The 69,970-nt window shown below is 46.9% G+C and overlaps 4 protein-coding genes across 7 annotated transcripts; 3 read left to right on the plus strand and 1 right to left on the minus strand.

The window, feature by feature from the left end:
* The first annotated feature begins 1,889 nt into the window (after window positions 1-1,889).
* LOC310833449 (protein S100-A16-like) lies at window positions 1,890-16,285 on the plus strand. Its single transcript, XM_083716191.1, has 3 exons — window positions 1,890-2,043; window positions 12,908-13,101; window positions 15,778-16,285. The coding sequence occupies exons 1-3, from the start codon at window positions 2,037-2,039 to the stop codon at window positions 15,940-15,942; spliced, it is 366 nt and encodes a 121-aa protein (XP_083572317.1). The 5' UTR covers window positions 1,890-2,036; the 3' UTR covers window positions 15,943-16,285.
* Window positions 16,286-20,176: 3,891 nt separating this feature from the next.
* LOC310833444 (protein S100-A13-like) lies at window positions 20,177-23,059 on the minus strand. 2 transcript variants are annotated; one of them, XM_083716187.1, is made up of 3 exons: window positions 22,902-23,059; window positions 22,021-22,220; window positions 20,177-20,481 (listed from the first exon to the last, which is right to left on the minus strand). In XM_083716187.1, exons 1-3 carry the CDS (start codon window positions 22,960-22,962, stop codon window positions 20,344-20,346), a joined length of 399 nt encoding a protein of 132 aa, XP_083572313.1. In that variant the 5' UTR covers window positions 22,963-23,059; the 3' UTR covers window positions 20,177-20,343. The 2 variants fall into 2 exon arrangements, with proteins under 2 accessions (XP_083572313.1, XP_083572314.1); XM_083716188.1 differs by having other exon boundaries at window positions 22,021-22,257; window positions 22,902-23,031.
* A 2,787-nt stretch (window positions 23,060-25,846) lies between these two features.
* LOC310833456 (protein S100-A16-like) lies at window positions 25,847-35,624 on the plus strand. 3 transcript variants are annotated; one of them, XR_014558691.1, is made up of 4 exons: window positions 27,921-28,085; window positions 29,423-29,613; window positions 32,506-33,598; window positions 34,567-35,624. XR_014558691.1 is itself a non-coding variant. In XM_083716198.1 (3 exons), the coding sequence occupies exons 2-3, from the start codon at window positions 29,443-29,445 to the stop codon at window positions 32,659-32,661; spliced, it is 327 nt and encodes a 108-aa protein (XP_083572324.1). In that variant the 5' UTR covers window positions 25,847-25,993; window positions 29,423-29,442; the 3' UTR covers window positions 32,662-32,996. The 3 variants fall into 3 exon arrangements, 2 of the variants coding, with proteins under 2 accessions (XP_083572324.1, XP_083572325.1); XM_083716198.1 differs by lacking the exons at window positions 27,921-28,085; window positions 34,567-35,624 and adding an exon at window positions 25,847-25,993 and having other exon boundaries at window positions 32,506-32,996; XM_083716199.1 differs by lacking the exon at window positions 34,567-35,624 and having other exon boundaries at window positions 27,918-28,094; window positions 29,431-29,613; window positions 32,506-32,996.
* Window positions 35,625-51,842: 16,218 nt separating this feature from the next.
* Window positions 51,843-67,655, plus strand: LOC310834426 (uncharacterized protein). The gene is made up of 5 exons (XM_083717916.1): window positions 51,843-52,011; window positions 54,678-54,825; window positions 57,950-58,112; window positions 64,678-64,826; window positions 67,389-67,655. The coding sequence occupies exons 2-5, from the start codon at window positions 54,685-54,687 to the stop codon at window positions 67,551-67,553; spliced, it is 618 nt and encodes a 205-aa protein (XP_083574042.1). The 5' UTR covers window positions 51,843-52,011; window positions 54,678-54,684; the 3' UTR covers window positions 67,554-67,655.
* Window positions 67,656-69,970: the final 2,315 nt, after the last annotated feature.

Raw genomic sequence — 69,970 nt, forward strand, 5'->3', positions numbered from 1 at the left:
CTCAGCTTCAGGATCTGTCCTTCCAGTGAGCACTCAGGGCTGATTTCCTTCAGAATAGATCGGTTTGATCTTCTTGCAGTCCATGGGACTCTCAAGAGTCTGCTCCAGCACCAGAATTCAAAAGCATCAATTCTTCGGCAATCAGCCTTCTTTATGGTCCAGCTCTCACTTCCATACACCACTACTGGGAAAAGCATAGCTTTAACTATATGGACCTTTGTTGGCAAGGTGATGTCTCTGCTTTTTAAGATGCTGTGTTACGTAGGCTCCTATTTTGTTATGTGCAAATGGCTTTAGATACCTATTAGGTCCATAAATTACCATATAGCATATAGTCAACACAAAAAACAGCGACAATTTGTTGTTGATAAAGGACAGTTGGACATAAAAAGGGCTCCATTGGCTTCAGTAGCTTAGGGTCTCATCAAACCTAAATCCAGCGCTGCCCACAATATAATGCATTTTTGTATGTCATGTTCCTGAACATTTGCATTTTGGGGGCATAATTTACCCCCAGCAGATGCATTATTTTGTAGACAAGACTTGGCTGCACTCCAGAAATCTGGAGAAGTGTGGATTTCAAAGGATAGCTGTGCAAAATTAAGGAGGTCCGCCTACAGATCAAGGTAAACAATATTATCACTCCAATCACCATGAAGGTGATTTATCAAGTAACCATCATCTGTGGCCTTGATAATGTCAGGTAACTGATAGGTTGATGGCCGCACCTTCCTGCCAGATTTTCCCCACAGGAAATGCACCACCCGGCAGGATTGAACTCTCTGCTCATCAGCTGATGAGTAGGGGTTAGGTCTTGCTGCTTTAGTTGCATACCAGTTTTCTGGAGAAGGAGGCAGCAGGGGCAATTTCAGCCCATACACAATCTAATCCTTTCCCCTGTGCGTCAAGTTGATATCGATGCCCGTGACGTCAAATGATTGACATGGGGATGTGGTTTGGGGATGTGGTTTGGGGGAAGGTGCCACTGGAATTATTAAAAAAGATTTTTCCATCTTTCACCTTGTTATTTATTATGACTATGACAGATCAACACGGCTATCCACCTGTCTATCTAATATACCCAGTTTGGCCTAAAAGGCCATTTCCCCCAAACCACACCCCCATGTCAATCAGTTGGCATCACTGGCATCGATATCAACTTGATGGACAGGAGGAAGGATTAGACTGTGAATGGGCTGAAATTGCACTTTTTGCCTCCCTCCCCAGAAATCACGTGGCGGCGGGAGGCCCCATTAGCTAAAGTGGTACCTCAGGTTAAGAACAGTTTCAGGTTAAGAACGGACCTTCAGAACGAATTAAGTTCTTAACCCGAGGTACCACTGTATCTTGGTTCAGACCAGAGGCCCATCTATGCCAAACATCCTCTTTGCACCCAGCTGTCTCCCAAAAGCCCATCAGCACTGGCAGTGCAATGAATCACCGAGACCTTGGTTCAGATCAACGGTCCAGCTATACGCAGCAATTTTATTCCGACCAGAGGCCCATCTATATACTAAGATCCCTCTTTTTCTGTTCGCCAATTGTCTCCATCGACAATGAAGTTAACCATTGAGGCTGCTGACCCCTCTTGGAGACAGGATACTGGGTTAATACTTTTTTGTTTAAAGCATAGCTGGTGTGTAAGGTTTTTTTTAATACACCCTGGCTGCTCTGGCTGCCCATACCTTGGGCCTTACACACCAGCGCAGAGCGTGGGCGATGCTCTGCATCACCAGCAGGAAGAACGAGAAAACCATGAGGCGCATCCTCTGGTTTTGCAATGGCTTGCCTGCTGATGCCAGGTGAGTTGCAGAGGAGGAACGCCCCAAAAAGAGTGTCTGAGCCACAGGGGGGGAGGGAATGTTTCTCTCTAAAAGGAAGTTGGGACTGGCCTCGTGACACAGGCATTGGGCGGATTCAAGAGGTGGGTGGTGTCTAATCTCATATAGCCCAACTCCTGCCAGCGCCAGGACGAAACAGGCAGACGGACTCAGAAGTTTTTGGTCGACGAGAGACACACAGCCCACAACACAATCATGCCAGGTAAGGAATATCCAACACATCGCCGTCTGTTTGTTTATCGCAGGGGGGGAAAGGGCTTCTTTCTAAGGACCCTACAGCGAGACGCTGGTCTTCTTTCAGCCTGGAATGTAGCTAGGAAGTTTCTGAGGACGTGTCTCTACAGGTCTTGGTGGAGCAAGTGCCGTCGTCCGACTGGCGTGCCAACGAAATGTCCTTGGGAAGCAAAAATACCTGGGATGAAAGAGATGTGGGGGTTGGGGGGTGGGACCAGAATTGGGGAAAGGGATAAAGAACCCATAGGTGGTATTAGGGTCTCACCAAACCACTGGGTCTTGACTCGAGTTGGGCTATGCTCAAAGTCTTGTGAAATCTCCTTCGTTTGCTGGGTTGCAGAATCCCACCCATGTGTGCTAAGGTTATGCAGAGCTAGGATCTAAATCCTAACCAATCTGCGTCTGATGATACCTTTGGACTATAGGGAGATGTCTTCTACTGAGTCAGACCAAAGTTCCATCTAGGACCAAAACTGTCCACAATTCCCAGCTTGGGGAAGGGAATCGGTTCCTTCCATCCCTTCCTGGAGATGTCTGCGATTAAATTGAGGACATTCTCCATGAAAATCATCCCATCTACCCCTGAGCTACAGCCTTTCCCCTGAACAAGTGCGCAAGTCCTGGTTGTGAGCACCTCTCGGCTGGATCATGTCCAGTCCAGCATTCTTAGCAAGAATCTATTTGCTATGTGGTCAGCCGATGGCCCATGAGTGATCTGCTCTGGTACAAGGCAACTTCCTAAGTTTTTAAGCTTAGGTATAAGAGAGACTAAGCGGCCTCTGAATGCCAGTTACTGGGATCCACAGGTGGGGCTTGTGTTCAAATCCTGGTTGCGGGTTACCTGCAGGCCTCTGGTCGGCCACTGTTTGAACAGGATGCTGGACTAGATGGGCTCTTGGCCTGATCCAGCAACCGGCTCTTAAGGACAGGCGTTCTGTGCAGAGAACTTGCACTTCTCCACATTTTGCGGTGCAGCGATGTGTCTGAAAAACGCGCCCGACAGGGTGAAGCAAGTGTATAAATGTGCATAGCACATCTGCGAAGCTGGCTTGACAAAGATTGCTTGATGAAAAAAATGTGTGTATCAGGATAAATCTTTAGGAAAAGCCTGGTGAGTTTTCAAGAGGATTTTAAAAGGAAGCTGCAACCAGATGTGGAAATATGGAGAACTTTAATACTGGGGAAATGAGAAATTGAGAAACAGTGAAGCCGACATGTTTGCTTATCCCCAGCCATGGCTAACCGCTTTTTGAAAACATGGATTTCCATAGGGTCTAATTCGTTTGGGCTGAACCCAACCCATTGCTCTTGGCCACCTGTCTGAGATGATGATGGTGGTTGAAAGGGCACATTGGTTTAGGTGCCCCCTTCCCAAGGATGAAAGGCAGCTGCCTGTCTATATCAGATTAGGTTTAATGGTCTTAGTAAAGGGTAAAGGGACCCCTGACCATTAGGTCCAGTTGTGACCAACTCTGGGGTTGCGGCACTCATCTCGCTTTATTGGCAGAGCGAGCCGGCATACAGCTTCCAGGTCATGTGGCCAGCAGGACTAAGCCGCCTCTGGCAAACCAGAGCAGCACACGGAAATGCCGTTTACCTTCCCGCCAGAGCGGTTCCTATTTATCTACTTGCACTTTGACGTGCTTTCGAACTGCTAGGTGGGCAGGAAAAGGGGCGAGCAACGGGAGCTCACCTCGTCACGGGGATTCAAACCGCCGACCTTCTGATCGGCAAGTCCTAGGCTCTGTGGTTTAACCCACAGCGCCACCCGCGTCCCTTAATGGTCCTAGGACAGCCTAAAAAAGGAATGACCTTTAAGCCACTTGGATGACTTTTAAGACATCTGAAGGCAGCCTTGTGTGGAGAAGCCTTTTAATGTGTACTGTTTTATTATGTTTTTATATATGTTGGAAGCCACCCAGAGTGGCTGGGCAACCCAGTCAGATGGGCAGGGTATTATTATTATTATTATTATTATTATTATTATTATTATTACACATTGACCTAAGTCCCACGGAACAGAGCTGGACTTTATTCCCAAGTAAGCATGCACAGAATCGTTGCAGAATAAATGAATTGGTCCATCTAGCTGAGGGCTTTCCCCAACATGGTGGCCTTCAGACATTTTGGACTACAACTCCCATTAGCCTCAGACAACAGTCAGGACAGATGATAGCGGAAGTTCAACACCGCTTGGAGGATGCAGTCCGACCTTAAGATGCCAGATTTTGAACTCAGAACCTTCGACATGCAAGGCAGATCATAGAATCATAGAGTTGGAAGAGGCCACAAGGGCCATCGAGTCCAACCCCCTGCCAACCCAGTACCCTGTCCGACTACTGGGTACAACTCTCTTGCCCACAGAAGGTGCCAGGATCACTACCCCATGGCTTTTCCAGGTGGGGCTGGGAATGTCTCCTCCCCGAAGCCTTGGAGGGCAGCTGCCAGACAATACTGAACAAGATAGATCAATGGTCTGACTCTGTATGAACATACCTTCCTATGTTCAAAGGAGCACACACTTTTCAGAAAGAGGCTCAGATCGTGTCGAACTGTCGAAACAGCCGACGGGAGGGAGGGAAGGGTAAAACACTGCGGCAAGTTTCAGCTTGATTCACCAAATATGAACAATCACAGCCCAGCAATAATACTTAGAGACTTCTCTGTGGACTGTGTCTGAAGTTCACAGCCTCTCCTCTAAGAAAGTTTGCCTACCCCTCTGTACTGAATGAATCTTTTTCAACGTGGGTCTGCCAATAGCTCTGTGGGACATTTCATGTAAGTTCTGAAAGCTGACGTCTTTACAGCCAGGAAGGAAGCTTCTACGCAGATGTCCACATCTGGATATGCATCCAACCATCCTAAAATAAATAGCCAACACCATCTAAAGATCCCCATGTTTCAGGAAGCAGTGTCAGAAGTATAGCTTCCATAAGTGAGTTTGTTTCTCAGCTCTTGACCATCTCCAAATTGGGATTTTCAAAAAGACAGGGCAAAGGCGTTTGAAAGGTCCACTGGGAAAACAAGGAGCTTCCATAACTCAGCAGAAGAGGATGTTCTTTGGAACTGGAATGATGAGGAGTAGACATGGGTGGTAGTGGTTTCCAATTCAGTTCAAGTTTAAAGGCAAGCTGATCAGGTTTGCGGCTGCTGAAATGATCTGAGAATTGAAATGGAGCTGTCTTTCGCAACTGAACTTTCTCTGAATTTTGCAATGCAGTTCTCCAGCCAACCAAGGTTGACCAAAAAAATCTTCTATTAGGGCAAAGTGTGCATGGATGTTGATGCCTTGGTGAAAATAACTTAGAAGAATGCATTCTATTAGGGAAAAAGGCTTACAAAAATGTGTAGCTTTGTCAAAACTGTATATGAAAAAAAATTATTAGGTGAAATCCACTCTAAAATGCTTGTGGGTTTTCACAAGGTTTTTTTTAATTGCTGCAGAAATGTGGAGACTCAAATTTCAAATTGGAAAAATGAGGATTCCAAAAATGAGCAAATGTATCAATTTCAGTTCTTGCTTTCTCATATTTCCAATAGCTACTGCCCTTCCTCTCATTAATTCATTGATTTTTTTTCCACGATCATTTATTACCCCAGAAAGTTGCCTTGAGCCCCAATCGTGGAGATGTGTTGTATACATATTTAAAATAAATGAATTCTCATTTGAAAAAAGAATGAGTCAGGGACAGATAAGTGTGTAGGCAGCCACCGAATTTGCAATGGGTCTTCAGCCACAGAATAAACAGCCAGAATGACACAACTTTGGGGGATCTAGTATTATTTATTTTTTAAAATGACTGCTTTTATCATCAGGCGGTACACCCCCAAAAGTAAGGTTAAGGGTTCGGGTTGGAACACAGCACATTTGCTCCTAGCTGGGATGAATTGGAAGCAGTAATTAAAACGTTCCCAGGCCCACAGGAATCCACCCTGTTATACTGCCTCAGCAACCTGGTTAAAATTGCTGATGAGCTCTAAATAATAAACTGGAATTTAGAAGAGGGCTTCCCTGGCATGCTGTGACTTAGACCGGGCAACAACGTGCCAGGAAATACAGATTCGTAGGAAAGAGGAAGGCACCTTTAACCATGTGCAGAGTGCTGAACCCTCTTCCTTTGAGGAGAGAGGACTCCCACCCATCACAGGTAGCGATGGCAGGAAGATTCCAGGTTAGGAAGAACTCTTGCTATGCTCAGAAGAGAACCTCCATGTTCTAAGGCAGTCTACCGCTGAACACTAAACTTCGGGAACAACCAAGGCTCTGAATCATGTGTCCTTTGGAACTGCAAGCGGGGAGCGTTGCTGTCACGCAGTGGCGTAGCGTGGGTTGTCAGCACCCGGGGCAAGGCAAGTAATTTGCGCCCCCTAACCCGTGGATTTGCACCCCCTAACCCATGGATTTGCCCCCCCTAACCCTAACCGCAGATGTTGCACCCGGTGCGGCTGGCCCCCCCTGCACCCCCCACACTACGCCACTGCTGTCATGCGCCCTGCATTGTCTTCCCATCTGGTTGGCTGCTGTGAGGACAGGGTGCTGTCCCAGACGTGCCTTTGGCCTGATCCTGCTGCCAGGCTCTCCTGATGTTCTTGAAAATCAAATCAACCTTGCGAGAGCTTGCCAGACCAGGTGGGAAGGAAGGGAGAAACCCATCGAGGGTGTGACATGGGCAAGCCCTTTCTTGCTCAGTCTGCTAGGTACAAAAAGCCTTTGAAACCTCACACACCTGGGCTGCTCCTCCTCACCCGGCTTATCTGTGAGAGAAAACATTTCCTGCGTCTCTCTGATCCATTTGGAATGTCGGTGTGCCAAATTCTGCCCTAAGCGGGTGCTTTTGTGCCAGTGCCCAAAGACATCCAGGCGGTACCATGTTGGATAACACCCCCGTTGCTAGAATTAAAGTAGACAACTTATATGTGTTTCCTCTCGCGCATGTGCGCCTAATTTGCAGGATGCCGTCATCTGCATCAAAACATTCCTCTACAGAGTCAGGATGGGCCGGAGAGACCAGATCCCTGGTGGTTGGGCAAGAGTTTTAGGAACCTGTCCTGGTACCCTATCGTGGTGGGTGGGGACGGCCTCCCACACTTTCCTGCTTTATCATCCCAGAGCGATGCAGCTGGCAGTGACGTGTCACATATACGCGCTCACAAGTGGGGTGGCATCTAAGGGCAGGAGGAATTCCAAGGGTGGGGCAGAATGGGCTGCAGGGCACCCGGATGGGGTCAATTTGACGGCGAAAAATCTCCATGAGAAGCTTGGCCAATAGGGTGGAATATCCGCCCCAAAGCGGAACATCCCTGCCAGGGAGACGAGTGGGAAATGATCACATTCAGAATTTCTGCCATGTTTTGGCAATGGTTATTTTATGAATGGATCCCAGGTTATTTTATGAATGAATCGCCGTGGTCATTATGTGAATGAATCCCTGTGGCTCTTTTATGAATGAATCCCTACAATGTCCTAGGATACTTTTTTTGTAATGGTAACAAAAATGCTGGAGAGACCTGCTAAGAGTTCTTCGCTCACCCCTTCTTCAGGTTATTCTGCTGATGGGACATTTGGGAAGGAGTGATATTGAAATCTTCCCCAAATGTCTAAGCGTTGTTTGGGATTGGAACTGTAGGCCGGAAGAGTTTAGTTTGAGGAGGGCGGAGGACCAAATTGCTAAACAGGTGGTGATCCAGAAATGTCATCCCGCCTTTAATTTAATCAGCATTTTGTTACTTTAAAAATAATAATAATAATAAGATAAGAATCATATCCCAAGAAGCATCTGATTAAGACTGTTCTTACCACCAGGCCAGGAACTTTTTCAAAGCCTGAGGGCCACCTTCACTTCCAGGCAACTTTTGAGGGGCCACATGTCAGTGGTAGGTGGAGCCACAGGCAAAATGGGTGGAGCAATGGGTGCAAATTTTACCTCTGTAAAATAGACTAGAATCTATTCAGTTTTCTATCTGGGCAAGCAAGAAGCAATTGCTATGTTTTTATGATGTTTATATAAATGCTTTTAAAATGTAATTCGCTTGAAGACCTCTGGGTAACAATAACTAACACATCTAATTAATACTAATACTTTTAGTACTATACTATATTAATACTATGCCTGGATTGCTCTGGTTCATGGGGTCGCGAAGAGTCGGACACGGCTAAATGACTAAACAACATACTATACTATACTATACTATACTATACTATACTATACTATACTATACTATACTGGTACCTTGGAAGCTGAATGCCTTAGCTCCCAAACAGATCAGCTCCCAAATGATCGAAACCTGGAAGTGAGTGTTCCGGTTTTCAAACGATTTTCAGAAGCCTAACGTCTGGCGTGACTTCGGCAGCTTCCGATTGGCTGCAGGACAGCTACGCTTTGGTTTTAGAACAGTTCCGGGAGTCGAACAGACTCTCAAAATGCATTCTGTTCGAGAACCAAGATACGACTGTACAATACAATACAGCTGCTGTTGTATTACTGCTATTACTGCTAATAGGAATATACCGTATTTTTCGCTCTATAAGACGCACCAGACCATAGGATTCACCTAGTTTTTGGAGGAGGAAAACAAGAAAAAAAATATTCTGAATCCCAGAAGCCAGAAGAGCAAGAGGGATTTGGCTTCTGGGATAGCCGCACAGCCTGCATTCGCTCCATAAGAAGCACACACATTTCCCCTTACAAAAAGTAAGGAAGGGAAAAGTGCGTCTTATAGAGTGAAAAATACGGTAAGTATCAGAGTTCAAGGACTGATTCCAGCCAGGAAAAGACACTCAGGGTGTGAGACAGTGAGGAGCGTGGCTTGCAGAGAAGGCATTCCAAGGGGGCCACATAGAGACAACTGGAGGGCCACATTAGGCTCATTCCTCTAGATCTTTTGCCTCTGTTGGAGATCAGAGCTGGCTGAGATCCCTGCAGCCTGTCACGAGAGCCTCTAAGGTGTTCTGATTCCTGCCCCCTGCAAACTCCACTTAGGGGCAACAGAGAATTTATTTCCCATTCCTGGTGCTTGAAGGAAAATATAAGATGCCTGTCCCTTCAGGCAGAATTCGCCCTGATTTCCACAAATAACAGGATGTCACTTATGGAGGAGATCTGTGTAAACAACTGCATCATTATGATTAAAAATAAATAAATCAAGAAGGTGACATCCAGATCAGGAAAGGTAACAACTAGGCCAACTCCCACCTTCTTATTCTGTATTTTGTGGGAGGTTTTTTTTCCTTCTTCCTGGATGTTGTGACATCCTGTGGGGAAACACTTAATGAGGCTTTTATTGCTTAACGACTTTGAGCACTTCAGGCTCCTCCCTTTTTCCTGGGAGAAGCAGCTCTGGACTTTGAAACTTTTCCAAAGGGCGTGCAATAAATCTAGTCAATTTGATAACTGTTAATAGCCATGCTGTATGGATTATTGAGCCTAGGAGAAAACATAATTGCTATCCACTCCACAAATGTGGCCCTCCGTGTCTCTCTGGCTGGCCCTCAGAACTCTCTCTCCAGCACTGACCTATGTTCATGCTTGAGTTTTTGAAGTGGGATAATGTAGAGCTACCATACACCTGGAATTTCCCAGACATATCCAGGATTAGTCCTTCGAAAATAGCGCAGAATTTCAGAAAACCGGGGGGAAATGTCTGGTAAAACCCAGATGTATGGCAGCTCATGGTCAGAAGTGTGTGTTTTTTGGCGAATTTACTGGAAAATGGCTCAAAATCTTCTCTCTCTTTTTTTTATTTTATTTTACCAAATAAAATAAAATAAATAAACAGTCTCCCTCAGTGGGAGCCCTGGGCTTAAAGCATCTGTCTTCCCCCAATTCAAATCAAAATGTTTATTCGGCTTTACGCCCATCATGAAACACAACACAACAAAACAAATCAAATAAAACTGCGGACTCGTACAAACCACAAGTAGTATAACACAGTTCACAACTCACAAGGACAGATATTAGCCATTCATAAGAAAAGTTTAAGATTACAATTAAATTGAATCCCCCAATTGAATCCTGGAACTTCACCTGTCGCAGAGCTGCAAATCCCTGCACATCCTGGGGGAACCTGCATGGAATCTGCAGCTCCCAGAATTCCTTGGGTGAAAGGCCATTTGCATCTAATGTTCTTTTGATGTACAGTGACCTTGGTCTCTCCAACGCCCTCGTTCAGTCGCTTCAGTTTTCCCAGCCTTTCCAGGCAGCTTCCACACCCAAGGATGGGATGGAATGAGCGATAGGAAGGTGAGATTTCAGGACACAGCGGATTCCAACACAGCGGGTACCTTTTTATCAACCCTGTGCTGCCGATGTGCCTTGCAAGGATAGCCCATAATTGCGGCTTTTGCCTGGCACCACTCCTCCTTCTCGCCCTCCTACGCCCGCTCTGATTGGCTGGGAGGGAGCGGCATTCCATTCCAACGAAGGCCTGGTGACTGGTTCGGCGGATTTCGCTCCCGGCACCCGCCTCACTGGGGCTAGGCAAAGCTCCTGCCAAAATATAATTATCGTTAATCGCCTGTGCTGGAGTGTGGGTGTTGCGACCTGGAGGGGAAGGAAGGAAGGAAGGAAAGATAGGCAGATTGCAGGGCAGAAGGATGGATCCTGCAAACCGGTTGGCTTGCATTCCTAGGAGCAGCCACTGGAGGTCGCTGTGCAGGAAAGACGGGAGACTGTTGGGAAGGCAAGGCTCTGTTGCAAACTCAGTGGTTGAACATTTCCTTTGCATGCCAGGGGGTGACCTGGGGAGACTTATGGAGGCCAGGTTAAGAGACTTGGAGGGCCGCATTCGACAACCTGGCCTGAAATTCCCTGACCCTGATCTAGATACCTATTTGAGGAGACAGTGTCAGATTTGGGACATCATTTCGGGAACTTTAAACGGCCATAAAGAAACAAAGGAGGGTATGAAACTAATACAGGGAATATTGTTGCACATCAAAGTGCCGCATCTCTGATTGGTCTGAGATTTCACGGGTTCCACACTCTCACTCAGAGTCTGCGTTTCCTTTTGAAAATTGGGCACAGCCAAGACTGTGGTGTCTTTATGATATATGGGTTATTCACACATATGTACAACCTGAACCTACGATGGAGGGGTTTACAGAATTAATACCCCCCAAAAGGTCCTTCTGTGTCGCCTAACTCCTCATTCTCTACTCTAAGCTCTGTTGTGGGAGATGGACCCCACCCATTTGCCGTCTCATATCAACTCCCCTTGATCCCTTTGTTCTCTTAATGGCCCGTCACCCAGGGGATTAACAAATGAGGAAGGTAGCTTGATTTAATAAAATGTTAACACTTGCTGCTTCCGGGGATTAGACGTGTCTAGCACACAGTTTAGCTCCCTAAGACCTAATTAGATTATAACACTAGCTAGAGCCAAGGATTATAGTCTGGCACTCACAAACTCATAACAATATGTTGGTTGCTCAAGGATCTTCCAGCCAGGAAGTGACTTCCACCACTGGAGACATCCATCTCCCTGCAGAATGATGCAACGTCAGGGCACCCTGAGATAACCCTGGTTGCTATGAGTCATCATTCCTTCCCCGTCCTCTTTCCAGCTCCCGCTAAAAACATTTTTGTTTCAACAGGCCTACCTAGACATGTTGGATGATGATGCATGTCAACATGTTTTTAATTTATTCTTGGTTGCTTAATGCTCCAAATAGTTGTTTTTACTTTTTTTGCTCATAATGTTATCGTTTTATTCTCTTTGTGAACTGCACTGCAGGCTGGTTTTCTTTACGATTAAGTAGTCTGAAATGAATAAAATAAGCAATCATCCCCTGCAATGTTAGCACAGTTGTCAGTGGTGATAACAATACCAAGGTGGCAGGTTCGAGACAGCTGCATATTCCAATCCTGGTCCGACTGCACTGGCTATCGATTAGTTTCCGGGCCTAATTCCAAGTGCTGGTTTTGACCTATAAAGCCTTAAATGGCTCAGGACTGCAATACCTCAAGGGCCACCTCTTTCCGTATGCACCTACCCGGACCCTGAGATCATCTTCTGAGACCCTTCTTCGTGTGCCTCCTCCTCGAGAGGTCAGGAGGGTGGCAACACGAGAACGGGGCCTTCTCTGTGGTAGCTCCCCATCTGTGGAATGCTCTCCCCAAGGAAGTTCGCCCGGTGCCTTCATTATACACCTTTAGGCACCAGGCAAAAATATTCCTTTTTAACCAGGCCTTTGCTTAACCAATCAACATCCTGGTTCCTTATCCCTCCGGCCTTTACAGCAGTAGCTACTTACATTCGTGCAAGAAAGTCAGGAATGCATTTTTTGCTTCAGTTAGGTACACATAATTATGTACTAATTTTTGTCCCAAACAACTACATTTTATTACATAGGGGAAGAGATCTATTTTAATGATACTTAAGACAACAACCTGTGGTGTACCTAAAGACTGGTGAGAATAAAAGCAGTTTTTTAATACCTACTGTTTCACTAAAGGACTTTTGACTTGGTGCGCTCATTTACCAAAGACGTGCTGCGCCAGCGGCGGCACTTGTCAGACTCAACGGCGCTGTGCAAGCAAAATTAACTAAATTTGGGGGCCCTGGGCAGATCTTTGCACCCCGGCGGCACATATGTTAAAGACGGCCCTGTGTGAAACCCTTTAAAGAATGGCTTATGTACTAAATATTATGCGTGGTATAAGGTACGGGGTATCTTTGGGTTCCCGGATGTTGCTGAAACAGATCTCCTATTTCCCCTGGCATTCTGAGCTACATCTGGAGGCCCCAAGCTTCCCCACACCCGGGGAATATGTCCTGTCCATGAACTGGGGAGGGATGCTTATCGATGACGCACTTCCTGTTTTTTCCTCTAGGATGCAAGGGAGGAGGAACCAAAGGAGGAGACATCATGGGCGGGGACCCCTCTGAGCTGGAGTGGGCCATCCAGACGCTGTCAAAGAACTACGATAAGTACGCCGGCAAAGGGTGCTGTTGCAGCAAGAAGCGGGGGATCAGCCAGGGTGGCTTCCGGAAGATGCTCAAGCATGAACTCAACCACATGTTGACGGTGAGATGAAGGATGGAGGGAGATTCAGAGGGAGCTGCTACCTATTGCCAGATCAAACCGTCAGTCCATCTAGCCAGTGCTGGATTTACGTACGAGCTAAACAAGCTATAGCTTAGGGCCCCACTCTCTTGCCCCCCCCCCCATTCACTATTAATATAAAGGTAAAGGTAAAGGGGCCCCTGACAATTAGGTCCAGTCATGACCGACTCGGGTTGTGGCGCTCATCTCGCTTTATTGGCTGAGGGAGCCGGCGTACAGCTTCCAGGTCATGTGGCCAGAGCAGCTCACGGAAACGCCGTTTACCTTCCCACCAGAGCAGTACGTATTTATCTATTTGCACTTTGATGTGCTTTCGAACTGCTAGGTTGGCAGGAGCAGGGACCGAGCAACGGGAGCTCACCCTGTCATGGGGATTTGAACTGCTGACCTTCGGATCGGCAAGTCCTAGGCTCTGTGGTTTAACCCACAGCGCCACCCGTGTCCCTACTATTAATATACTTCTTCTTAATTGTATTTCAGTTCAACAATTGCTTTGATAAAATACAGTGGTGCCTCGCAAGACGAAATTAATCTGTTCCGTGAGTCTCTTCGTATAGCGGTTTTTTCGTCTTGCGAAGCAAACCCATTGACACCTTAGCGGATTAGCGCTATTAGCGGTTTAGCGGCTTTTAGCGGCTTTTAGCGGCTTATCAGCTTAGCGGATCAGCTGATAAGCGGCTTAGCTGCTTAGAAAAGGGGGGGAGGGAAAAAAACCCGCAGGAACTCGCAAGACATTTTCGTCTTGCAAAGCAAGCCCATAGGGAAATTCGTTTTGCGAAGCGCCTCCAAAACGGAAAACCCTTTCGTCTAGCGGGTTTTCCGTCTTGCGAGGCGTTCATCTTGTGGGGCACCACTGTATGTATTTTGTTATGTGCAAATGACTTTAGATACCTATTAGGTTGATAAAATACCATATTGCATATATTCAACACACAAAAACAGTGACAATTTATTGTTGACAAAGGACAGCTGGACATATAAAGTGTCAGGAGGTCAGCCTACACTCGAGTAGGACACATGCCCAACTGGCTTGTTCTCTCCCTCCTGGTCTTTTGTTCGGGAGCTTCAAGAGCTTTCTTCAGCCTGAACATCACAGCGACCGATGCCAACCGACACACTTAGGGATCCGCAGAGTCTTCGTAGCTTGTGTAACAGACCTCAGCAACTCAGCATTTTGGCTAATCTACTTTATTACATATAAACACACACAGAGCACTGCAACATGGCTCCCTCTCTCTCTCCACCATGAGACAGCAAAGAGAAAGAACACAGGACAATAGTCCCACTTCACTGCACACAGTAACACAAACATCCTGTCTCCGTCACTTCCCACTCTGTGGAATGAAAACATACACAGTCATGTGACAGACAACAATCCCATGACTGCAGATACGGGGAATGAATCTTCAACATTACCTTCAGTAGCTTAGGGCCTCATCAAACCTAAATCCAGCCCTGCGTCTAGCCCAGGTTTTCCAACACGGGTTGGCAATGACTGTCTCTCAGCACCAGCAGTGTGCGGTGAAATTTTGTGTAGGGGGACAGATAGGGCTAGAGGCGCCAGCTTGTGAGGGGGTGACATTATGATGTCCCAACCTCGCACATGTGAGCATCATGCTTCCTTCCTGAAGCTGGGCAGAAGATTTTTGGGCTTTGGGAAGGAGGCACCAGGGGAATATCAAAGGGACTAGCCTAGTCCCCCTAGTCCATTGACCACATGCCGCGGGCCAGCATAGTAACAATTTGATCTGCAAGTTGATTGGAAAGTGGGTGCAATATTTAGTCCAAGCGGCACTTAGAGGCTGGAATGTGGGGGGCGACAGAAAGCCAGGCAGCCTCCACTCTAGATGGGAAACCAACGAGAAGCAAGAATCTGGCATTTTCCCCAATGGCAAGCAGGTCAGCACTGAGATGGGAAGAAATGATAGGAATAACGTTTCATGGTGCCACAGCAAGTCAGGCAGGACCTGAATGGGGAAGCCTTAAAGGGGTACAAGCTACACAGCAATTAGATGGAAAGCAATGATAAGCAACAGAACGGTCACAAAAAGAATTTGTTGTTGTTGTTTAGTCGTTTAGTTGTGTCCGACTCTTCGTGACCCCATGGACCAGAGCACACCAGGCACTTCTGTCTTCCACTGCCTCCCGCAGTTTGGTCAGACTCATCTTCGTAGCTTCGACAACACTGTCCAACCATCTCGTCCTCTGTCCTCCCCTTCTCCTTGTGCCCTCCATCTTTCCCAACATCAGGGTCTTTTCCAGGGAGTCTTCTCTTCTCATGAGGTGGCCAAAGTATTGGAGCCTCAGCTTCACGATCTGTCACAAAAAGAATAACCTGGACTATTTCACACTTAGGCTATGTTGCAAACCCAGCTACGTTAGTGAAACGTTTTGAATGCGTTATAAACATGCAACACAAGATGGCGCTGGAGAACAAAAAAAATTCTATGCTATTTTACATAGCGATTTTTTTTTGTTATAACGATTTAATTTCTGAATTACTTATAGTGTTTTTTCCGACATCTAGTAAGGTGGACCTCTGCTTCCCCATGTGGTGGAAGTGTCTACGCTCTTAGGCTCCAGGTCTCCCAGTCCCACTTTTCTGACTCATTTCATTCCCCCTTTTCCCCCATCCAGGACACCAAGAACAAGCAAGCTGCCAACAAACTGATCTGTGACCTGGATGAGAATCAGGACGGACTCATCAGCTTCCACGAGTACTGGAACCTGATTGGCGGCATCGCCAGCCCAATCTCCTGCCTGATCCGACAGCAGGAGGAGAGCGTCAAGTTCACCAAGTAGAGCGAGAGAGAGAGAGAACGTCAGCTGCTCGCACCACCCCCAGCCCCTTCTATCTCTCCCCCCATATTCTGACTCCCTGCCTTAACCTTGCCGTCATTCCAGCTCCCCCTGCTGGCTGGGCTGCACATCACACGGCCCATCGCCATTTGGGCCTGAAAGCTGAACTCTACCATTCCTTTGGAAATTATCCGTCCACTTATTTAATTCTTTTCGACACCTGCAACTGGGGTATCGCGTCTGGGAGGGTGACGGGTGGTTGTGGGGTGGGGGTGGCCATGTTCCGTGGGGATCCAGCCAGCTGTGTCAGACTGTGAAGAGCATTGCAATAAAGCCTTGAGTCGGATCAGAGTGTCAGAGTTGTGCGATTGCCTCTCCCTTTTGGGGGTAACCTTTCTCGAGCAAGCTTCCGGTGCTCATTGAAGACACTGAATTCCCAGTGAAACTTTTCTAATTGCTACATTCTACTCCTGGGTGCTCCTATGCCAAGCAGACCCGAAGGGCCTATTCCTGCCATTTGTCACCAGCTGAGATATGCAGTCCCTCAACCTGGAGGCTCCATGTAGCTAGTCTGGCTATTATCCATCCAATGAGCTCCTCTTCCCCCATTGAGGTGTTCCCAAAGTAAAGGAAGGATTGAACTCTGATTAGTAAGAATACACACCGAGGCTTGAACCAGCAAGACTCTGGGAAGGGTGCATATAATAATCTCTCTGTCTCCAGCCCCTGGCCCAGGTCGTTTTATTCACAAAAGAGCTTTTTACAGAGTGTTCGTAAGAACCAATCAGATTTCTTCTGAGCATTTCAACAAACCCCACGTGGGGACAAAGTTAAACTACCAAAACTAATTAAGCATGGGGTAAATAAAACAGAACTACAAAGGAGTGCATTTGGCAACCCAGGGAGGTGATAAACAAGCAACATACATGATAAGGATGGCCAGGAGGACAGAGATCGTTATCACCTTCAGGTGAGATCTGTTTCCTGGCCCTAAAATTAACATATCAGAAAAGCTACATCAAAGAAGCTGCCCACTGTCTTTGATGACCCAGGATGCCAGCCTGGCGAAGCAACTGGCAGTGTACGTGACTGGTCAAGAAAGAGAAATGGAACAGGGATGCAGAGGTGTGGATTGATCAAGAATCATATCAAAATAGTTTAAACCCAGTCAATGCAATGCTTTTATTGCTGACACAGATGGCTTACTCTATATTTCTTATAATTCCTCATAGCAATCCCACCTGATCACCACACCCATGCATCTCCCTGGCTCTCTCTCTCTTAAATAAAGCCATCTGAGATCACGGCGATCGGCAATAGAGTGTGTTGGAGCCGTGAGCGGACTCAAGCCTCCTCGTTTCCCCCCGCTCAGTAAAACAGCTGCGGAATTCAGGGGGTGAGTTTGCACGTTCTGCTGGACCCCTAGGACCCCCACTCCTCTGTGGGGGTCTTTCTGGAGGGGCGCCTAGCCCTGGCGCTCTCCCCCCCAACGCTCTATTTGCCCTGAACCGTCTCACCCTTCAAGCGGACAACATGGCATTCACCACCATTAGCTTCTGCAGCGAACCGGAAGTCCCGGCGACCAGCACATCTTGTGCCAATGAGTCCCACAGACTAACCATGGGTTGGGTGAAGCATTTTCTTCTGTCTGACTTGACAGAAGTCAGAGCATCTTCATCAAGTGACCCCAAGTCCTAGCAGTATGAAAGCAGATGCCGGGGGAGAAATCTCTACGAACCTATCTCTCTTGTTGCGTTCTGAAGGCAAAGGAAGGACTGGACCCTGATTAATACAATAGACACAAGGCTTGACCAGCAAGACCCTGGAAGAAAGTGCATATTCCACTCCCTGGCCCAGGTCGTTTTTATTAACAAAAGAACTTTAACACAGCGTTTGTAAGAACCAATCAGATTTCCTCTGAGCATTTCAAAAAAATCCCCACGTGGGGACAAAGTCAGATCAGAGGAAGCCTCTTAACTACAAAGAACTATTTACTATTTGAGCATGCATACATGTTTAGGCTAAATAAACGGGAACCAAAGAGGAATGCATTTAGCAAACCCTGGAGGTAATAAACCCATAGGAAAGGAAAGACAAGCATTTTACCACCTCCATGTGAACTCTGTTCCCGGCCCAAAGATCTACCTAAAGATTAACAAAAGCTACATCAAAGCTAACAGACTGAGGTTGAATCCTGACAAGACAGAAGTACTGTTTGGGGGGGACAGGAGGTGGGCAGGTGTGGAGGATTCCCTGGTCCTGAATGGGGTAACTGTGCCCCTGAAGGACCAGGTGCGCAGCCTGGGAGTCATTCTGGACTCACAGCTGTCCATGGAGGCACAGGTCAATTCTGTGTCCAGGGCAGCTGTCTAACAGCTCCATCTGGTACGCAGGCTGAGACCCCACCTGCCTGTGGACTGCCTCGCCAGAGTGGTGCATGCTCTGGTTATCTCCCACTTAAAAGGTAAAGGTAAAGGTACCCCTGCCCGTACGGGCCAGTCTTGACAGACTCTGGGGTTGTGCGCCCATCTCACTCAAGAGGCCAGGGGCCAGCGCTGTCCGGAGACACGTCCGGGTCACGTGGCCAGCGTGACATCGCTGCTCTGGCGAGCCAGAGCCGCACACGGAAACGCCATTTACCTTCCCGCTGGTAAGCGGTCCCTATTTATCTACTTGCACCCGGAGGTGCTTTCGAACTGCTAGGTTGGCAGGCGCTGGGACCGAGCAGCGGGAGCGCACCCCGCCGCAGGGATTCGAACCGCCGACCTTCGATCGGCAAGTCCTAGGTGCTGAGGCTTTAACCCACAGCGCCACCTGCGTCCCTTATCTCCCACTTAGACTACTGCAATGTGCTCTACGTGGGGCTACCTTTGAAGGTGACCCAGAAACTACAACTAATCCAGAACACAGCAGCTAGACTGGTGACTGGGAGCGGCCGCCGAGACCACATAACACCGGTCTTGAAAGACCTACATTGGCTCCCAGTACGTTTCCAAGCACAATTCAAAGTGTTGGTGCTGACCTTTAAAGCCCTAAACAGCCTCGGCCCAGTATACCTGAAGGAACATCTCCACCCCCATCGTTCTGCCCGGACACTGAGGTCCAGCGCCGAGGGCCTTCTGGTGGTTCCCTCACTGCGAGAAGTGAAGCTACAGGGAACCAGGCAGAGGGCCTTCTCAGTGGTGGTGCCTGCCCTGTGGAACGCCCTCCCACCAGATGTCAAAGAGAAGAACAACTACCAGACTTTTAGAAGACATCTGAAGGCAGCCCTGTTTAGGGAAGCTTTTAATGTTTGATGTATTACAGTATTTTAATATTGTGTTGGAAGCCGCCCAGAGTGGTTGGGGAAACCCAGCCAGATGGGCGGGGTATAAATAATAAATTATTATTATTATTATTATTATTATTATTATTATTATTATTACCTCCTTATCTTTATGTACCCAGGATGCCTGGTAAGCAACAGGTCTGTGTTAGAATGCTTTGCAGGTGACTGCCAGGCATAGAGAAAATGGGGCAGAGATGCAGAGGCTTGTGGGGTTGATCAGAAATCATGTCAATGACCCAAACCCAGTCAAAGCGATGCTTTCACCGCTGACACAATGGCTTGCTTCATTTTTCATAATTCCTCATAGCAACCCTACATGACCACTACACTCTCTGTTGATTTGTAAACTGTAAGGAAAATCCAGAGAAACTTGAAAACCAGATTGACCTAGTGGTTTTGTCTGTGTATTCATGCCGGTCTGTTTTCCTGAAGGGAGTCTCAAGGAGTCCATGCCTTGGGCCCTGCAAACACACTCCCCATGTGGAGGCGCAGACTCCCTTTAAATTGGGCCCCTGCCCTCTCACCTCGCCCCTTATAAGAAAGAAATAAGATCAGCCTCTCCCTCCCGCTTTGTCTCGGGAGCACACAATTTTTTTTTTCTTCCCAAAAGGACATGGGCAGATACCGGAGTGGTGGTGGTTTATAGCCAATTAACTTATAAGGATGTGGGAAGAAATTCCATTCAGTTTGCGGTTGAACCTGATTCACACTTTGAAATTCACATTGAACCAAGGTGGAGGTTTGTGCAGTTCTGTGCCCTGAGCACCAGAGGGCAGCAGGGAGGTAGCCATGTTGGTCAGCCATAGTCAAGACAAAATTAAAAAATTCTTTCCAGTAGCACCTTAGAGACCAACTAAGTTTGTTATTGGTATGAGCTTTCATGCCACCAAGCAAGCAACAGGCAGCAGCTTCTCAGAGCAAAGGCTTTTATTCGAATTGTTGCAACTGGCCAAGAGATTGATTGATATGTCATAGTATTTTCATCCTCCTGCAAGTCCTAGGATCCATATTTCCTGGTCCCACCCACTCACCTCTCTCTTGCCCACACCCAGAAACATGCAGGTATACCCCAAATTTCACTTTATATTCCCCAATTCCCCCTCCTTGAGCTTCTTGGATATCTCTGTCATCAGTTTCCAGAATGACGTAAATTCCAGCTCCCCGTCACTGTCGGTCCCCAAGCTTCTCATCTTCTCATCGAGATCGCCAGCATCCTACAGAAGAGGCAAGAGGAACAGAAAGCTCAGAAACAGTCAGTGAGAGATTGTCTCTCTCTGGATGGATTCAGCTGAATAAGAATAAGAATTTTATTATTTATGTATTCCCTGCCCATCGGGCTGGGTTGCCCCAGCTTTCAACACATATCAAAACATAATAAAACATCAAACATTAAAAACTTCCTGATACAGGGCTGCTTTCAGATGTCCTCTAAAAGGCCCTCTACCTGGTTCTCAGAGTAGACCCACTGAAATGAATGAGCTTAAGTTAATCTTCAGTGGGTCTCCTCTGAGTTAGGATGAGTATCGGCTACCACCCTATGAAACTGCTTGCACAATTATTCCTGCCATTTTCCACGTTCATGAGGCGTGTGCGACAAAAATGGCAAGAGATTGAGGTATTGGCAGACTCAGGGATACCCGAAGGTTTGCAGAATAACAACAACAAGCCCTGAAAACATCCCATGAGGACTGAGCATGCTCCGTGGCGATGGAATGCTGGCTGACCATATAGGAGGGAAAGTTGTGGAAACGGAATGGAATATCTTTCAGAAGGGCGTGGCTGGCTGACTGGCAGGAGCAGCAAACAGGAGCAGTTCCCACCAACGCCATTTTGTTGCAGGAGACATTTGTAAAATCGTGCAAGACATGGAGAAAAAGGAGAGGGAATTATTTACCCTCTCTCTTCTCCTCTTCCTAGAGCTCAGCATCCAAGCATCCTATTCTCCGCCCACTGTTGCCTCTGGCCCCACCCACCACAGTGATTTTCTTGTTGTTGTTTAGTTGTTTAGTCGTCTCCGCCTCTTCGTGACCCCCTGGACCAGAGCATGCCAGGCACTCCTGTCTTCCACTGCCTCCCGCAGTTTGGTCAAACTCATGCTGGTAGCTTCAAGAACACTGTCCAACCATCTCCTCCTCTGTCGTCCCCTTCTCCTTGTGCCCTCCATCTTTCCCAACATCAGGGTCTTTTCCAGGGAGTCTTCTCTTCTCATGAGGTGGCCAAAGAAAGGAGCCTCAGCTTCAGGATCTGTCCTTCCAGTGAGCACTCAGGGCTGATTTCCTTCAGAATAGATCGGTTTGATCCTCTTGCAGTCCATGGGACTCTCAAGAGTCTCCTCCAGCACCATAATTCAAAAGCATCAATTCTACGGCGATCAGCCTTCTTGATGGTCCAGCTCTCACTTCCATACATCACTACTGGGAAAACCATGGCTTTAACTATACCGACCTTTGTTGGCAAGGTGATGTCTCTGCTTTTTAAGATGCTGTCTAGGTTTGTCATTGCTTTTCTCCCAAGAAGCAGGCGTCTTTTAATTTTGTGACTAGTGATACAGCCCCCCAAAAGTTGACTGGAAGGAAATGTGACCCTAATTCAGAAAAAAGGTTCCCTGGTCTACAAAGCTTCTGAAATGAGAAGTCAATGGTCCCCATCTTTTCCCTGATCTTAAACAGCAAAATACTTTTGCTTGCACTGCTTTTGACCTAATAAATAGCCTCCCTTTGCCCTCCTGCCTTCGCCCTTTGACCCCACCCTACCTTCATGAAGTTAGGGAGCTGCTTGTTCACAAGCGCCTTGAACTGGCCGGCCATCAGTGTCTCCTTCTTGCCCTCGGCGGCCGTATGGACCAATAAGATGCTAACGATTTTATTGATGGCCATCACCATCTGCGACGTATCCTCGCTGGCCATCTTGTGACTGAGCGCTGTTGGGCTCCTCCCTCCCTCCCTCGATGAGGCTATCGGTCAAGGAATGGGGATTATGTGTGGTTGATGCTGCTGTGTAAGAGAAGAAGGGGAAAAATGCATGGAGAGCAGCAAAATGCAGGGGTGGCGAGTTACTCGCTGCTTTCGTGGGATCGCAGGATTGCCGAGTTAGAAAGGTTAATCCAGCCCAACCATCTGCAAATGCAGGAATCACAGCTTTTGACAGCTTTTCAGAAGAATTTGCCACATTCCCCCCCAAACATAAAGATAAAGGGACCCCTGACCATTCGGTCCAGTCGTGGCCGACTCTGGGGTTGCGGCGCTCATCTCGCTTTATTGGCCGAGGGAGCCGGAGTACAGCTTCCGGGTCATGTGGCCGGCATGACTAAGCCGCTTCTGGAGAACCAGAGCAGAACACGGAAATGCCTTTTACCTTCCCGCCAGAGTGGTACCTATTTATCTACTTGCACTGGCGTGCTTTCGAACTGCTAGGTTGGCAGGAGCAGGGACCGAGCAACGGGAGCTCACTCTGTTGCGGGGATTCAAACTGCCAACCTTCTGATCGGCAAGTCCTAGGCTCTGTGGTTTAACCCACAGCGCCACCCGCGTCCCTTCACACACACATACACACTCCCTTTAGCAAAGCGGGGGAGATCAGCCTTTGTCACAAGCTGAAATCTTGCCCCCTCCCCTCTGAAAGGATTGCCACTTACCCGAAAGATGGTCACTTGCAAGCTTTGAATGCCAGCGAGGGAGCAATGCAATGGTTCTCATACCGATGAGGGCAGCTTGAATCAGGCAGAGAGCGAAGGGTGTTTTGTGTGTTCAAAGGTTCTGAGCCAACTGCCTTTTTGCTTGCCAGCAGCCATAAAGCCCAACATCCATGCTGCCAGCCTAGCCACACACACACACCATTTATTTGTGTGCCAGTTTAGGGACCCAACCAAGCAAGGGAGAGGGGAGCCCAGCAACAAGAGCACAGGATCTCATGCGTGCAAAGGCTGGCCATCGCCACGTTTCAAAAATCTTAAATTCTCGCCGTTAGTTAAAAAAACCAGAAGCTTTTTCGTCAGGTATTTTGGGACAAGAGCTGCCGAAGGAAAAACGGACGTTATTTATGTATACTACAATAGCAGCAAGAATGTTAATTGCACAAAATTGGAAGACTGGAGAAGTACCATCCAAAGAGCAACGACAAGAAAAGTTGATGAACTATGCAGAATTCGCAAAATTAACGGACAAGTTGCATGAAAAGGACAATAGTGACTTTGAAAAAGAATGGGAACCCTTTACAACATATTTGCAGAAACAGCTAAAAAGCATGGACTCACTGGCAGGATTTAAATAAACATTTACTACTTTATTTACAGAGAGAAAGAAATAGAACAATGGGAAAACGTAGTATTATATACAAATAGTAGATTGTATCATTTGATGTATAAATGATACATACATCAATAAATATAATAAACAAACCAGAAACGGAGGTTGAGGGAAGTCAACAGGGAGGGACGAAATTGGAAAATGAATGTTTAGTAAAGATGATGGATATTTGTTGCAAGAGAGAAAATCAATAAAACTTATTTTTTTAAAAAAAAAATATCTCGCCGTTCATTCTTCTTATCCATAAGTTTATAGTTTCAGCTTTTTCTGAAACTGCTTTGAGAGAAAGGCGCTCCTTTCTTTCTTTTTGCAATCAAGTGGTGTACAATTTATGTATTTTTTGAAAGAAAGTCAGTAAATAGTTCCAATCCTCTGAACATTGGCTAGGCTAGCTGCCTGGGACTGAAGTGATTTGGACGCCAACCATGGCTGAAGTTCCACAGCTACCCTGTCCCTATTCTGGAGAACCAGAAAGGAAATATTTCAAGATCCTGGAAACCTATCAAGGACAAAAGCTCCCAAAACCACTGACTGAAGGCTAAGTTGTTGGGGGTTTTGTTTTTAGGTGGTGTAAAATATGCTTTTTTTTAAAAAAAGAATCAAATACACCCTGGCTGTTCTTTCTATTCACAGACCCTCCAAGTGTCCCTATTTTCCCGGGACATCCCTGATTTAGAGAAGCCGTCCTGTTTTCTCATTTGATCCCAGAATGTCCCGCTTTTCCTTAGGACATCCCTATTTTCATTGGAGAATTGTTGGAGGGTATGGAGTTATCTGATCCCCAAGCCAAGGAGATAAGTAACTATACAGTGGTGCCCCGCAAGATGAATGCGTCGCAAGACGGAAAACCCGCTAGACAAAAGGGTTTTCCGTTTTGGAGGCGCTTCACAAAACGAATTTCCTATGGGCTTGCTTCGCAAGACGAAAATGTCTTGCGAGTTCCTGCGGATCCCCCCCTTTTTCTAAGCTGCTAAACCACTTATCAGCTGATCCGCTAAGCCGCTTAACAGCTGATCTGCTAAGCCGCTAAGCCACTTTTCAGCTGATCCGCTAAGCCACTAATAGCGCTAATCCGCTAATCCGCTAATGGGCAAAAAAATCACAAGACGAAGAGACTCGCAGAACGGATTCTTTTCGTCTTGCGAGGCACCACTGTACAACCTGTAGAAGACATCAGAAGACAACCCTGTATAGGGAAGTTTTTAAAAGTTTGACATTTTATTATGTTTTTATTTATGTCGGAAGCCGCCCAGAGTGGCTGGGGCAACCCAGTCAGATGTGTGGGGTATAATTAGTAAAGTTAGCTTTATGGAATGGGATGCCCCTATTTTCATTATTAATTTTAATTGGAAATTTTATTTACAACATAACATAACCCCCCCAACCCCCCAATACAGAAACACAATAAACATAACATACAACAATACAAACAACCAAATAAAAGACTTCCTTTATCCTGTATCTGGCCTCGTTATTTACTTCTTATAAGCTGTTTCCTTTATGAATAATTATTAAGATTTTTCTAATTATAACTTAAATATCCACAAAGTCTCCTGCAGACATTAATCGAAACAAGTCCAAGTATGTATTTTAGGGCACTGTTTTGTGAAGTATTCTCTGCATTTCCCCCATGCTTTTTGAAACTCTTGTCTAGTGTGATCTCTAATTGCCTCTGTTAATCTAGCCAGTTCAATATACTCTATAACGGTTTGTCTTGCCATTCCCTTTTTGTTGGCACAGATTTCTTTTTTCCAGTTTTTAGCAATTAGGATCCTTGCCGCTCCTGTGGCATAGAGGAATATTTTCTGATCTTCTCTTGCTATACCTGTGTCGGTTATCCCTAGTAGAAAAGCTTCTGTATTTTTCATAGTTATACTTTTTTAAGCTCATCATACACTATATTCCACTATATTCCAGAAGGAAGCTTTTGATTTTTTCTCAGGTCCACTAAACATATAAACATATATGTATAAGTGTCCCCTCTGCTTTACCACACCTCCAGCATAGATTTGTTTTTGTCTTATACATTTTGGCTATTTTCATCGGAGAAAGGTTGGAGGGTATGCAGCCATACTTTTCACCTTGCACTCTGTCACGGAGCGATACTCCGTCTCTCCTGCGAGAATTACAAGATTCTCTGATTTTGCAACTTTATGGCTTTCTTCATTGCTCCCTGATTCCAGTGTCAAGTGAGTTGCAGAGATTAACCTGGAGGAACGCCCCTGGAACAAAGAGCAGGGAGGGAATTTTTCTCTTTCAAAGGAAGTTGGAGCCAGCCTCATGGAACAGGTGCTGGGTGAGAGGTTTGAGACGCCCAATCTCCTCTAGCTTTCCTCTAGCAAACGCTGACGAGACACAGAGAGACGGGTGCAGGAGTCTTTGGCCGACGTAACGCACACCGCACAAACCGCCGTTCTGCAAGGTAAGGAGTGACCGCTCCTCGCTTAAAACGGGGGGCGCCCTTTGCGTGGATGCGCGCAGCCCCTAGATCTGAAGCGGCTCCAACAGCATAGGCTTGGCTTTGCCTCCCTCAGATGGGATACCTAGAGGTCTCCTCCTACCTCAGTCAATTGTCCAATCCCACCTGGGGGAAGTGTTGCCAAGGAGACCAGGCCAGGTAGGGGAGGGATTACCTGCCCACACAATAGAGGGAGGGTCTTACCTGGGAATCCTCTCCCATAGCACGTTGTCTTGAGTCGTTATTCCACATGACGGGGGGGGGGGAACCGCGTGGGATCTGGGGACTCCGCCTGTCCACGCAAATGCCCAGGAGGTGGCAGCCCGTTTGCCTATCAGGTAGGTGGGGAAAGGCTTCCTTTAGAGGACCCTATGACAAAATGCTAGGGACACAAGTGGCGCTGTAGTCTAAACCACATAGCCAAGGGCTTGCCGATCAGAATGGTAATAAATGGTAATAGGGGCTCAAACTGTAAAGGACCTCTGGACGGTTAAGTCCAGTCAAAGGCGACTATGGGGTTGTGGCACTCATCTCGCTTTTAAGGCTGAGGGAACCGGCGTTTGTCCACAGACAGCTTTCCAGGTCACATGGCCAGCATGACTAAACCGCTACCGGTGCATGGAGGACAGTGATGAGTGTCAGAGTGCATGGAAACACCGTTTATCTTCCCACCACGATGGTACCTATTTATCTACTTGCACTGGTGTGCTTTCAAACTGCTAAGTTGGCAGGAGCTGGGACAGAGCAACAGGAGCTCACCCCGTTATGGGGATTCAAACCGCTGACCTTCTGATCAGGAAGCCCAAGAGGCTCAGTGGTTTAGACCACAGAGCCACCCACGTCCCCATGAAACTTAAAAGAGAAGAAATGTGTGTGTGTGTGTGTGTGTGTGTGTGTGTGTGTGTGTGTATTGCTATCCACATTTTAGCCAAATAATATTTGTGTTGCTGTACAGTATGTAAGGTAAAGGACCTCTGGGTGGTTAAGTCCAGTCAAAGGCAACTATGGGGTTGTGGCGCTCATCTCACTTTCAGGCCAAGGGAGCTGGCGTTTGTCCACTGACAGCTTTCCAGGTCATGTGGCCAGCAGGACTAAACCACTTCTGGTGCAGCAGAACCCTGTGACGGAAACCAGAGCGTACAAAAACATCATTTACCTTCCCACCTTCCGACAGTAAGAGCTGTTCAACAGTGGAATAGTCTCCAAAAACCTTGGAGATTTTAAAAGAAGCGTTTGGAGGGCCATCTCTCATGGATGCTTCAGCTGAGATTCCTTACTCTGTATTTCCAGCAGGAAGAATGAGAAAGCCCATTCTTCTATATTTCTTTGTTTCACAAAAGTTTATTCACCACTTGGCTGTTTGTCTGTTTTTTTTAAAAAAGTCAAAGCGATTTACAAAAATAATAATAATCACCAATAATAATTAACAGTGATAATTTAAAACTTCAACAAATTAAATCCAGATCAAAATTTGCACCAACTTTCTTAACATCAAAAGATCAGCATGATTTCAGCAGGTGCCAAAAATAGAATTCAGAGATGGCAATAGGCACACTAAAATATTGATTTCTTCCAATGATGGAATGGGTCTTATGTGGCCCCACTTGCCTGCCGTGGGGCAAGGCGATCTCGCGGGTGAACTGGTCCCAAGTTGTTAAGGGCTTTATTTACTACTAACAGCAACAGCTTGAACTTGTCCCAGCTTGTAGCAAATCAGCAGCCAGCACAGTTCCCTTTGAGCACAGGATATTCTGATTTTGCAAGGGCCTTGGTCTCTGACTTGCTTCCTGATCCCAGTGCCAGGTGGGCTGTGCAGTCCTATTCAGAGGAAAAGTCCCGAAGGGAGTGTCTGGGGAAAGGGGGGTGGGTGGGAATGTTCCTCTTTAAAAGGAAATGGGAGCCGGCCTCGTGACGTAGGTACCTAAACTAGAGCTGGGAGGTGCCTAATCTCATAGAACCCCCCACTCTGACAAAGCACTGGGGGAACAGGACTGAGACAGACAGACAGACCCAGATTTCTTTGGCCAACACGCCACACACTCAGCAATTCTGCGAGGTAAGGAATGTTCAACATGCCGCTGTCCGTTTGCTTATTGGACGGGCCGGAAAGGGTGAAATGCAAAACTTTCTTTCAAACTCTGAGCTAAAGGACGTGCCTCTGCAGGCCATTGTCCCGCCGGCATGCCAAAGAAATGACTCCACAGAAGGGAAAACATCTGGTATAAAAGAGGCGGGCGGGAGGGGGAAGGAATCGGGAATGAAGAACTCAGATCTGGTGTTTGGGGAAGGGTCTTGCCAAGCCAGGGATAGGTTAAACCACAGAGCCTAGGACTTGCTGATCAGAAGGTCGGTGGTTTGAATCCCCGCGATGGGGTGAGCTCCCGCTGCTCGGTCCCAGCTCCTGCCAACCTAGCAGTTCGAAAGCATGTTAAAGTGCAAGTAGATAAATAGGTACCGCTGCGGCGGGAAGGTAAATGGCATTTCTGTGCGCTGCTCTGGTTTGCCAGAAGTGGCTTAGTCATGCTGGCCACATGACCCAGAAGCTGTATGCTGGCTCCCTCAGCCAATAAAGCAAGATGAGCGCCGCAACCCCAGAGTCGGCCACGACTGGACCTAATGGTCCCTTTACCTTTATATACAGTCGTACTTTGGAAGTTGAACGGAATCCCTTCCGGAAGTCCATTCGACTTCCAAAACATTTGGAAACGTTCGCTTCACTGGAGAGGCACTGCACAGTTTTCCCTCTCTGCGCAGCGCCCCTTCAGCGAAGCAGGAGGAGAAATGAAAGGGGCTCCATTTCTCCTGCCGTTTCGCTGAAGGGGCGCTGAGCAGAGAGGGGGAGAATTCCCCCCCCAGTTCTCCCCCTTCTATGGTCCAGTGCATCCTATAGAGCAAAAAATACGGTAGGTGCATCTTATGGTCTGGTGCATCTTAGAGAGCGAAGAAAACGGTAGGTTAGGCGGAGAGATCGCAGTTGGCCCAAGTGCAACCAAGCAACTTCACGGCCACCAGGAGGATTCAAACCCAGGTCTCTCCCAGGTCCTGCGCCGACCCTCCAGCCACTACACCACACATGTCCTGCATGAAGTGGGGAGGGATGCTGCCGGTGAGTGACGCACTTCCGCTCTTTTTCTAGAGCGGAGAGCCAGTATGGTGTAGTGGTTAAGATCAGTAGTCTCGTAATCTGGGGAACTAGGTTCGATTCCCCACTCCTCCACATGCAGCTGCTGGGTGACCTTGGGCCAGTCACACTTCTCTGAAGTCTCTCAGCCCCACTCACCTCACAGAGTGTTTGTTGTGGGGGAGGAAGGGAAAGGAGAATGTTAACCGCTTTGAGACTCCTTAAGGGAGTGAAAGGCAGGATATCAAATCCAAACTCTTCTTCTCTTCTAGGAGCCAAGGGAGGAGAGGCCATGGCCGGCAACCTCTCTGAGCTGGAGGAGGCCCTCCTGACGCTGGTGCGGAACTACGACAAATACGCCGAGAAGTCCTTTTTCCTCAGATACTTTTTCGGGAAACAGGGCAAGATCAGCAAGGAGAATTTCGGGAAGATGCTCAACGAGGAGCTCAGCCACGTGCTGTCGGTGAGGCGAAGGGCAGCGGTGGTGGTGGTGGCTACAGAGCATGCTTCCTCATCTAGCTAAGTCTTTCCAGCACTGACTGGCAACTGCTTGCCAGGGTTTGAGGCAGAGAGATCTAGGAGTTTGGCTGACAGCAAAGGACCCCACTATATTCCAAACAACTAAGTATGGAAAGAAATTTTTAAAAGATTTGGAAATATGGGGGGTGGGGAGCGAAACTCTCTTTGTTGGGAAGAATTTCAGCCATGAAAACGAATGTATAACCAAAAATGTTGTTTTCATTTCAAACTGCACCAATTGTTAATAACACAGGCTGCTTTAAAGAATGGCAAAAAGAAATCTCTAGATCTGTCTGGCAGGGGAAGAAATGGAGAATGCAGTATAAAATCTGGATAGATGCTAAAGGAAGAGGTGGCTTTTCCCGACCAAACTTTCATTTATATTATGAAGCAGCCTGTCTATGTTGGTTAAAAGAATGGATTGCGTTGGAAAACACTCAGTTGTTGGACTTGGAGGGTTATGGTATTAAGTTTGGTTGGCATGCAGGTCTATAGTATGACAATGCTAGAATACATAAGAACATTTGAACCATGTTATTAGAAAGAATTTCCTTTTGGAAAGTTAAACACCTGTATGACTCTCAGCTATAGAAGCAATCTCGTTGAAAAAACTTAATATTTTGGATGTTTTGGACTTTACCAACCAAGAAGTAAAACTGAAGAAACTAGAGGAATCAGAAACTATGTGACGAGTTGAACGAAATGTTTAAAGGCAACAAGGAACACAGGTTTATGGACCAAAGTTCCTGGTTTGAGAGGGAAGTAGTAGAAAATAGAGAAAAACAAATTTCTAGGATGTATAAGATACTGTTAGAATGGGAAACAAAAGATGAAATGGTTAAATCTGCCATGATTCTGTGGGCTAGAGGTCTGGATCACAACACAGATTTAGATCTATGGGAGGAAAACAAGTATGAAGTTTACGGCATGTTATGCTTTGAGAGAAAATTATATGAAAATGATTTATAGATGGTACTTGACACCAAGTAAATTGGCTAAAATGTGTAAGTCAGAATCAGGTACATGTTGGAAATGTAAAGAAACAGAAGGTACATTTTATCATATGTGGTGGACTTGTAAAGTAGTCATGGGATATTGGGAGACGATATACAATGAGATAAAAATAATAATTAAGAGATCTCTCCCCCAAAAGACCAGAATCTTTTCATCAGATGTACCAAAGAGCACTTGAAATGGATGGAATATGCAGAATTAGCAAGTTTTAACTAGTAAAATCAGAGAAAAATATGAAACAGCTTTCAAGGAGGATTGGAAAATGTTCGTAGATTGTTAAAAAAAAAATGTAAACACATTATCACACTAGCAGGTTTGGAGTAAGTTCAGCGGCAAAAGTTACTTTGAGTTGTACCTTGGTTTTGGAACAGCTTAGTTCCCGAACATTTGGGCTCCCAAACACCGCAAACCCGGAAGTCAGTGTTCCAGTTTGCAAACAATTTTCAGAAGCCGAACATCCAGCATGGCTTCCGCAGCTTCTGCAGCAGGAGCTTCCTGCAGCCAATCAGAAGCCACGCTTTTGGTTTCCAAACATTTTGGAAGTTGAATGGACTTCTGGAACGGATTCCGTTTGACTTCCAAGGTATGAGTGGAATAAGTTATAATTATAATATACAGCAGCTAAAGATAACCAGGAGAAACCATGGGAGGGAGGGAGGAAAGTCGACTTTTAACAGTGAATGTATGCTGGAAAATGTTTGATTACAGTGGACGCTCGGGTTGCGAACGTGATCCGTGCGGGATGCACGTTCGCAAGCCGCAGCGGCACTTCTGCGCATGCGTGGGTTGCGATTTGGCCCTCTGCGCATGCGCAAAGCGCAATTTAGCTCTTCTGCGCATGCGTGACCGCCGAAACCCGGAAGTAAGCCGTTCCAGTACTTCTGGGTTTTAGCAGTCCATAACCTGAAAAAACACAACCTGAAGCGTCTGTATCCCGAGGTCTGACTGTAATTGTATTTTATTTGTGGCAGGAAGTGGGAGGTTTTCCATACCCTTAGGCGTTAGGTCTTCCATTCCTGCTTTTCTCTCTCTCTCTCTCTCTCTCTCTCTCTCTCTCTCTCTCTCTCTTTTATAAATATTTTTTATTAAATTTCCATTTACCAAACCAATCATATCATATTACTTATTCCAAATTATATCAATACATATCACAAAGTCCAAATGTTAAATCAAATTTTATTTTTTTTGTGGGGGGCACCCATGCTTCAAGTTCGGTAGGAATCCAATCATCTTATATTTTTGCTGCTTTGATGTTCATAGTCCCATCTTTTCATCTCCTTGTTGTTATCTTTTTTCTTAACAACCTCCGAGTTGTCTCCACAGCGAGTTAAAAGAAACAGCCTTGTTTATATTTCTCTGTGAACTTTGTAATGCTCTCCCGTAATTCATCTCACAAAGATCCAAGAGTCCAAAATTCCTGTTCAAGCGGCAGTTGCCATTTTAGTCAGTTCCGATGAAATACAGTCTAAGCGTCCGCTCCTTAATTTTCCCAGATCCGTCGCACCATAAATCAGTCTTTCCAGAAGGGTTATTGCCCTTTCAAATTTACGATCCAAACCTGATAACAGAACAGTGGCTCACCCCTCCTAAGACTGCCAGTCGTGCAACAAGGTCTGCCTCTTAATGGTGGAACGCTTTGTAACTACGCCACAAGAAAGCATCCCTAGATCTTTCACAGAGTAAAACCTTTTGTTAGTATTTTTTTGTTTCCACACAATTTATTTTTCAGTCTCACAAGCTATCAGTCATTGTGGTGGTTCTCATTCCTGCTTTTCTCACTAGTTCCATTCCTTTTCCTCCCTTCCCCGTCACTCCCATCCAGAACACCGACAGCAAGACTGCCGCCCAAGAAATGTTTGCTGACATGGATTTGGATGAGGACGGGAAGATGAGCTTTGACGAATATTGGAGGCTGATCGGTGGCATCATCAACCAACTTTTGCACGTGAAGCAACAGGTTCAGGAGCGTGACGGATGATGGAGAATGAGAGCCCGCAGGAGAGAACATGTAAGCTGCTCCACACACACCCCCGAGCCCCCATCCCTGCCTTAACTTTGCCATCGTTCCAGCTCCCCCTACTGGCTGGGCAGCACAGGACATTTCCGAATGGCAGATCTTCTGGAAGCTGAACTCTACAGAAGATCAGGAACATGGACCTCTCCGTGGAAACTGCCTGTCCGTCTGTTCAATGCCTCTTGACGGCTGCACTCGGGACGCCGTGTCTAGGAGGGTGGTGGGCGGTTGGAGGGAGGGGCTGGCCACGCCTCGGGGAGTTGCAGTCAGACTGTCAGACAATAAAGACTGGACTCCGAGTGTCAGAGTCGTGTGACTTCCTCTGTGATCAGCTCAGAGTTAAGCTCGATGTCCGAGGGTTAGAGGAGACAACCTCCATGCACAACCTCCATGGTCAGAGGCGGCAAAGTTTCTGAATATCAGTTGCTGGAAACCTCAGGAGGAGAGGCGCTTGGATCCTGCTCGCCGCTCTCCTCCCACAGGCATCTGTTTGGCCCCCGTGAGAACAGAATGCTGGCCTGATCCAGCAGCCTGTTCTTATGTTCTTATCCTCTTTTAAGGTCATCCACTGCTGCCTCTTGTGGCAGTGAGTTCCATAGTTCAGGCACTTAAAGAAACCAAAACCATTTACAGCGGTACCTCGGGTTACAGACACTTCAGGCTACAGACACTTCAGGTTACAGACTCCGCTAACCCAGAAATAGTACCTTGGGTTAAGAACTTTGCTTCAGGATGAGAACAGAAATCGTGCTCCGGCGGCAGCAGGAGGCTCCATTAGCTAAAGTGGTGCCTCAGGTTAAGAACAGTTTCAGGTTAAGAACGGACCTCCAGAACGAATTAAGTGCATAACCCGAGGTACCACTGTATTACAACAGAGCCTTGCGCATGAAAATCCAAGTTGGTGTATTGGTTCGCTTTGTTAAAAGCAGCGCCAACTGCTGGAGTTTCCTATTCCTTCAGAAGCAGTACATTCCCTAATATTCTGGCCTGCACAGGCCAGGATGGAAGAGACTCTCTCGCCAACCTTCTGAACGTACTCTCCTTGGGCTAGCCGACCTGATAACTTGCATGTACAGTGGTTCGTCGGTTTAAGAACAGCCCTGTTTACAAACGATTCAGTTTACGAACTCTGCAAAACCGGAAGTGTGCAAACTTTACCTCGGTTTAAGAATGGAATGGAATGGTGCTGGAGGAGACTCTTGAGAGTCCCATGGACTGCAAGAAGATCAAACCTCTCCATTCTGAAGGAAATCAACCCTGAGTGCTCACTGGAAGGACAGATCCTGAAGCTGAGACTCCAATACTTTGGCCGCCTCATGAGAAGAGAAGACTCCCTGGAGAAGACCCTGATGTTGGGAAAGATGGAGGGCGCAAGGAGAAAGGGACGACAGAGGACGAGATGGTTGGACAGTGTTCTCGAAGCTACCAGCATGAGTTTGACTAAACTGCGGGAGGCAGTGGAAGAGAAGAGTGCCTGGCGTGCTCTGGTCCATGGGATCACGAAGAGGCGGACACGACTAAACAACAACAACAAGAATGGAATCTGAACTGTGGAAGGGCACCGGCGGTGGGAGGCCTCATTAGGGAAAGCGCGCCTCGGTTTAAGAATGGTTTTGGTTTAAGAATGGACTTCTGGAACGGATTAAGTTCATAAACCGAAGTACCACTGTACAAGCAACGAAAGAAAGAAAGAAAGAAAGAAAGAAAGAAAGAAAGAAAGAAAGAAAGAAAGAAAGAAGGCATCTTCTTTCTGGCCACTGCAGGCATGTTCTGCGTTTCAGGACCTTTTTCCGGTTGCAGTTCAGTCCCAGTGCAGAACTGAAGCATCCCTTGGCCTATGCCTCCTCTAGCAGGGCCTGCCTCTCATAGGAGGGTCCACAGCTCTTTGATGCTCCCGGGATCTGTGCCTTGCTGCTAGCAAACATCCTAGAGCTAAGCCCCAGGGGTGGACGTGCAACAGAAAAAAGATCACCTTCTCATGAGGCCCTTTCTTTTATCTGTGTCTAATCTTCCAACACCTGCACTGGATTTCCACACGTTTTAGTGTTAAGCGAAAGGGAGAAGAACATCTTTTCTGTATCCGCTTCCCCCATGACGTGCATAGTAAAATCGATCTGCAGCGCTAAATGTTTAGGTATAGTAAATATTAGGATTTAATTAGAACTCGCGTGTTATAACTGGAATATGTTCTAAGACAGTTTCAATGTGTCTTAGAAAGGGGGGCTGAGGGGTTTAATCGGTGTTTATATGTAAAGACCGTGAGAATGTAATCCAGATCCACTGCGCGGACCTACTTCTGAGCAACAGCAATGAGCATGTGAACAGTTAATTATCCTAGGTAAACGTCCTAAGTGTGTGCCATTCTTTAATCCTAGTAAATCAACAAGGGTCGCGTAGTGATTTCAGGCTCTTTATTGCAGCTCATAAGACAGTGAATGAAATTCCCCCCAAACCTCAGGCTTTATATACATGATTTACACAATGAGTCCCGTCTGATTGGCTGATTCTGCTTCCCTCCTGGAGCCTGATTGGGCTGCTCCTGCAGGCCAATCAGTTGCTGCATTCTAGGATCTTGCCGGCCTAATAGGCTGATTAACTTCCTCCTGGGGTCTGATTGGGTTGCTCCTGCAGGCCAGTCAGGTTGTTGCATTCTAGGATCCTACCTGCCTATTGTTCCACTTTCCAAGCTTAGAACATAACATCAGGTTAGCTAACACCTGGGGGGATTAAACATTAGTACTTAAAAGCATCCAAATAATAGACCGTTAGAATGAAACGGAATACAGGAGATTAGGAAATGTCTTGGAGTGAAGTGCTACACTACTGTGGGGAACAAACCCCTCTTGAGATGACTGTACTGTAAGATGTGGACCCCCTCCATGCAGACTGGAGGTGTAAATCTGTGAATAAACTGTATTTCTTAAAGCTGCAACAGTCTCCGCTGTGTCTCAGTTCCCCATCGTTCAGCCCAGACACTGAGGTCCAGCTCTGAGGGCCTTCTGGCAGTTCCCTCACCATGAAAAGTGAAGCTACAGCGAACCAGGCAGGGCCTTCTTGGTAGTGGCACTCTCCCATCAGATGTCCAGGAAATAAACAACTACAGTAGATGCTCGGGTTGCGAACGTGAGCTGTGCGGGAGGTACGTTCACAACCCACAGCGTCCGCAACCCGCATCACCTCGTCTGCGCACAAGCAGGTTGTGATATGGCGTTTCTGTGCATGTGTAAGCGCGAGCGCCGAAACCTGGAATTAACCTGTTCCGGTACTTCCGGGTTTTGGCGCGTCCGTATTCCGAAAATGCACAACCTGAAGCATCTGTAATCCGAGGTACAGACTTTAGGGAAGTTTTTTAATGTTTGGTGTTTTAAATATTCTGCTGGGAGCCGCCCAGAGTGGCTGGTTAAACCCAGGCAGATGGGAAGGGTATAATTATTATTATTATTATTATTATTATTATTATTATTATTATTAGAGCACAGACCCTATGTATGTGCCCAGAACCCCATGGACTCTTGCGGCAGAGAGAGGGGCAGGCACCCGACTTTTGTAATAATAATTTTTATAGACTTCTGTCATTCTGTCACACCACCTCTCGCTCATCATTTCTCTAAGATAAGAAGCCCCAAAAGGTCAACAACATCTGGGGAGGGACACAGGTTCCCCATCCCACATCTGGAACCTTTTTTCCACACAATTGCTAACTAATAGATGGAGAAAACTGTGACTCTCCTGGTGGTGTTTGACTCCAGCTCCCATTTGACCCATCAGCCAGGATGGCCTGTGACTGGGGATGTGGCCCCACAACACCTGAAGGACCATCCCTTTCCTAAGCCCCGTTAAGAGAGCCGAAATGACGAGCTTTCCAGAACGACGACTGCATTGAACAGAAATGCATGTTCATTCGCTTTGGCGTCCAGAGCACCAGAGGGCAGCAGAGGGAGCTGGCAAAAAAACACAGGGCCTCCCCTGTGGAATGTGCAAAACATACACACAAAAAACACAAACACACAACTCCTGCAGTGGACGATGGTCAACACAAGGTGGTAGCACAGGCCAACCGATCGCTCCCTCTGTGATGCTCATCCCAAAGTCGGTTCTGAAATGGCTTCCAGCATTGGAACAACTCTTAAAATGAGAGCTAGACGCTTGCACCCTTTCAAATTCATTTGTTTGCTTGCTTCTTCATTTATTTATTAAATTTCTATACCGCCCTTCATCTGAGGATCACAGGGTGTCGTTTGCAGTATTAAAAAAAACAAAACAAATAATAGGCGAAAGATTTATACGATCTGAAGAGAAACCAGAGTACAACAAAGCGAACTGGACTCCTTGGCTGGTTTTGAATAAACATTCACCAACTTTTTATTGATAATAATCAGCTAGATAGTTTGAGGATCTATACAACTGTGTAACATGCAGAAAACAGCATTTTTAGAGAAATCAAAGACTGGAACTGAGGGAAGTTGGGGGGGTTGAGGGGGTGGTTTCTGTGGGGGGAGGGAGGAAAAATGGGGGGGAATAAGGATGATATGTTTCTGGATAATATGTTTTGTTTTAATTTTGAATAAAAAGCTATTAAAAATTAAAAAGAAACAAATAATAATAAACTGCATAAAAACAAACAAAACAAGAACTCCGCCAACACAGTTTTAACAAGCCATATAGATTGTTTAATTAGCCAAAGACTGGGAGAAAAGGCATGTTTACTCCTGGTGTGCTCTGTTACATGCTCAGAGGCTTCCCTGTCACCTCCTGAGCTAAGCAGGGATTTGAACTCGACTCCCAGAGGTGATGTTGAGGGAGCTGAAAAAAGCCCCCAATCTCTCTCTCTACATCTTAGGCAATTGGGACAACCCGATTCCCTCCATCTGTACAGTACTACAGTTCCCATCAGCCAGTGCCAGTCCCGAGACTTGGCGCATCGTAATATATACACCACCATCTTCATAAAAGAAGACCATGATGGGGGAGTTGCTAATAAACTTTGCTGCATGGAGTCTCTCTGTTTAGGGTTACCAGACAAACACACACATTCTTTCCTGTGATACTCCGATCCTTTCTGCTCCCACCAGCCGGCTCTTCCATCCCACTCCTGTCAACCATAAATCAGTCAGCCCTGCCCACTGAGTATGCTCAGCCCTCAAAGAGCTATTTGAGGGTTTTTCCTCACTAGAAATTCTTATTTTCCCCAAAGCTTTCTTTCTTTCGACAGAGAGGCATTACTTCAAACATTTGGGGTTCCCCCAGACGTGCTGCTTGTCAATCAGGTTAACCAAAGGCCTGGTTAAAAAGGAACATTTTTGCCTGGTGCCTAAAGGTGTATAATGAAGGCACCAGGCGAAGTTCCCTGAGAAGAGCATTCCACAGAGGGGGAGCCACTGCAGAGAAGGCCCTGTTCTTGTGTTGCCACCCTCCAGAACTTTCAATGAGCACGGAGGTCCAGCACTGACGGTTCCCTCTGGCGGTTCCCTCACTGGCGGTTCCCTCACTGCGAGAAGCCAGGTTACAGGGAACCAGGCAGAGGGCCTTCTCGGTAGTGGCACCCGCCCTGTGGAATGCCCTCCCACCAGATGTCAAAGAGAAGAACAACTACCAGATTTTTAGAAGACGTCTGAAGGCAGACCTGTTCAGGGAAGTTTTTAATGTTTGATGCATTACTGTATTTTAATATTTTGTTGGAAGCTGCCCAGAGTGGCTGGGGAAGCCCGGCCAGATGGGTGGGGTATAAATAAATAATAATAATAATAATAATAATAATAATAATAATAATAATAATTATTATTATGAGGCACACAAAGAAGGGCCTCAGAAGATGATCTCAGGGTCTGGATAGGTTCGTACGGAAAGAGGTGGTCCTTGAGGTATTGCGGTCCTGAGCCGTTTAAGGCTTTGAAACCAGCACTTTGAATTGGGAAATTATTTGGGAGCCAGTGCAGTTGGACCAGGATCGGTGTAATATGCTCAAACTATCTTGCTCTGGTGTGCAATCCGGCTGCTGAATTCTGCACTAGCTGAAGTTCCTGAACCGTCTTCAGAGGCAGCCCTACATATAATGCATTGCAGTAATCTAACCTTGACCAGAGCATAGACAACAGTAGTCTTCACTTTCCCCAGGACATTTGCAGGGTGTGTATGTCTTCCCTGCCGAGTTCCCTGCAATGTCGAGACGAAGGAGGGAGAGAAAGCTGACAGCCAAGGTTGCCACTTAGACAGGTTGTAAGTAAGAAGACAGGGGCAGTCGGAGGTTCATGGGGCAGCACCCCCAAATGCTTCACTCCCTGCTCGGACCCCCCCCCCCCACAGCTCCTCTCCATGCTGGGCTGTGGAGTGAAAGAGATCTGGCAACATGTTTCAGCAGCCGGCCCAACCTTTAGATCAGTGGGACGTTTGTCCCGGCTAGCGGCAAAGAAATCCCCTTCTTTGTTTGCAAATAAAACTAGTGAGGTGGGGAGGAGCCTCCCACTGGTCTCCTGGCAACCCGAGGAGGGTGCGTGTTTGCCGAGTGAGTCATTCCCTCTCCCCAGGCGTCCTGCTCTCCTTCTGAACACTGCTGGGTTGAGCTGACTCACTTGGCGGAAGAGTGGAGGGATTGGACCAGACTATGCAGAGGGAGGGATGCAAGTGGCGCTGTGGGTTAAACCACAGAGCCTAGGGCTTGCCGATCAGAAGGTCGGCGGTTCAAATCCCAGTGACGGGGTGAGCTCCCGTTGCTCGGTCCCTGCTCCTGCCAACCTAGCAGTTCGAAAGCACGTCAAAGTGCAAGTAGATAAATAGGTACTGCTCTGGCGGGAAGGTAAACGGCGTTTCCATGTGCTGCTCTAGTTCGCCAGAAGCGGCTTAGTCATGCTGGCCACATGACCCGGAAGCTGTACGCCGGCTCCCTCGGCCAGTAAAGCAAGATGAGCGCCGCAATCCCAGAGTCGGCCACGACTGGACCTAATAGTCAGGGGTCCCTTTACTTATGCAGAGGGAAGAGACATGCAGCTGATTGGGATGGTGACTCTGAGCGAAATGAGGAACATGCTTGTGGGGATAAGTGTGTGTGTGTGGATGAGGAGATACACGAATCCTCTTGGCCATGGTGGCTGAAGTTCTAAGAAAGTAAAGGCAAGACCTGTTCATACCAGAGACCTCAATCCCTATGTTACCACCTTAAACAGTTACAGAGTCTCATGCTCTACCGACTGAGCTGTAGTTGAAAACAGCTGGAAGGCACAAGCTTGAGGAAAGGCATCCCATAAACACACTTGAGCCCCAACTGAACTTGGTGGGGCTTCCTTGTGAGTAAAACGTTAGAGGATCACGCTGTTAGCATTCAAATGCAGCGGGGGCGAACGTTCCCCCAGCTTCAGCCCCTGGATCAATTATTTTCTAATGGCCATTTGGCTGCCCATTTCCTGACCCCAAATACAAGATCTGGCTGGCCTGATTTAAGACCGCAAACGAGAAATGGGAACACACCCATAAATTTGCATGCATGCATGACAGATGTAAGGAAATAAGAAAAAGCCGCAGGTTTGTTCCCTCTTAGCCCTGAGAAGTTATTTTATGGATTAGACGAACTGAAATCTTCAAACATCAAGGGACTGAAAAGTTTGCAGCTGTGGGGAGTCAGCGTCTAACAATGTCTGGGGAGAGAAAGTGGGGGGTGAATGTGGATGAGGTGCACATTTAAAGGCAATTTTACCTAATTTGGGCTTTCTGAAACCCTAGGCAAACTAAAAAGCAGCCGCCCTCCGAAGATTTCAGTTACTTGAATTTTGCCACGCCCCATCATGTGTACAAAAATGCATATATCTGGGTAACGTTAAAGGTAAAGGTAAAGGGACCCATGACCGTTAAGTTATGTTGATTAAGCTGTTGGGTATAGTATATAAAGAGCAGCAAGCAGCTCTCTCAGTACCCTGGTGGATGGGTCATGCTTATTGATATATTGTAAAAAGGTAAAGGGACCCCTGACCATTAGGTCCAGTCGTGACCGACTCTGGGGTTACGGTGCTCATCTCGTTTTATTGGCTGAGGGAGCTGGCGTACAGCTTCCGGGTCATGTGGCCAGCATGACTAAGCCGCTTCTGGCGAACCAGAGCAGCGCACGGAAACGCCGTTTACCTTCCCGCAGGAGCGGTACCTATTTATCTACTTGCACTTTGACGTGCTTTTGAACTGCTAGGTTGGCAGGAGCAGGGAGCGAGCAACGGGAGCTCACCCCATCGCAGGGATTTGAACCGCCGACCTGATGATCGGCAAGTCCTAGGCTCTGTGGTTTAACCCACAGCGCCACCTGCGTCCCTTGGGTAACGTTACTTGTGCATAAAAAAATGGGCTTGCCAGTGAAAACGACGCAGAAGAATCCATTGTTTTAGGGGAAATGTTACTGGAATAATGTACATCTTAAGGAAAACTGCATACAAATTGCAAAAAAGCGAAACAAGAAAACCACGAGTTTTCAGGAGGAAGAGGCACTGAAAGGATGGTGAATTTTCATGAGGATTGGTTAATAATAATAATAATAATAATAATAATAATAGCAGCAGCAGCAGAAATAACAATAACAACAGACAGATGTGGAAATGTGGAGAAAAGACCAGAATGCAGGGAGGGGTTGAGAAACTGAGAAAAAACAAAATTAAAAGATTCATCCAACCCTCTTCCTCACTAAGTCCTACCAGATAATCACTATCATCATAATTTTATTGTCAAAGGCTGCTCTTGAACTCAGATCCAGCTTACGGGCTTTTTCGTAGCAGCTTCTGGTTAGCCACCGTGAGAACAGGATGTTGGACTAGATAGTCCCTGATCCAGCAGGGCTCTTACTCTTTATGTTCTTACTCAGAGTAGACCAAACAGCTGATTATTTATTTATTTATTTATTTATTTATTTATTTATTTATTTATATAAATAATCCATAATGCCATTTGGGGATTAAATATATATATATATATATATATATATATATATATATATATATATATCAATCAAAGCTCTTTACAGCAATAAAATGTACAATCCGTGCAGTATGAAAACCATAAAAACAGGCATTAATTCACCATTTGTAGAAGGTATGCGTTCTTAACGGGCAGAACGAAGTTGCAGAATAGAAAAAGTTTCCAGCAGGTATTTAAAAGCTGGCACAGAAATCTCTAGTGGCAGAGAGTTCCGCAGGACCGTGCCGACCGACACTGAAAGCTCGGCTTCTCGCCTGTTGTCAAATGAGCCTCGCTGACTTGATTTTGTCGTGCCCGTTGCCCCTAGTAGGTCTACTCTGAGCAGGGCTCAGACAAGGTTTCAGATGGTGGGTGGTTTCCCACCAGGTTGTGTTTGCTTGTTTCGGGAGTCACCGGTCTTTGCTGCTGAAATCGGGGCCTGTTTTACGGGTGACTGGCCATCGGACAATGCAGGGGCTTATGTGCTGGGCGACGGGAAAGGCAGAGAGGATTCGAGAGCCGGGCACGGGACAGAGTGTGACAAGAAGACAAAAGGGGTTGTGTGCCTGCGTGCGCAGCTAAATAAAGGGTTAGCTGCCTGTGTCACGTGCGCAGCTCAGAGAACGAAGGTCTGCAAGTTTGTGCAGGCATCCTTGATCCAGGGGTAAAATACACTCTGGCCCTAAACTGCGCTCTTGAGAAGACGCAAGTATCGTTTCGTTTAAGCTGCATAAAAAAATGTAGCTTCAAATGGCAAAAGATTCAAAAGGCACAAAATTGCAGCTTTGAACTTATGGAGCGGCCCGACAGGAATTCCTGCATCGCAGGGGCTGGACTAGATAACTCTTGGTGTCCCTTCCTATGGTTCTGTGAAAAGAAGCAGAAGATCAACAGGTGGAGATGTACCTGTTTGAACTTGCTTGAACAGCTTGTTGAACTGTTGAAATCGAGCAGCAATGAGATTTAGGACTAGGCCAGAATTCCATCCCCATCTCACCCCTTGAGTTAATCCTGTTGACTTGCGGAACTCACCGCCACAAGAGGCTGGGATGGTCAGTAGCTTTAGAAGACAATGGTGCCTGTTGTTACTACTGCTCATCAGGAGGTAGTGCCAATACAATTACCAGACACAATTGTTAAATGAACCCTCTGTGGACAGTGGCACTCTACTGTTGAAGACCCATCACTGGGGGACAATAGCAGGAGGGGCTGATTGCTCGCATGCTTAAGCCGCTTCTGCCTAAGGAGGAGGTGGGGTTGCAGCCCCTCCTCATGAGCGGTGGGTGGAGGCCAGCCCCACATGATTGGGGGGATTCCCGGCCATGTCATCCCCTGGTCGGCCAATCGGCTGGCTCTGGGGGCGTGGCCTGCCCTATTTAAGGCAGGATGCGGCCAGGGATCTCCCTCTTTGCCTCCCGCCAGTTGTTCCTGCTTTCCCCACCATCCCGCCCTATAAGGTTTTCGTTCCTTGACCTTGCTATGGACCTTGGTTGGTCGCCAAATGAGGGGCCTGGTAGGAATTTTCCCACTTGTCAAATTGGCACCAGCCACTTGGTTTTCGCCTAAGGTAAAGGTAAAGGGACCCCTGACCATTAGGTCCAGTCGTGGCCGACTCTGGGGTTGCAGCGCTCATCTCACTTTATTGGCCGAGGGAGCCGGCGTTCAGCTTCCGGGTCATGTGGCCAGCATGGCTAAGCCGCTTCTGGTGAACCAGAGCAGCGCACGGAAACGCCATTTACCTTCCCGCCAGAGCGGTACCTATTTATCTACCTGCACTTTGACGTGCTTTTGAACTGCTAGGTTGGCAGGAGCAGGGACCGAGAAACAGGAGCTCACCCCGTCGCGGGGATTCGAACCGCCGACCTGCTGATCGGCACGTCCTAGGCTCTGTGGCTTAACCCACAGTGCCACCTGCGTCCCTCGTAGCAAATCGTCACAACTTTCTGGGTATTGGCGGTTAGGCATTGGTATAGTTCTATAGATGGAAGAGGGGAGGTAGTGCCATCGCCGGCCCCACATATTGAAGGGTAGTCTGTTAAAGGATTCCGGGGGGCGTGGCCCTGTCCAAAGCCTATGGAGGTGAGGGCCCAAGGCACGCCCCCTATCGGTGATCCCGGGGGAGTTCCTAGTTGATGTACATCAGCAGGACTCCCCCTACTGGTGGTTAACCCTTCCCAGACTTCAAGTGGACGGGCTGGAGTCGGATATAGTCAGTTAGGACCAATGCCTAAGCCAATACTGCTCCTCACCTGTAACCAATAAAGTTGTGGCCTTTTTTAGCCCATTAACCTTAATAATTGTGTCTTGTGTCATTATTTCCACCTGGGGGGGTCGGGAACTCGCCACACAATGGGCTTTCCACTGGGCCATCTGGTTTGCTGCTGTGGGTGACAGATGACTGATTAGTTGGGCCTTCGGTCTGACCCAGCAGAGCTGTGCTTAGGCTAATAGCCCAGAGAGTTAGGGACAAAGTCTCCAGGAGCAGAGGCAGTCTACCTCTGAATAAGAAGCCCTCTAAGCTGGGACAAGGGACACGTGTGGCGCTGTGGGTTAAACCACAGAGCCTAGGACTTGCCGATCATCAGGTCGGCGGTTCAAATCCCTGTGATGGGGTGAGCTCCCGTTGCTCGGTCCCTGCTCCTGCCAACCTAGCAGTTCGAAAGCACGTCAAAGTGCAAGTAGATAAATAGGTACTGCTCCGGCGGGAAGATAAACGGCGTTTCCGTGCGCTGCTCTGGTTCGCCAGAAGCGGCTTAGTCATGGTGGCCACATGACCCGGAAGCCATACGCCAGCTCCCTCGTCCAATAAAGCGAGATGAGCGCCGCAACCCCAGAGTCGGCCATGACTGGACCTAATGGTCAGGGGTCCCTTTACCTTAAGCTGGGACAGGGACTCAGAACCCAGATGAAGGAAGTCAAGTAAAATTAAATTAAGCTTCCTCCTCATCTACTAAGACAAGAATAGGGGAGCTCAGGCCCAAGGGGGCAGGTGTTGCAGGGGGCCGAGACCTCTCTTCCTGGCCCTCGGGACTCTTCCCAGGCCACTCCCCCCTTAGTGGTCTTCCTCATCACCCTCCTCAAGTATCTCTGCCTTGCTGGGACGTGTCCTTGAACTCTGACCATGCCTCTTGCGTGGACGGATGGAGGGCAGAAAGGTGCAGGTAGAAACATAAGCAACATTTACAGCCTTTGCCCCTGGATCCATCCGCCACTGGCAGGTGGCCCCTGGAATGTATCTTTGGGAGAAACCCGGCCCTTGAATGGAAAAAGGCTCCCTGTCTCTTTATCGGGCGGAAGGGACAGAGGAATCTGTGTAGTCCCTTTGCAAAGAAAGCTGGTTTCAGTTTTTCCTGGCCGGACAGGAAATCCATTCAGAGCTTCTGAAGCTTGTGAGTTTCAGGTCCAGTTTTCTGCCTCTTTCCAGATGTCAGCTGCTTTGCTTGATTCCCCCCCCCAGGCAGCTGGGATGGGCGCTGCAATTACAGTGTGTGTGTGTGTGTGTGTGTGTGTGTGTGTTCCTCCGAGCGATTCCTCCAGTCTCTGCTGTTTTGCAAGGCTGAGTCATCTCCTCATGGTGGAGCTACTCCCTTTGCCCCGAGGCGCCACGCCCTGGCATGGAGGCCGAGTGCCAGGCCGTGAGGGAAGTGGCATGGAAGGAAGTCTTGCTTGCCGCTTGCAAAAAGGGATGCAGCTCTCGGTCGTGGGTTCATAGGCAGCTGTCGTGTGCTGAGTCAGACCGTTGGGTCCATCTAGCCCAGCACTGTCTGATCTGACTGGCAGAAGCGGTCCAAGATTTCAGTCTGCGGCCTTCTGCTTACAAGACAGAGACTCTGTCACTGAGCCCCTTACTATGATGATTCATCCCACCTTACTGGTTTTTCGAACATCCCACCTTACTGGTTTTTCGAACTCGTGCTTATTTATTTATGCCCTGCCCATCTGGCTGGGTTTCCCCAGCCACTCTGGGCGGCTTCCAACAGAATACAGTGGTACCTCGGGTTAAGTACTTAATTCGTTCCGGAGGTCCGTTCTTAACCTGAAACTGTTCTTAACCTGAGACGCCACTTTAGCTAATGGTATACTGGACCGAGGCCATTTAGGGCTTTCAAGGTCAGCACCGACACTTTGAATTGTGCTTGGAAATGTACTGGGAGCCAGTGTAGGTCTTTCAGGACTGGTGTTATATGGTCTCAGCGGCCGCTCCCAGTCACCAGTCTAGCTGCCGCATTCTGGATTAGTTGTAGTTTCCGGGTCACCTTCAAAGGCAGCCCCACACAGAGCGCTTTACAGTAGTCCAAGCGGGAGATAACCAGAGCATGCACCACTCTGGCAAGACAGAGTCTGCAGGCAGGTAGGGTCTCAGCCTGGGTACCAGATGGAGCTGGTAGACAGCTGCCCTGAATACAGAATTGACCTGCGCCTCCATGGACAGCTGTGAGTCCAGAATGGCTCCCAGGCTGCGCACAGGACTGGCATAGTACCAACTCCAGACTTCTGAATCCAGAGAAGGGGAACATGAATTTGCATCCTCGATTTGCATTCTTGGACAGCTCCTTTGCTTTCTTATGGAAGGGTTTTGTTTCTGCAATCATTTCCATTTGCATCGAGGCTTCCACAGAAAGTGAGTGAGCTTTTATCCCTGCATGCAAAACTGCCCCCCTTCCCTTTGCGGTAAATCACAAGATTTAAACAGGAAATGACAAAGCGGTGGAAATATCTGGGATGCAAAAAGGTACAAACGCTGGTTTGTAGGTATAGATGCAAATTTCAGGATTAAAAAGTGACAGGTGGCAAGACAACCGATACCCCCAGCCAAATCAATTAACCCTCTGCACACCTTGGATCACCACAAAACCAGTTCTTTGACTCCAGATTAGTTTTGGAACAGATCGTGCTTCAGATCAAATCTCCCCCCCCCCTTCAATTATATCCATTCATTATCAGAAATGAATCTTTAATATATCTTGCTTTTTGGGAGTGGTGTTGCTCGGTGATTTGCTAGCTCAGTGACAGAGAACAAGGCTGTGATGATTAGATCTGTTCTTTAAGGCGTGTGGGTCAATTAAAAAAGAAAAAAGAATGTTCGCCGAAAGCTAGAACAATCAGAAAAATTAGGCACTGTTATACAAGGCGGGGGCGGGGAGGAAAAATATTAGTTCACCAAGAGCTCTCACGCCACCGTCACCTTCACAAAATCAATAGAAAACCTCGCATGAAAAAGTTGAGACTCGCCACTGTGGCCCCACCCACTTTGGTGGCCTCTGGCCCCGCCCACCCCTGTCTTGCAGTCCTCAGAAGGTCCCCTATGAAGATATGTAGGGGGCAGGAAAAAGTGACTCTCCCATTAAGGAGCAGCCGATCCACCAGGCTGTAGCAGATGGAGCGAGAGGGGAGAAGCAAGATCTCTCCATCATCTCCGCTAGAGGGCTGCTCCAATGGCATCCTTTCTCCATCAGCTGTCACCTGCCAGCAGTCTTTAACATTGGCAGTAACAGCTAGACCATGGGAGCGTTTCAGCCCTGTTCTTGAGTTTGTTTAAAATCTAAAACAGCTTTATCTTGTAGAGTGGTGCCCCGCAAGACGAATGCCTCGCAAGACGGAAAACCCGCTAGACGAAAGGGTTTTCCGTTTTGGAGGCACTTTGCAAGACAAATTTCCCTATGGGCTTGCTTCGCAAGACGAAAACGTCTTGCGAGTCTTGCGATTTTCCCCCGCTTTCCCCCCTTTTTCTAAGCCGCTAATAGCCTCTTAGCTGCTTTGCCGCTAAGCCGCTAAGCTGCTAAAAGCCGCTAAGCCCCTAATAGCGCTAATCCGCTAATGGGCTTGCTTCGCAAGACGAAAAAACCGCTAGACGAAGAGAATCGCGGAACGGATTCTTTTCGTCTTGCGAGGCACCACTGTATTCTTTTCCTTGAATTTGTGCCACTTAGGTTTTTAAACCTTTTTGTAAAAGCAGCACTAGAATTTTCACCGCTGAGTCCTCAACCCTCCATTATTGTGCTTTGCTTTCTTCAAGTCGAGCTTTGTTTAAAACTTGCTGTTTAGGTTTTCGAACCTGTTTTTTTGTAAATTCAGTATTAGAAATTGTACTTTTGAGTCCTCAATCCTTTATTACTGCACTTTTCTTTACCTAGGTTGAGCTAGGATCATAATACATCAGAATTTGGGGGGGGTTCTACCCTTGTTTGAATTTTGGTCATATAAAGTTTATGATTTTTCTATTTCCTTCTGAGGAAACTGAAAAGTTCAGTGAAACGAGGTTTGTAGCCGGCATCCCGTTAAGGCTTTGTTCTATTTTAGGTTTTTCAATTTTTTCCCCTTAAGCTTTTTGATTCATATTGATTTTTATTATTTAGTTGGTTTCTGCAAGATAATATTTATAGTCAATTACTTCTCGTTTCAGGGATTTTATTTCATTTGTTTTGTGCAATTTCTCAGTTCCTTGACTGTCTTTTTTCTACTGATCCACCAGGCTGTAGCAGATGGAGCGAGAGGGGAGAAGCAGGATCTCTCCATCATCTCTGCTAGAAGGCAGCTCCAATGGCCTCCTTTCTCCATCAGCTGTCACCTGTCAGCGGCCGCTCAATCAATCAGCAGATAACTGGGAGAGAAGGGAAAGAGGGCCGTTCTATCAGTTCTGCTGAGATACCAGTGACCTTTGTTTCCGCCTTTCTTTAAATGCCCCACCCCAGCTGCTCATGAGAAGACCTTGTAAACTCAGATCTTGCTCTTTCCTCCGCTCTCCCAATCCATTTTCCTTTTGTGCCATGTCTGTTTGAGGATTGTAAACCCCAGGGCAGGGCACTGTCTTATTTGTGTTGATCTGTAGGTTATTCTAGGAGCCTTGTTTGGCAGAAAGGTGGGATAACGATTCTTCAAATATTTTTTTGTTTAGTGGGGGTTTTCCACCAACCCTTGTCTCTTCCGGGATCAAATGCCGGCTACACCTCCCTGTTATAAACTGGATCACTGCAGAGTGATTCACCCAGCCTGCCACCTCCTTATCAAACAAACTCACATTTTTTTTCGCCTAATGCAAACAGGAGGTAACAATTTGTGCAAATCTCTCCTACCCCCCTCCCTTCTTAGAAACACAATAAACTCTGGCTGCTGAACCAAGGAGATCTTCTACACATAAGCCCTCTGTGATCCGGTTCCAAAAATTAACCAAGAATTGAAATATATATATATATATATATATATAGATTACTTTAAAGAACACTGTAAATACGTTAAAACGTTAGCAGGATTGATGTAATATTTATGAAGTAGTAATAGAATTAGGATTGGAAAAGAAGTTGAAATTATTTGGAGAAATATAATTATATGCAAGGAGAAGAAAAGGGGGGGGAATGTAAACCAGTGGGGGTGGGGGGAAGTCAGACAATGCAAATTGGGATTGGATATGTATGTATAAGAAGAAGAAAAATGTTGTCATATTCAAAAATTGATTATTATTTTTTTTAAAAAAACACAGCCCAGTTTCCCAGAGAAATTGATAATGCAGGTGTAAAATCATGGTTGGGAGACCAAATGAATTATCTGTATCACACAAAGTTTATAGAAACCGCAGGAGGGAAGAGTGCTCTTGTGGTTGGATCCTGCAGATGTTGTACAATGGCAATAAAGGTGTTGTTGTTGTTGTTGTTATGTTAGAGCAGGAATGCCAGACTAGATGGCCCTTTGGCTTGATCCAGCACACTCCTCTTATATTGTTTATTTCAGAGTATTTTAATTTCAATGTGGGACACCTAAGAACACGTGGAGCATGTGCAACAAATAAGAGCCAGTGGTGGTGTAGTGGTTAGAGCATCGGACTGGCACCCAGGAGACCTGGGTTCAAATCTTCACTCGGCCGAGGAGCTCATTGGGTGATCTTGGAAGAGAGAGAGAGAGAGAGAGAGAGAGAGAGAGAGAGAGAGATGTCTTACAACTTGCAGGCTGAATTTGGCTTGCCGTGCCAGTTATTGAAATCCACGGTTAATTATTAATATTTTTAATCAACCAGTCAATTATTGCATATTTACCAGTGAATTCACCCCAGCCCAAATGCTAGCCGAGGGCCTTCTGAAACTCCCTTGAGTGCCAGAGATAGAGAGAGAGAGAGAGATGAATGGGATCATCCTTCCAAGGGCTGCTCTTTTCTCTGATCGCTCCAGGTGCAAGAGGTAACCTCCAGTTACAAACAGGACATCTCTCTCTTTTTTTTGCAAAGGAACTTCCCACAATGCAACGCATCTATGCATGTTGTTTTCTGCTATACATGCCATTTTAGGCATGCGTAATCCTAGTACAGTGGTACCTCGGGTTAAGTACTTAATTCATTCCGGAGGTCTGTTCTTAAATGTTCTTAACTTCACTAAACTGTTACCTGCTCTGCAAAGTGTTGCTCTTGTTGTGCAAATTTTCCCCCTCCACGATAAATCTTGCAGCTTACAAAATGTCACTTTCTGCTGCCCGCGTACTCTTCAGTTTGAGATACTGAGAGCTAGAAACTTAAAAAAAACAAACAATCCAGAGGTGTGAATGTGATAGGAGTGGCTGCTGCACAAAGCGAAAACTCACTCAGCTCTCTGAGAAACAGTTGTTGGTTTTTTCCAAATACAGTGGTACCTCGGGTTAGTACTTAATTCGTTCCGGAGGTCCGTTCTTAACCTGAAACTGTTCTTAACCTGAAGCACCACTTTAGCTAATGGGGCCTCCCGCAAAGTTCTTAACCCAAGGTACTATTTCTGGGTTAGTGGAGACTGTAACCTGAAGCATATGTAACCCGAGGTACCACTGTACAGTCATACCTCGGAGGTGGAACAGAATCCGTTCCGGAAGTCCATTCAACTTCCAAAATGTTCGAAAACCAAAGCACGGGAAGCTCCTGCAGCCAATTGGAAGCCATGGAAGCCCTGTCAGACATTCGGCTTCCAAAAGAATGTTCGAAAACTGGAACACTCACTTCCAGTTTTCGATTGTTCAGGAGCTGGAACGTTCAACTCCCAAGGTGTTCGGGAGGCGAGGTACGACTGTATGTGCGTTTTGGGACATGTTTCATGGCTGTAGAACTACACTGCAAAATTCAGAGGAGTGGGGCTATCAAAGGAGAGCTGTGTTTCAATTAACATATTGTTTCGGAATACGCGGATCCTGTTCTCCCTGTTTGGCGCAGGTGCTGAGATTGCCAAACCTAGCCTGGGACATAAGAACAGAAACTGATCCTTCCTGAACCAGGCCAATGGCCCATCCAAGGTTGCTGGAAACCACAGGAAGAGGACGTCCTTTTGTCCCAGGTCGCAAGGTGGTTAGACTGGTCTCAACTAGGGCCAGGGCCTTTTCAGTACTGGCCCCGACTTGGTGGGACGCTCTGTCACAAGAGACCAGGGCCCTGTGGGACTTGACATCTTTCCGCAGGGCCTGCAAGACAGAGCTGTTCCGCCTGGCCTTTGGTTTGGACTCAGTCTGACCCTTATTTTAGATTTTAGAATGATTTTAGGATGACTTTAGGATGTTTTATCGTTTTACTGTTGTTAGCCACTCTGAGCCCGGCTTCGTCTGGGGAGGGCAGGATATAAAAATTATTATTATTATTATTATTATTATTATTATTATTATTATTATTATTATGTTGCCCTCCCCTTAAGGTCTTGATCTATCGGCTACTTTTAAAATGAGGCTGCATTTTAAATTGCATTTTAATCTGTATTTTAAATTGGTTCCCCCCCCATTATGTTTTTACTATGATTTTATTGGTGTTAGCCGCCCTGAGCCCGGCTCTGGCCGGGGAGGGCAGGGTATAAATAATATTTATTATTTTTATTATTGTTCTTGAGTTCTGCTTGCTGGTTTCCCGGGGATATCTGGTTGGCCGCTGTGAGAAGAGGCTGCCAGACTAGACACACCATCGGCCTGATCCACCAGCCAGGCTCTTCCGATGTTCTTCCTCATGGTTCCCCCAATCAGAAGGGGTTAAGCGAGGCGACTGAACCGTCAGATTCCACGCGCCTCGCAGGATCTGCTCAAGTGTCAGATCGCATCTCGGGGCAGCACATCAGCAGCCTGAGACCTGTCAGGATGCGAGGCCAGTGGCCCATGCATGGAGCCTGATGAGGTTACACACCTGGCTGGGCAAAAATGGGGCGGCGGTGGGCGATGCGGGATGGGCGAGGCCAAGCTGGTTGGTTGGTTTGCCGTGTCCAGAGAACCCCACGAGCCAATCAGCTGTTGGGCAGGGAAAACACTCCACAGATGATGTGCTTTGTTATTGGCCAATACAGAGTCAATCAGGTCTGGTGGTGCCTTGGGAGGTTGGACCAGGAGAAGGTATAAGGGCCTCCAACAACTGTGCTCAGACAACATCCCTCTACTTTGGCTCCAGAATCCGTGCTGCCCTTCTTCTTGGTAAGTCTCTTCCTGCCCTCCTTTCCATCAGAAACTCAAAACAGCTGGTGGTGTGTGTGCTTTTGTGAAGTCCTGAGAGGAGACGTCCTTGATAGAGCCCTCAAGGGCCTTGGAACGAAGTCGAGAGACAGATGTTCGCAAATCCTGTAGAATTCCCCTTCTTTGTGGCTCAAATTCTTGTTTTGGGGAGAATGCCTTTTCATGTGACTTAGCCAGAAATGGGACTCTGTACTTTGGTAAGGGAAAGGTGGTGAAGGATGCTAGGATGTTCTGGAGATGTTGGCGTTGGGGGCCCATCCCATTAGAGCAGGACAGAGGGACATACGGCTCTGCTAGGCTTTATGGACTCCCAAGTTCCTCTAGCCCCATCATCCCTGGCCAATGGCCAGAGTTGTGGCCTGACAACATCTGGAAAACCATGTGTCCTCTAGGCTTGCTTTAGGAGAGGGCCATACCTCAGTGGCAGAGTACTTCCCTTCCATGTGGAAAGATCTCCCAGGCTCAAACCACTGCCCACCTCCAACTTTTAACAAGAGGATCGAGGAGGAAGAAAAGAAAAGGACTGTTAATTGTTAGACTGCTAAAAGCTAGGTGGATCAATGGTCTGCCTCAGTGCAAACCATGTTCGTCCTACTCAGAGCAGACCCACTGCAATCCATGAGCAAGACAAACTCAGGTCCATTAATGTTCGTAGGTCTCCTCTGAGTATACCCCAGGGTGCCCATCCTTTCTGTTTATAAGATATACTGATAGCAAATTCATTCTACCAATTATGGGTCCTTATGTAGCCAAAACAGGACCATCCACAAGAAGGATGTGTCAGTGTTCTGGGGGGAACCTTGAGGTTTGCAGAGATACAAAACTATAGGATGTGGGGATCCTAATGTGAGGGAAAGCCACCCCAAACAACCCGCAGAAGATACAGGATATGAAGTGGTCACAGAATCTTGACCGGCTGTTGGGAGATGGAATGAGGGTGTCGAAAACCAGGAGAGAAATGGAATGGAGTATCCTGCAAGAGGGTATGGCTGACGGGCTAGAATCATGAGTTGGAAGGGACCCGAGAGGTCATGTAGTCCAAGTCCCTGCAATGCAGGAAACAGCGCTAAATAATTCCCGGCAGAGGGCCACCCAACCTCTCCTGATAAACCTCCCAAGATGTAGAGTCCAGCAGCTTCCAAGGTAGTCCGCTCTCCTGTCAAACATCTCTTACCCTTAGAAAGTTCTTCCTGATGTTTAGGTGGAATCTAATTTGGGTCTTACCATCTGGAGCAGCAGAAATCGAGTTTGTTTGTTTTCCAATTTTTTAAATTGATTTTCCCCAAAAAATTAAACAAACAAACAAACATAAATCTCCACCATATTTAAACCAATCTTAGTAACATTGTTAAGTGACTTCCTTGTATCCCCCTGGTTGAATTTCAGTCTACATTATTTGAATGGTTTTCCAAAACCAATATTATTATAAAATTAACTTAATCACTTAGCATCTTTTCCCCCCTTTCCAATTTGGTATTAAACCTATTGATTCATCACGTTATATGTTTAAATCCTAAGCCTATCTGATATTTGGAAGCTTTTCCAGTTAAGTTAACTTAACATGTTCAACTAAATAGTCTTTAAATTTCATCCATTCCTCCTGATAATCCTCCTCCTTCTGGTCACGGACTCTTCCAGTCAGATCGGCTAGCTCAAGAAATCGAGTTTGCTCTCTCCTCCATCTGAAAGCCCTTCAGAGATCTGAAGGTGGCTATTGTGTCACCTCAAGTCTTCTCCAGGATAAATCTACCCAGCTCCTTCAACCGCTCCTCATAAGGCTTGGTTTCCAGATCCTTGATCATCTTACTCACCCTTCTCTTCAACCATCTGTCTGTCTACCCTACAGATTTGTCTATCCACCCTATTCCCCTAAACACACACTCCTCAGTTTTTCCCCCCTTGGATCATAGAATCATAGAATCATAGAGTTGGAAGAGACCACAAGGGCCATCGAGTCCAACCCCCTGCCAAGCAGGAAACACCATCAGAGCACTCCTGACATATGGTGGTCAAGCCTCTGCTTAAAGACCTCCAAAGAAGGAGACTCCACCACACTCCTGGGCAGCAAATTCCACTGTCGAACAGCTCTTACTGTCAGGAAGTTCTTCCTAATGTTTAGGTGGAATCTTCTTTCTTGTAGTTTGGATCCATTGCTCCGTGTCCGCTTCTCTGGAGCAGCAGAAAACAACCTTTCTCCCTCCTCTATGTGACATCCTTTTATATATTTGAACATGGCTATCATATCACCCCTTAACCTCCTCTTCTCCAGGCTAAACATGCCCAGCTCCCTTAGCCGTTCCTCATAAGGCATCGTTTCCAGGCCTTTGACCATTTTGGTTGCCCTCCTCTGGACACGTTCCAGTTTGTCAATGTCCTTCTTGAACTGTGGTGCCCAGAACTGGACACAGTACTCCAGGTGAGGTCTGACCAGAGCAGAATACAGTGGCACTATTACTTCCCTTGATCTAGATGCTATACTCCTATTGATGCAGCCCAGAATTGCATTGGCTTTTTTAGCTGCCGTGTCACACTGTTGGCTCATGTCAAGTTTGTGGCCAACCAAGACTCCTAGATCCTTTTCACATGTACTGCTGTTCCCACTTCGCTCTCCCCTTGCTCTTTTTCAGGTTCACCATGGCAACTCCTTTGGAAAAGTGCTTGGCCACCATCGTCGCGACCTTCCACAAATATTCCGGGAAGGAGGGGGATAAGTACAAGCTCAACAAGTCGGAGATGAAAGAGCTCCTGATGAACGAACTCCCCGCCTTCCATGGCGTAAGTCCTAAAAACCCTGGGATGTTAAGTCGTCGTTTGCGCAAAAACATTTGGATTAACTGGAAAGCGTGTAGTGCATGTCTGGTGATGTCAAAGTTCAACGAAAAAAGCAGAAGACCCAGTGGATCAGTTCATTCTCTAATCAGTTCGTGCATAAGGTCCATATATGTGTAAGTGTGTATTCCACCTGTCTGTTCATAGAGTCCCACAAGCCACACGAAAGGTTGTTACAGTTCCAGGAGAATCCTTTCACAGAGTCTAAGACAAAGATTTCCGGAATATTAGCCTTGTTTCGGCATCCTGGGCTTCATCAGTAGTACAAACTCATACATAATATCATAGGACAGCAGCTACTACTATGCTATAAGATCCACTGTCCTATGATATCATACGGTGGTACCTCGGGTTACATACGCTTCAGGTTACAGACTCCGCTAACCCAGAAATAGTGCTTCAGGTTAAGAACTTTGCTTCAGGATGAGAACAGAAATCGGGCTCCGGTGGCGCGGCAGCAGCAGGAGGCCTCATTAGCTAAAGTGATGCTTCAGGTTAAGAACAGTTTCAGGTTAAGTATGGACCTCTGGAATAAATTAAGTACTTAACCCAAGGTACCACTGTATATGAGTTTGTACTACTGATGAAGCCCAGGATGGCGAAACAAGGCTAATATTCCAGAAATCCTTGTCTTAGACTCTGTGAAAGGATTCTGTGGAACTGCAACAACCTTTCGTGTGGATTATTGGATTCTATGAACCGACAGGCGGAATAGATACTTGTATGGACCTTATGCATGAACTGACTAGAGAATGAACTGATCCACTGGGTCTTCTGCTTTTTTCGTTGAACTTTATGAGCTCCTTCTGTTGAAATCTACAATTTAATACAATGAATAGTATACCTTATTTATTCAAACGTACAGCCGGTTATGTCTTGTGTGGTTTATTGAATATGTTTCCCGTAACCAGAGGATTGTTGTTGTTTAGTGATGTCAAAGGACACTGTGAGAGGCCTCTGTGCCGCATCTCGAATCCAGACCCTGCTGATTAGCTTGAAACTGTAATATCCAGAAGGCAGGTCGTGCAAAGGATAGGACAGATGATATTTTAAATTAGTGGATCTTGGTGTCTTGAAATGAACAATTAAGATAGTTGCCTGCTTTATCTTTTTTTTGGGGGGGGGGAATGATGGGGTGTTTTACTGCCCCCGTCCGCTAACATTGGTCTTTTACCTGTCTCAGGAAAGAGGGAAAAAAGTACATTTTCACACAGCGCATTGTTAAACTTTGGAAAGCCCTCCGATAGGATGCGGGGTGGCTACCAAAATACAGTGGAACCTTGGTTCTCGAACTTAATCCATTCCGGAAGTCCGTTCGACCCCCGAAACGTTCAAAAACCAAGGCACGGCTTCCGATTGGCGCAGGCGCCCCGGAAACAATATCTGACAGCTGCATCAGACGTTCAGCTTCTGAAAAAATGTTCAAAAACCAGAACACTTACTTCTGGGTTTTCAGCGTTCGGGAGTCTATTTGTTCATCAACTAAGCCGTTTGAGAACCAAGGTTCCACTGTAGATAACTTTGAAAGAGGATGGCTAGGCTTTTGAATCCCAATTGCTAGAAACCACTGGAAGGGAGACAGGGCTTTTTGTGCTTGAATCCTGCTTGCATTGGCCACTGTGGGAACAGGATTCTGAGCTAGATGGGCTGTTGGCCTGATCCAAAAGGCTCTTATGTTTTATAAACACACCTCAATGCATTTCTGGGGCATTTTATGCTGAAGATGTGTTTTTTTGCTTTCAGATGGAAAATGGTAAGCGGCAAGTGGCTGAAATTTGGGTAGTACTGGTGGCAATTTGTGGTCATATCCTAGAGCAGGGATCAGCAAACTTTTTCAGCAGGGGGCCGGTCCACTGTCCCTCAGCCCTTGTGGGATTATATTTTGAAAAATAAAATAAAAAATGAACGAAATCCTATGCTCCACAAATAACCCAGAGATGCATTTTAAATAAAAGGACACATTCTACTCATGTAAAAACACACTGATTTCCAGACCGTCCGCGGGACGGATTTAGAAGGCGATTGGGCCACATCCAGCCCCCAGGCCTTAGTTTGCCTACCTATGTGCTAGAGGGATGAACCCAAAGGCCTATGTATATGTCAACTGCCCAATGCAGAGGCATCTAGGGTAAATTCTGGATGAAGTTTAAGATATGTGTGCTGCTGATCACTATAGCCACAATGTGACCATATGGCAGTCTGTGTAATACTGTTTTGTGTCTTATTATATATCATTCGTATTTTTCTCTTCTCTGTTTTTCTTCTTTAAGTTCTGTTTCATCTTTTATTCCTTTGCCTTCTTATTAAATTCACAAATTAAATAAAATTAAAAGGCTTATAACAGGGGAATGTCCAAGGAAGTAGTGCAAAGGAGCTTGGGCTTATTTAGTTGCCTGCCTTCTCAGTGTGGGACCGGGTGGCGCTGTGGGTTAAACCACAGAGCCTAGGACTTGCTGATCAGAAGGTCGGTGGTTCGAATCCCCGTGACGGGGTGAGCTCCCGTTACTCGGTCCCTGCTCCTGCCAACCTAGCAGTTCTAAAGCATGCCAGTGCAAGTAGATAAATAGGTACCGCTCCGACGGGAAGGTAAACGGTGTTTCCGTGCACTGCTCTGGTTCGCCAGAAGCGGCTTAGTCATGCTGGCCACATGACCCGGAAGCTGTACGCCGGCTCCCTTGGCCAGTAAAGCGAGATGAGCGCTGCAACCCCAGAGTCGGTCACGACTGGACCTAATGGTCAGGGGTCCCTTTACCTTTACTTCTCAGTGTACCTGTTGCTTGGCCTATTTGAGTGGATCTTGTTTATTTAAAATGGCTATTATTATTATTATTATTATTATTATAAAAACACCTCCACTCTTTGGCAAAAAGGATCCCAGAGTTGATATCATAAGATTTTTTTAAAAAAAAATATCAATGCAATCCCAACCCTCCTTTTTACAACCAAAAATAAAAAAGAAAAGAAAAGAAAAGACATGGCATGAAAGGAAACGGTGAAGAGGAAGGAAGAGAAAAACAGGCTCTGAATTATTGAAGCTAATGGTTTACTTTTTTCTTTCCAATGCTCCCAGAAACGGATGGACGGGGCAGAATTCCAGAAGATCATGACCGACCTGGACCACAACCGGGACCAGGAAATAGACTTCCAGGAGTTCTTGTGCTTCCTGGCTTGTGTGGCGATGGGATTCGACGAATTCTTTCGGGGTTGCCCCAAATGCCCACTCCCAAAAAAATAAGCCCCGGTGGATCACACTCGCAGTGTGTTCCAATTTCAATTCAAAACAATAAAATTTTCTTTTTAATGTTAACCCTGACTTTCCTGGTCCTTTTTTCCCTTGGTGATTATTTGTCAGGGCACCTTACGTAGAGGATTTCGCGATTCACAGAAAATTGGAGGGTGGCAAAAAAATTTCTCACAGGGACTAGTAGCATGGCTTGAGAAAGGGGTGGTGGGGGCACAGGGGTTAGCTCCACCCACTGTGCAAGTCAGGTGACAGGGCAAAGCGCTATTTAACCCCTCTCTTGCTGTGAACAGTGATGGAGGCATTGGCACAGTTGTCCATTTATAGGCTTTCACTGTTGAATGGCATATTGGAGAACCTTTGGCTCTGCTGCCATGTGGGAAATGAATATCCCGTTCTGCCCGTTCCTGTGTAAAGCCCTCCCACCAGATTTCAAGGAGATAAAGGAACTACACAACTTTTCAAAGACATATGAAAGCAGCCCTGTATCAGGAAGTTTTTAATGTTTGACGTTTTATTATGTTTTTATAAGTTCTGGAGTGGCTAGGGAAACCCAGCCAGGTGGGCGGGGTATAAATAATAAAATTATTATTGTTATATTCCTAGCCGTGATTCCAGAAAAAGAAATCTTTGATTACCAGATAATCCATTCCAGATTTTCTACCGGATTTAGTGGGTTGGAGAATATTCTGGGATGGAGGCAGTAATGAGCATTTTTTTAAAAAAAGATATTTATTGGGGTTTTACAAACAGAAAAAAGAAAGTAATTACAGAATAAAAAGGAAAAAAATTACAAATACAAAAATACGAAAAAAATACACAATACCTGGAAAATAAAAAACAATTAGGAAAAAAAGAGAAAAAAATCAATCTTTTCATATCTTATATTTTGTTTACTTGTTTCCTGACCTCCTCACACCTCCCTTTTTTGTATTCCAGTTCACATGGTTAATTCAGCAAATCCTTTCCCTCTTTGTTTTTATCTTAATTCTATATCTTAACATATTATAGCTTCATATTTTCATCTGATTATCAATCCATTTTTTACATACCGGTACTCTTTTTAGCCTTGTTGCTAAAGCCGTTTCATTTCAATCCAACATCATTTTAACATTCATTAATTTTACAATGTTTCTGCAAATAGTCTTTAAATTTCTTCCAATCTTCTTCCACCAACTCTTCTCCCTGGTCTCGGATTCTGCCAGTCATTTCCGCCAGTTCCATATAGTCTATCACTTTCATCTGCCATTCTTCCAAGGTGGGTAGATCTTGTGTCTTCCAATACTTTGCGATAAGTATTCTTGCTGCTGGGCAGTAATGAGCATTTGAGATGTACGTCTGTGTGGATCAGAGAGAGGGGGGGAGACAGGAGATGCTTGCTGTTTACTTTTATTTGGTGTCTACAATTAAAGCGGGGGGGTGAGGTTGGAAGGTGACTATCTCAGTGCATATAGGCAGGCAACAGACCACAGCAACGCAGGAAATGAACCACCCAAGGCACGAAGCAGCCTGGCAACCTGAGAACAGTCCAGATACCTGGGCGGGCCTCTTTTCACACACCTGTTCGGCAGGTTTCAGCTCGAAGGCCTGAGGCTGTGTCTCCAGCTGGGACTGGGGGTTGAGAGAACAGCACTCAGATATGTTCTCTGGAAAAGGCTGCGGTTACTGGGTTTCTCAAGGAATCCAGACAGAAATCGTTACTCACCATGAGTACAATGGCAGTCCTATCTGGAGGGTAAAGGTAAAGGGACCCCTGACCATTAGGTCCAGTCGTGACCGACTCTGGGGTTGCGGCGCTCATCTCGCTTTATTGGCAGAGGGAGCCGGCGTACAGCTTCCAGGTCATGTGGCCAGCATGACTGAGCCGCTTCTGGCGAACCAGAGCAGCGCACGGAAACGCTGTTTACCTTCCCGCTGGAGTGGTACCTATTTATCTACTTGCACTTTGAGGTGCTTTTGAACTGCTAGGTTGGCAGGAGCAGGGAGCGAGCAACAGAAGCGCACCCTGCTGTGGGGAGTCGAACCGCCTACCTTCTGATCGGCAAGCCCTAGGCTCTGTGGGTAAACCCACAGCGCCACCCGCGTCCCTGGCGGGACTGAACCTCAAACCTTCTGAATGCAGAGTAGATGCTGCGGCCTTCCCCTATGACAGAGCAACGTAGGAAGCTGCCTTAATTGAGTCAGACCACTGGTCCATCTATCTCAGTACTGTCTGCACTGGCCGGCAGTGGTTTTACAGGGCTTCAGGCTGGGCTGCATTCCTGGTCCCACCTAGAGCTCCCGGGGCTGAAACCTGCATACAAAGCTCTACTTACCCAATGCAATACTTTGGAATGAACACAACAGGCTTCCTTCTGGTGACCTCCAGATGAGGTTGGACTCCAACTCCCATCAGCCCCCAGGCAACATAGCCAACGGTCAGGGTCTCAGGGCTGATGGGAATTGTAGCCTATCTGTCCGGCAACAGCTGTCCATGGTTTCAGACGGAGCCTTCAGACCTTCTGCGTGTCCCTATTTCCCAGGGATTTTACAGAAGCTTTTTTCCCAGTTTCTGATTTGATCCCGGAATGTCCCACTTTTCCTTAGGACGTCCCTATTTTCACTGGAGAAATGTTGGAGGGTATGGAATTATGCGACCCCCACAAGCCAAGGAGATGAGTAACTAAGCAACCTTTAGAAGACATCTATAGGGACGGTTTTTAAATGTTTAATGTTTTATATATATATATATATATAAAAATAATACACACACATACACAGTGGTACCTCGGGTTACATATGCTTCAGGTTACATACGCTTCAGGTTACATACTTTGCTAACCCAGAAATAGTGCTTCAGGTTAAGAACTTTGCTTCAGGATGAGAACAGAAATTGTGCTCTGGTGGCGTGGCGGCAGCAGGAGGCCCCATTAGCTAAAGTGGTGCTTCAGGTTAAGAACAGTTTCAGGTTAAGAATGGACCTCCGGAACTAATTAAGTACTTAATCCAAGGTACTACTGTATTTACATATCATTTTCAACAGTAATTAAACATACTTTTACATCTTATTCAATTTTTTTGACTTCCATCAGTCCTGTCTGAAAATTTTCCAATCCAATCTCTTAGTATGCATTTCTTATTTTCCCTATTACATTTCAAACACATAACCAATATCTCTATCTTTTTCTACTTGGTAACGCTTCATATATTTCTCCTTACAAAACTTCTTGTGGTCCTACTAGCGTAATTTGTTGATTACAGTTGCTCTTCAAATAATTCATATACTTCTTCCAATCTTCTGTAAATCTTTGGTCCCGCAGCTTTCGCATCCTTCCTGTCATTTTGTCCAATTCTGCATAGTCCATTAATTTCGTCTGCCATTTTTCTTTCGTCGGAATTTCTTCTTGCTTCCATTTCTGAGCTAACAATACTCTTGCTGTTTTATTATGTTTTTTTATATTTTGGGAGCCACCCAGATTGGCTGTGGCAACCCACAGTGATGATGGGTGGAGTACCATCATCATCAACAACACCCTAGTGGTCCCAGGCCCTAAGGCTTCAACCAGAGCCAGGGCCTTTTCAACACTGGCTCCGGCCTGGTGGAAGACTCTGCCTCATGAGACCAGGGCCCTGCAGGATCTGATTTCTTTCCGCAGGGCCTGTAAGACAGAGTTGTTCTGCCTGGCCTTTGGCTTGGAGCCAATTTGATTCCCTCCCCCTCTTTCTTTTTCCTTTCTCCTCCTGTGATGAGGCTGCATTTTAATATTTTAATGTTGTATTTTAATTTTGTTTTTAAGTTGTATTCATTCAACTTGTTTTTATTCTTGCTTGTTAGTCGCCCTGAGCCCGGCCTTGGCTGGGGAGGGCGGGGTATAAATAAAAATAATTATTATTATTATCATCATCATCATCATCATCGAACAGGACATCTCTAGTTTCATCTGAAAAATGTTGGAAAGTATGGTCTTTCCCAGTCCAACCTGGAGGTTCCAGGGACCAAACCTGGGGCCATCTGCATGCGAAGGTTTTACCCTGTCGCTGAGCCCGTCCTTTGAGTCATGTTCCCACACGCACGGGCTGCCTATCCAGTCTTCAGAGACAGACTTTCCGCAGATCCAGTTTATTATTTTGTAAGCACTGCAGGGATGGGAATAATAACATGTCCCTGTTGAAATCTAGGCTTCTATCTATAACATTCCTAACATATGCTAGACTGTTGGAGTCACTCTGACAGCAGAAGCGTTCGTTTTTTAAAAAGGGATATTTTCCCTCTCTCAGCTTCAGGCTCTGCTGGCGAAAGGGACAAGAGGAGCCTCGAACTCAGGGCTTGCTGGGAGCAAAGAGGTGGCTCAGAGTCAAGGGTTCCTGCTGCAGAACTGAGCACGAGACACTGGCATTTCTGGAAACGGAGGCTATGAAGAGCAGTTGTTTGCTGGGCGCCAGAAAAGAAACATTCGGCTGAGTTTACTGCGTACTTTCATACGGCTGGGTTTCTCCCTCTACTTAGCTGGGTGAGTCATTCCCACCCTTCTCTTCACCATCTTTTAAAAACAAACGGCTGTGCTGGCCAGGGCGGCAGGGAGATGGAGTCCAACAAAATCTAGAAGGGCACAAGTTCCCCATCCTTGCATTCAATAGTGATCCCTGATTGGTTGGGACATGATTGGTCCAGGACGGTGATGGAGGAAGTCTATGTGGCACCCCCAGATGTTGCTAGACTACTGCTCCCATTGTCCCTTGGTTACTCACTATGTTGTCTGGGGCTGGTGGGAGTTGGAGTTCAGCAAGATCCAGGAGGCAGAACGTAGGAAACTGCCTTCTACTGAATCAGATCATTGGTTCGCCTAGCGCCAGTGGCGTAGCGTGGGTTGTCAGCACCCAGGGCAAGGCAAGTAATTTGCGCCCCTAACCCCTAACCTGCAGCTGCTGCCAGCTTCTTCTTGCTGCTGCCTGGGCTGGGGTATTTACGGTAAGGTAGCCACGGCGGCGGCGGCGGGTCCGTGTCAGGTGATCTGAGGCGAGTTGCCGCTGACGCTGCTGCCCAAACGACGCCGCTTGCCCGGAGGAGGAGGAGGGCAGAGAGGCGAGGAAAATGCAACATGGCCCAGCAGCTGCAGCGGCGGCGGGGCTGTGAGGAAGGGCTGCCTGGCGCGCCCTCCGCGGCCCTGACGCGCGGGGACCGTGGCGAGCGCTGAGAGCCGCTGCCTGCCGGACGCCTTCAGCCCGAACGCGCACACAGCTTGTCGGTTCCGCGAGACATGGGGCTCTGCTACAGCCTGCGCCCGAGGCTCTTCGGTGACTCTGGAGGCGGCGAGTGCGCCCCCCAGATGTTACGCCCGGTGCGGCCAGCCCCCCCTGCACCCCTCACGCTACGCCACTGCCTAGCACAGTGCTGTCTACACTGACTGGCAGCAGTTCACTAGGGTTTCAGGCAGAGCACATTCCCGGCTTTAGCCTGGAGATGCCATTGGGGCGTAGCTGTCAACATTTTCCTTTTTTTAAGGGAAATTCCCTTATTCCGAATAGGATTCCTCGCAAGAAAAGGGAAAAGTTGACAGCTATGCATTGGGGATTGAACCCAGGACATTCTTCATGCAGAGCAAGGGCTCAACCACCGAGCTAGAAGCCTTTCCTTGTTGCAAGGAGACCAGAGCATCTTAGCTACCCACGTCTTATTTTGTTGCATAAGGACACAAGAATCACCCTGCAGGATTAGGTCACTGGACCATCTAGTCCAGCATCGTTTTCTCACAGTGGCCAGCCAGATGTCTGTGGGGAACCCTCAGCAGGACCCTCGGCCCAGTATACCTGAAGGAGCATCTCCACCCCCGTCATTCAGCCCGGACACCGAGGTCCAGCTCCAAGGGCCTTCTGGCGGTTCCATCACTGCAAGGTTACAGGGAACCAGGCAGAGGGCCTTCTCGGTGGTGGTGCCCAGCCTGCAGAACGCCCTCCCACCAGATGTCAAGGAAATAACAACTATCTGACTTTTAGAAGAAGGCGTCTGAAGGCAGCCCTGTTTAGGGAAGTTTTTCATCTTTTATCGTGTTTTTAATATTCTCTTGGGAGCCGCCCAGAGTGGCTGGGGAAATACAACCAGATGAGCGGGATATATATATATATATAAATTATTACTACTACTACTACTACTATTACTCCTGCAGTTTGCAGCAACAGAGGTACAGAAGCATTACAGTGGTACCTCGGGTTAAGAACTTAATTCGTTCTGGAGGTCCATTCTTAACCTGAAACTGTTCTTAACCTGAGGCTTCCATTTTAGCTAATGAGGCCTCCCACCGCCGCCGCCACGCAATTTCTGTTCTCATCCTGAAGCAAAGTTCTTAATCCAAGGTACTATTTCTGGGTTAGCGGAGTCTGTAACCTGAAGTGTCTGTAACCCGAGGTACCACTGTACTGCCTCTGACCATGGAGAAAAAGCACAGCCATCATGACTGACAGCCATTGACAGCCTCTCCCTCCATGAATTTATCTAGCCTGCAAGTCCAGTTTTGTAACCACTGAGGGCTGAGTTCTAATCCTACTCCTCTCTCTGCATCTTCCTTTTTTCCCCCTTCCAGACATCAAGATGCAAGCTCCCCTTGAGGAGTGCCTGGGGGTTCTGGTGAACACCTTCCACAAATATTCCGGCAAGGAAGGAGACCGGCTTAAGCTCAACAAGGCTGAGATGAGGGAGCTGCTTCTCCACGAACTCCCCACCTTTGTCAGGGTGAGATCCTATGGCAATGGCATTTTACCATTGCACTGTGGAGAGTGTATTAACTTATGGTTTGTTTGTTTGTTTGTTTGTTTGTTTGTTTGTTTGTGTGTGTGTGTGTCTGGTTTGGGAGCTGCACGGTCAGGGAAAGAACAACGCTGTCCAGGGTTGTAAAGACTGCGGAGAGAATAATTGGGTGCACTCTTCCCACCTTGGATCAAATCTGTGCTACCAGGTGACATATGAAAGCTGCAGAGATAGTGCAGGATAGTGCACACCCCAGAAATTTTCTCTTTCAGCTTCTGCCTTCTGGAAGAAGGTACAGTGGTACCTCTGGTTGCGAACGGGATCCGTTCCGGAGCCCCGTTCACAACCTGCGCCTGCGCATAGGGTCGTGATTCGCCACTTCTGCTCATGCGCGTGATGTCATTTTGAGCGTCTGTGCATGTGCGAGTGGCGAAACCCAGAAGTAACCCTTTCCGGTACTTCCAGAATGTGGGGCAGCAATAATCTGTGGCCTTTCAGATGTCATAAGACTCTACTGCTCATCATCTCCAGCTAACATTGGGGGTGGGGTGAGTAACCAGGTCCCCCCCCCCATGCCTGATGCATAGGGGGTGGGGTGCATCCTCAAGTTTCAAAAACAAGCCTCATGTCCCCCAAGTTAACAGGCTTATCAGAGATGGAAAACAACCCAGAAGTTAAGCCTAGTTTCAACTCCACACAACTTTAGAGCAATTCTAACAAACGCCTATGTACCACATACCTAAATGGACAGTTCCCCCCACTGGACAAATTTAAGATCTGGTGAGAGACATCCTCAAGCGCTTGTTAATAACCTGATGGGCAAATTTGACCTTCCCGCCAGAACAAAACAGAGAACAGAAAACTGTGCGCCAGTCGCTATACAAAGCACATTGTGGTTTGGGGCAAAGTGACAGACAGCCCTGCCCATGCAAGGCAAGGGTCACAGAGGCTTCTGCTTCTGCTGTTTTAGGGTCACTGCGGGACGCAACCTGAAAATGCTCAACCTGAAGCAAATGCAACACGAGGAATGACTGTACAGGGTTACAAAGACTAGGACTATCCACCTGAGAAACAGTTTATTATCCAAATGCGATTTTTGTTTTAAACGCAGTGTAAGGTAGTCTTTAGGGACGCAGGTGGCACTGTGGGTTAAACCACAGAGCCTAGGACTTGCCGATCAGAAGGTTGGCGGCGAATCCCCGCGACGGTGTGAGCTACCATTGCTCGGTCCCTGCTCCTGCCCACCTAGCAGTTCAAAAACACAGCAAAGTGCAAGTAGATAAATAGGTACCGCTCCAGCGGGAAGGTAAACGGCATTTCCATGCACTGCTCTGGTTTGCCAGAAGCGGCTTAGCCATGCTGGCCACATGACCCGGAAGCTGTACGCCGGCTCCCTCGGCCAATAAAGCGAGATGAGTGCCGCAACCCCAGAGTCGGCCACGACTGGACCTAATGGTCAGGGGTCCCTTTACCTTTTAAGGTAGTCTTTATGTGAATATATTGTATTCAATTGTGGGGTATCAGAGTTTTTAGGGGCTAACCAGGCTGGGATAGCAGGCTTGTGGGTTTTTGAATGGCTGGTGTAGATTTTTTCAATTTCGTTGTTCTGTATGGGACAATGACAATAAAGTTTATTGTATCGTATCAAAGACTTCCCTTCCGAGGTGGTGGCGGGGCGTGGTGGGAGGTGGTGATCATTCTCATAATTTTATTTGCATGCCGCCTTTCCATAGCTAAAGCTGTGCTCAAGGCAGCTTACAACATAGAATCGTACAAGGGACCCGAGGGTCATCTAGTCCAACCCCGGCAAAGCAGGAATCTTTTGCCCAACGTGGGGTTCGAACCCACAACCCTGAGAATAAGAGCCTCGTGCTCTACCGATTGAACTATCCCTGACGTGAAAAGATATACATAACTAGAAACATAGTAAAAGTAGCCACAGACAATAAATATAACGTATCAAAAAGTACATGACCGTAATTGAACCATTTCCATGTGTATCGTTCTAAGATCTAAAAATAAAGATACAAAAGCTAATATCAGTAACAGCAGCAGCAACAAAATCCAACGAAACTCCCTAAACAATGCAAATAATGTTGCCATACATCTTTAGGGTCTAAGTCAAGGATAAGGGAACTGGATTGAGTACTTGGAACTTGGAGCACAGAAGCTTCCTTATACAGAGGCAGACCAACTAGTCCATCTATCTTAACATACTGACTGGCAGAAGTGGCTCTCTCTCAGCACTTCCCGAAGATGTATTGGGATTGAACCTGGAAGCCTCTGTGTGCAAAGGAGGTGCTTCACCCACCAAACCATGGCCCTTAGTCTCTCCGCACCATGAATTAATGGAACTGAAGTTAAGGAGAGCAGGTTCCCAGAGGGAAGCTTTTTCCAGGCGGACCACTTCCAGCGTCATTGCCAGGCATAGCTGAATAAAGTTTTTGTTTCAGATCTTTTGTTGAATCTTGCACTTTATGCCTTAAAACCTGAATTCAACACACACACACACAGGAAATCTGCTTTACTCTCATCTCTTTCCCGCAGGGCAAGATAGACGAACCCGGGTTCAAGAACTTGATGAAGAAACTAGATGAGAATGGAGATGAGGAACTGGATTTCCAGGAGTATGCCGTCTTCTTGGCTCTCACCGCTTCCCTGTGCAATGAGTTCTTCCAGGAGTGCTCAGATGAGAACAACCGGAAGAGATGAGGTCAGCGTTTCCAAGGGGACCTCTTTCACTGTTACACCAGCCTGACCAAAAACCTGCCAGGAGGGGCTGACCGTACAGTAATAAAGATTATTCAAATTGTGTGTGTGTGTGTGTGTGTGTGTTCTTTCAGCTGGCAATTTTTAAGCCAAGGCTGAGGGCCACATTCCCTCATGGGGGACACAAGAGCCCTGAGAGATTCCTTTGCAGGTTCTCCATCGGTCGGAGAAAAGAACAGAGGCCAACCAGAGAATATTGAGAAGCAAAGCAGCTAGTAAGCCTGATCTTTATTGAACTGTTGCAACAGGGTGCTCCCCTCACACGCAGGAAAGGAGGAGGACCCCGAACAAAGGTGTGTCTGCCTTTATATAGACATTTTAAATTGCCCGCCTTGGAGTCCAAGACCACCCCCCAGAAACATCACACCTACATCACAGAAAGGGCGGTCTACAGCAGAAATCTGAGTGCGTTGTTTACCTCCTGTCGTTGTTTGTCTCCTGTCGGGCAGACCTGTTAATGGTCCCTTGGTTGGATACCCTGGTTAGCCTGGCCAGTCTTTTGTAGTGACAAATACTTAGTTCCTGAGCCAGGTCACAGGCTCACCCTATTCATACACAGACATACCCTTAAGGCAGGTTTTGTGAATGAAAAGACAATGGGGAGGCTTTTCCATTTTCCTTTGACCTTGCAGAGAAAACATTTGGTCAGTTTGGGAGCCAAAATGGCCCCAGGACTGCTTTCCTGTGCTGCTTCAGACATGTGGCTTATATATTTATATACATGTTTGCTTGGTACATTTATGAACATTTATTATATATATATGACCTTAATTTATGGGCAAATATCCAGGGGCCACGTGCCAGTGGTGGGCAGGGCCACAAGCAAAAGGGGCGGAGCTATTTTCTACAGCCCTTTTTCTCTCTATCTTCCATGCAGGCATGCAAGAGCGAGATCAGAGTTCAGACACACATCCCAACCAGGCAAAAACATTAAAGGAGGGTGTTAAGCAGGGGTGGTGATGGGATGTGCCTTTGGAGGGGGAGGTTGCCTGAAGAGAGTCCTGAGGGCCAGGTAGAGATCTTTAGAGGGCCGCGTTTGGCCCTCAAGCCTGAGCTTCTGCACCCATTTTAAGCTGTGTGTGAGAATTCAGACCTAGGGAATAACTGGTTTCCAGGTCTCCATATTTCATTATTAGAGCATTTTCCTCTCCTTGTCCCCATCCTGCACTCAGCTCTCACTTACGGCTCCTAGGACAGTGGGAAATGTGGAGGAAAGGACAGAACGAAACAGCTGGAATCTGACACAGAAGCAACTTCACCACGCTGCAACATTTGGTCGCAGGTCCCTGCACGTCCCCTTGTTTCATGCAGCTGTGATAAAAGAGCAGGTATAAATCAGATGTTGAATGTCTCCACCCTGCTTAGCTGCTTATCTGTATTTAAAAACAAAAACAAAAACACTTGCAAAGTGGGTTTCAGTGGCACCAAGCGCAACCGCATGCATTGTGCAACGAAACATCCTGAAAGGGGTTTTTGCTTGTTTTTTCAAAGGAACCTCATGACCGGCTTATTTATACCACTCTTCCTCAGAAGCCACAAGAGGGAACAGGTTTTGGCAGAGGAAAAGCAAGTTGCCCAGGGGTCTTCCTGTTTTCATCTCTGAAAATTAGGAGGGTAAAAAAAGCAGCCCTGTTTCTTATAGGAGGAAGGACTGTAGATCATTGCCCTTGCTTTGCATGCAAAGGGCTCCAGGTTCGAAACCCGACATCTCCAGATAGGAGTGGGAGAGACTCCCTGGCTGAAACCCTGGAGGGTGGCTGCCAGTCGGTGTTGACATCCCTAGCCCAGACCAATGGTCTGACTCAGTAGAAGGCAGCTAGCTAATTTCAAAAAGCAGCTGTTTATTATGAAGATGGCAATAACTTCTCTGTTCTTTAGGGGAAAGGCCCAGGGCTCAGGGGTGAATCTCATTCTTTGCACACAGAATGTACCGGCTTCAATGCCCATCATCTCCAGGCAGACCTGGGAAATTCTCTCTGCCTAAAACCCTGGAGGGAGGCTGCCAGTCAGAGCTGACAGCCCTAAGCCAGATGGAATCAATGGCGTGACCGGGTACGAAAGCAAGTTCCTCAACGTGAATTATCAGAGAGGGTATAATAGGTACCCTCCCTGCTCCTTGTCGTCAAGGAAGGTTAATTGTGGAAGGCATCTGACGCCGCCTTGGTTTTTTTAAGAGTTTTCAACATAGGATGCAATAAAAACGCAACCAGTCTAAGATAATAATAAAAATTACAGAAAAAAGAAGAGGAAGAGAGAGAGAGAGAGAGAGAGAGAGAGAGAGAGAGAGAGAGAGAGAAGGGGGTGCAGAATAAAAGGGGGGAGGGAGATTCAACTAGTCTAAAATAATAATAATAAATAAT

This window comes from Podarcis gaigeae, assembly GCF_964106915.1.
Source record: "Podarcis gaigeae genome assembly, chromosome: 16".
Classification (NCBI taxonomy): domain Eukaryota; kingdom Metazoa; phylum Chordata; class Lepidosauria; order Squamata; family Lacertidae; genus Podarcis; species Podarcis gaigeae.

Bases quoted from the DNA above. Each gene is read 5' to 3' on its own strand.
- LOC310833444 (XM_083716187.1), bottom strand. From the start codon at position 22,962: ATGAGAACCATTGCATTGCTCCCTCGCTGGCATTCAAAGCTTGCAAGT. The intron at 22,221-22,901 runs GTAAGTGGCAAT...CTTGACCGATAG, and splicing joins TGCAAGTGACCATCTTTCGG to CCTCATCGAGGGAGGGAGGG. The intron at 20,482-22,020 runs GTAGGGTGGGGT...CCTCTTCTGTAG, and splicing joins AGCTCCCTAACTTCATGAAG to GATGCTGGCGATCTCGATGA.
- LOC310834426 (XM_083717916.1), top strand. From the start codon at position 54,685: ATGGCAACTCCTTTGGAAAAGTGCTTGGCCACCATCGTCGCGACCTTC. The intron at 58,113-64,677 runs AAGCCCCGGTGG...TCCCCCTTCCAG, and splicing joins ATGCCCACTCCCAAAAAAAT to ACATCAAGATGCAAGCTCCC. The intron at 64,827-67,388 runs GTGAGATCCTAT...TCTTTCCCGCAG, and splicing joins AACTCCCCACCTTTGTCAGG to GGCAAGATAGACGAACCCGG.
- LOC310833449 (XM_083716191.1), top strand. The intron at 13,102-15,777 runs GTGAGATGAAGG...TCCCCCATCCAG, and splicing joins AACTCAACCACATGTTGACG to GACACCAAGAACAAGCAAGC.
- LOC310833456 (XM_083716198.1), top strand. From the start codon at position 29,443: ATGGCCGGCAACCTCTCTGAGCTGGAGGAGGCCCTCCTGACGCTGGTG. The intron at 29,614-32,505 runs GTGAGGCGAAGG...ACTCCCATCCAG, and splicing joins AGCTCAGCCACGTGCTGTCG to AACACCGACAGCAAGACTGC.